This window comes from Eriocheir sinensis, chromosome 2 (assembly GCF_024679095.1).
Source record: "Eriocheir sinensis breed Jianghai 21 chromosome 2, ASM2467909v1, whole genome shotgun sequence".
NCBI classification, from domain to species: Eukaryota; Metazoa; Arthropoda; class Malacostraca; order Decapoda; family Varunidae; genus Eriocheir; species Eriocheir sinensis.
Genome location: NC_066510.1, coordinates 13,746,837 through 13,818,925, shown reverse-complemented (window position 1 = coordinate 13,818,925; position 72,089 = coordinate 13,746,837). Strand labels below are relative to the sequence as shown.

At 41.9% G+C, this 72,089-nt stretch overlaps 2 protein-coding genes across 11 annotated transcripts in view; both read left to right on the top strand.

Moving 5' to 3' along the window:
* The first annotated feature begins 18,867 nt into the window (after positions 1–18,867).
* On the top strand, positions 18,868–59,898 carry LOC126999708 (protein MON2 homolog). Of its 2 annotated transcripts, none has more exons than XM_050862480.1 (33): positions 18,868–19,178; positions 22,003–22,201; positions 22,468–22,599; positions 22,976–23,158; positions 23,699–23,838; positions 29,998–30,109; positions 30,589–30,714; positions 31,994–32,191; positions 32,517–32,693; positions 33,096–33,328; positions 33,589–33,731; positions 34,030–34,184; positions 35,872–36,081; positions 36,579–36,815; positions 36,972–37,203; positions 37,449–37,621; positions 41,705–41,880; positions 42,100–42,262; positions 42,759–42,903; positions 43,143–43,264; positions 46,935–47,066; positions 53,031–53,165; positions 53,665–53,823; positions 54,079–54,221; positions 54,352–54,517; positions 54,830–54,964; positions 55,645–55,773; positions 56,177–56,361; positions 57,521–57,705; positions 57,961–58,071; positions 58,381–58,579; positions 58,845–58,927; positions 59,144–59,898. In XM_050862480.1, the coding sequence occupies exons 2-33, from the start codon at positions 22,091–22,093 to the stop codon at positions 59,353–59,355; spliced, it is 5,142 nt and encodes a 1,713-aa protein (XP_050718437.1). In that variant the 5' UTR covers positions 18,868–19,178; positions 22,003–22,090; the 3' UTR covers positions 59,356–59,898. The 2 variants fall into 2 exon arrangements, with proteins under 2 accessions (XP_050718437.1, XP_050718429.1); XM_050862472.1 differs by having other exon boundaries at positions 29,995–30,109.
* Positions 59,899–65,748: 5,850 nt separating this feature from the next.
* Positions 65,749–72,089, top strand: part of LOC126999677 (regulating synaptic membrane exocytosis protein 1-like) — a 119,829-nt gene continuing 113,488 nt past the window's right edge. For 5 of the 9 annotated variants that reach the window (XM_050862414.1, XM_050862440.1, XM_050862432.1 and 2 more), the window contains exon 1: positions 65,751–67,066. In XM_050862414.1, the coding sequence (XP_050718371.1) occupies positions 66,939–67,066 (128 nt within the window). In that variant the 5' untranslated portion in view covers positions 65,751–66,938. Of the gene's footprint in view, positions 67,067–72,089 lie in introns of all 9 variants that reach the window. The other 4 variants (XM_050862450.1, XM_050862405.1, XM_050862460.1 and 1 more) reach the window with 4 other exon arrangements.

The window sequence follows — 72,089 nt, the reverse complement described above, 5'->3', positions numbered from 1 at the left end:
TTGCTTTCCTTTGATACCATATATATATATATATATATAAATATATATATAAATAAATATATATAGATATATATATAGATATATATATATATATATATATATATATATATATATATATATATATATACAACATCACACCTCACACCACATAGCATGTTAATATGATACAGACATCTTTTTAGAAACTGTCACATTTATTCAATTTAATCGCCATGCATAGGCTGACGTTGATAGAAAGTGTTTCCCTGGTGTCTGTGTGATGTGTTGGAACTGAAAATGACTCAACATATAAACAGTAGTAAAGAAAAAAATATGCATGTTAACATGATACAAACTTTTTTTTAGAAACTGCCACATTTATTCATTTTAATCTCCCTGGGATATTTTTGGGGAAATTTTGGGGAACTGCTGGAACAGATTTTGTATGCTCTTTTAGTCATAACTTTTAAACACTGTTTTCTTCCTTCCCCTTCCCCTAACTCAACCTTCCCTTCCCTTCCCTTCCTCCTTTCTTCCTTCCCTTTCCCTTCCTCCTTTCTTCCTTCCCCTTCCCTTCCCTTCCTCCTTTCTTCCTTCCCCTTCCCTTCCCTTCCCTTCTTCCTTTCTTCCTTTCCCTTCCCCCTAACTCAACCTTCTCTTCCCTTCCCTTCCCTTCCCTTCCTCCTTTCTTCCTTCCCCTTCCCCTAACTCAACCTTCCCTTCCCTTCCCTTCCTCCTTTCTTCCTTCCCCTTGCCCTAACTCGACCTTCCCTTCCCTTCCCTTCCTCCTTTCTTCCTTCCCCTTCCCCTAACTCAACCTTCCCTTCCCTTCCCTTCTCCCTTTAATGTTGACAAATGCAAAGTCATGCACATTGGGTCCCCAAATAGTAACCACACATACATCATGAATGGGAGACCTCTGCAGGCGATGCAGGAGGAAAAGGATCTTGGAGTCACTATCAGCAGTGACCTGAAACACGCGAATCACTGTAAAAAAGCATACAACAAAGCCAACACTATGCTCGGGTTCATAGCGAGGAACTTCGAGTGTAAAACACCAGACGTGATGCTATCCTTGTATAATTCCATGGTAAGACCGCACCTCGAGTATGCAGTACAGTTCTGGTCTCCTAATTACAGAAAGGACATTGCTTTACTGGAAAGGATTCAACGACGCGCCACAAAGATGATTCCAACCTTAACCCTAGAAATAGAAAAAAGACAAAAAAAACTACCACATAAATATACATTTTTGTTTTTAAATAAAATTGAAAAAAAAAAAAAATAAATAAAATGGAAAGTTTAATGTTTATGAAGGGACCAAACTTTTTATCTTGACTTAACATTAAGAAGAACTGAAAAAAACGTATTGTTTGGTAATAAAATTTCAAAAAAAAAAATAAAAACTAAAAATAAAAATGTTCAAAAAAAAAAAAAAAAAAAAAAAAAAAAAAAAAAAATTATCATCGATAGCTTCCAAACTTGTATGGCCTCCCTCCATCCCCACACAGGCTGACTACTATCACCAAAAAAAAAAATCTAAACAATATCATAGAATACAACTGTAACCGTAAAACATGGGTATCAATACTGCCACCCAGCGCTACTAGCCAAAAAAAGAGCAGAGAGAGCGAGGAGACAACGTGACTTCCCCCTACACACTGTCAAGCGGAAGCGGAGGAGGGAGGTGGTGCCCTCAGAGCACCGGAACCATACACAATGGCAATACGTCTGTGCAATGCATACCTACCATTGGGTACCTAAAGTTAAGGCCTCAACCGTACGAGGAACGACTCAAGTGACTCAATCTCTTTACATTGGAGAAAAGACGCCTACGAGGGGATATGATTCAAGTCTTCAAGTATCTAAAAAAGTTCAGTAACGTCGATTACTCCAAATTCTTTGAACTGCAAACCAACTCAAAAACTAGAAATAACGGTTTACCCATTCAGTCGAGTCGATGTAACACAGACATTGGAAGGAGTTTCATTTCAAACCGAGTCATCCGCCACTGGAACAATCTTCCCTCAGAAGTAGTAAATGCGAATACCATCAACTCCTTCAAATATAAAATCGACCGTCATTTCGCTGCGTCGGGAGTAAACTGAATAACGAGGGGCTTTCATCTGCTCCTCAATATCGAGGTGCTTTCATCTGCTCATCAAGCCCCAAGTGGCGGTCGAGCAGATTAAATCACCCAAGCGGGCGACCTCGTAATGAGCCAATAGGCTTTCTGTTGCCTGCATTTCCATGTTTCCATGTTTCCCCATCCCCTAACTCAACTTTCCCTTCCTCCTTTCTTCCTTCTTCCCCTTAGTCAAACTTCCCTTCCCTTCCTCCTTTATTCCTTTCCCATCCCCTAACTCAACCTTCCCCTCCTCCTTCCTTTCTTTCTGGTAGAATTTAACATCAAAGAGCGCTCGCTACTTCTGGTGCCAAATGTTTTTGGGAAAATTTTCAAGTGTTTGCCCCATCTGGGAAAAATTCTGGATACGTCACTGCACCCAATGTTGAGCTCTGAGCAGCCTAGCACAGATTCAGTGCTGAGTGGAGACGCACACGAACAAATTACAGGAATCAGACTCGTCCGGTACGGCACGTGTCGTTGGGTACGTCTTATACGACATCGTCTAGCTCTAGTAATTTATCTCATTAATTCACAGTATAATAATCCACATTTTCATAAAAAAACTATAATACATGAATTTTTTTTAAATCTCACAAGAGCTCATATAAAAACTTGCCTCGGACAAATTTGTGGAAAAATTTCGTAAATTGGCAACACTGCTTTAGTAGTGCAGCCAAGTACATCATACGAGAATTGATTATGTAAAGGAATCGGAGTAGGAGATATTTTTACCGACTCCGACTCCGACTCCACACCCCTGGTCGATTAAGAGTCTAACTCAGGGGTGTCAGGCTCATTCGCTACGGCGGGCCGAATTTGATATGAAGGTACACAATGCGGGGGCCAAGTGTGAGAAACCGAAATGAACACCTCAAATTTACCTCTAAAGTGAATAATATGGCAAAGATGTTAAAACTATTCATCCTTGCAACTTTCAAACAAGTCCCCTTTCTCAATTTCTTGCTGTGTCCTCTTTGTTGCCTCCTTCCTTTCATCTCGATTAAACCATTTCTATCCAACATGTCCATTCCACTTGTATTCCTGTACAACACTATCAGGTCTTCTCTTTCTCTTCTTTCTTCAAGTGTTGGTAGGCCCAGCTCCTCCAATTTAGTCTTGTATGACAGACGATAGTTCTGGTATACCATCTTAGTTACAATCCTTTGAATCCTTTTGAGTTTCCTTATATCCTTTACCCTGTGTGGTGACCAAACAACCGCTGTATACTCTAACCTTGGTCCAATCAATGTTGTTATTATTTTCTTCATCATGTCCCCATCTAAATGTATACTTTCTTCAATGTTTTTGTTGCACTGGCTGCACTGCCAGATGAAGTATGTCTACATCCTGCATGTTTTCTCTTGCAGGTATTGTAGCCCGTCCTCCAGGCCCTTGGTTGGCACATTTGTCCGGGAGTCTGATGTCTGCTACTCATCCGCTAATAATCAAGTGTCTCATCCAACATCTTTATGCCAACCCAGCAATAAGGTGATGAGTGGCCCGCCTATTAGTGGGTCAATCACCACAGCTCCCACCACAAGTAACAGTACTTTGGGTCAATTCCCTGTCAGTGTTTCTCAGAATGAAATAATGCCGGGGTCCTGGCCCAGTATCCCCCCTCCTCCGTACAGCACTCCCAGTGATTCTGTCATGAACCAGATGGCCAGCCGAACATCTGCCATTCCCGTCTCATCGGTTGCTGCCACATTGGGTATTTCTAGCCTTGCATCTCAACTCAGTTCATGTTCTCTGACCAATACATCAAGTGGGGAAAATTCCTTCCCACCCACTGCCCAACCAGGCATGATAACAACTAATGCCAATAGTGAGAATACAGTGATGCCAACATCAATTCACACTAAGGACAATGCCTCAGGCAATCAATCCACTCCCTCAGAGATGACTGATGACAAGTCAGACATCAAGCCGGGCCCAGCATCAGTCATGGGCCCGCCAGGCCAGCCAGGGCAACCTGGCCAGCCGGGTCAGCCTCAGAGAAATGCAACCCAGGCAATGCAGCAGCTTTTACAGACTTTGAAGAACCCCTCAGGCCCACATCAACAATCTGAGGTTTTACAGATACTCAAAACTCACCCTCAGCTCATGGCAGCTTTTATCAGGCATCGACAAATTCATCAACAATGTCAGCAGGAGCAACAACAACAGCAACAGCAGCAGCAGCAACAGCAGTAAAATCTGCAGGGTGCTGATCAGCCAGGGATGATTATGATACCCCAAAACACCAGTGGATTGCAAGTACCTGTTCAAGGCTCCCTGCAGCCAGGTATACAGCCTGGTGGCATGCAGCCTCCCATCCAAGGGAACATGCAGACCAGCATGCAGGGTGGGATAGTCACACAAATGGCTACCAGTCAACCCATGCAGGTACAGCAGCCACCAATGGGGGTACTGCCAGGTCAGGCAAGCATGGCTCAACAGCAGCAGCAATGGTACCAGCATCAAAAACTCGTGCAGATGAGACAACAACAGCAGCAACAGAAGTCACAACCAGGGGGTTTCAAGCAACCTCAGGCACCGATGTACACACCCAGTTTTGTGATCTCCTTTTTTCTGTATTTAATCTTTATATTTTATTTTATTTGCTGAACAATATTATTAAAATCACTCTTTTATCACTTATTAATCACTCTGTAAATGATCTTACCGTCTCGTATCGTATAGCTTGATCCGACTCAAGTTGTTATATGAGACTAGGGTTCGGGAATATACAAGGGAAAATATACGGTACATCTTAAATTTAGTTTAAAATTAAGTAAGTAATTTCCTCACACAACATTTAACGCTCAATGCAATCATAACATTATGGCATGTTCAGCAATCAATACGGCGTATACAAACATCGCGAACATAAAATTCTAACTAAAAAATGCACTTGGAATTTTTACCTATCTATCAAAACTCACACAAGCACCAGAACCAGTCTAGTAGTCTAGTCTAGTAGTAGGCGTGGGATTGCCTTTGTAACGGCTCCCACTTATGGTCCTTATTCTTGATTGGCGTTGTTGAGTCTTTTAGTTTTGGTGCATTTTCTTTTTTCTTCTGATCAAGATTTTTATATATTTTTTTCTGTCTTCAATTTCTTACAGTGATAATGACTGAAACATTAATATATTGGCTATTAAGTAGTCTCTGCTTTGGCTTTCTGTGTTCTGTATAAAAAAAAAATATTTTGTCTTATTTCTTCATATTCTTCACAGTCCAGAAGAAAATGTTCTAAAGTTTCTGTTTCTTCACCACAACACGGACACTCTTCACTTTTCCTCTGAAACCTGTTCCTCCAGTTTAAAGTTAGGGTATTAGTTCTTCCTCTTAATATTAATTTTGTTCCCAATGTGTTGTCTGCCCACGTTTCTTCTTTTAGGTCCTTTTTGTATAATTCATATATCCTTAATGGTGACTTTGTCTGTATCTCGTTTTTCCATTTCACTGAGTCCCATTTCCTTACTTTTTCTATTATATTACTCTTTGTCAGGCTATCAAGCTGTGTTATATTTAGTTCATTCACATATTTCTTTAAGGTTTTAGTCCACTTGTGTTTTAGTGTTTTCTATTTCTCTAAGGAATATATTTTCGGACAAGTTATTTCTGTCTTCTTTCAGTAAATGCTTAGCAAATAGTACCGGTAATTTAATTTTCATGTCTCTGGCATAGCAAGATGAGGCACCAATATCCCCTCTTAGGACACTGTTGGCGGCAAAGGTTGGGACTTGTAATATTGTCCTGTAGACGGCGTTTTCTATTCTTTGTAATTTAGTAATCTCTTCAGTGAATTCCATATTTCAGCTGAAAAGAGTACTGCTGACAGTGCCTTTCCCTTCCAGTAAGTTTTGCCAATGAGTAATCTATTACAGCATCTTGCTATCACACTATGTAATGATAGCTAACTCACTAGCTTTGGTTAGTCTTTCTTTTTTGAAGCCCTTGAAGCAGTGTTTGTTGTTAGTTATTTTGACTCATAGGTATGTTATACTTTGTGTTACTAGAATGTTTTCAATACTAATTTTTTGTTCTTTTTTGTTAATATAAGTATATTGTTTTTTTCTTTATTTATTATTAATCCATATTTTTCTGGTATTTGCTGTATATTTTTCCTGCTGCTTCTTCTATTGAGTGTGATAAGAGTAAGCTGTCGTCTGCATAATATATAATGGGTATTCTGAAGTGTTTATTTTTAAAGCCTGTATCCATCATTTCTAATTTTGTAATTATTTCATAGGTTAAAATTGTAAACAGGAACATCGAGGCATTGCATCCTTGCCTTATACCATTTGATATATTTATTGTTGTCTGCTTAATTCCATTTAGAAATATATAAGTGAGGTCATCTGTATATATATTTGCAACAAGATTAATAATTTTAGGATGGACTTTGCAATTCATCAGTGCTGTGATAACTGTTTTACTGTCTATTGAATCAAGGGCCATTTTAAAATCAAGTGAGGTCACAGGGTGCAGAGCACTGCACTAGCAGTGGAGCGGGGCCTGAAACCTCATCAACGGTAAACAATCAGTTCGTTTTTCATTTTGTAACTTTCATTAATGCAGTATTTTAGTATGTAGAAATTGTCTAATTCTTCGGTCTTCTGTGGAGCCTGATTGCAGGTCGCTAATGTTGTCTGTGTCTCATGTGTTTTTCCAACTTTTGTCTGAGGATTCCCATAAAAAAATTGTATGAAATGTTTGTCAAGGCTATGGGGCTTAGGTCAGCTGTTGCGGGTTTGGGCTTTTTCTGGATTAATATAGTGTTAGATGTTTTCCAATCATCACTTATCTCTCCTTCTGTTATATTATTGAAACAGTTTGTAAGTTGTGTCACATATAGGTCACTGCTTTCTAGAATTTTGTAAAGGTCTGTTTTTAGGCCGTCTGGTCCAGGAGCTTTTTTTGCTTTAGTTTTACATACTAGCTGTCGTTTGACTTATTCTTTTGATATATAGATGTCTGGGTGCTACTTTGGCTTGTTATCTACGTGTCCTGAATCTACTTTGGTATGCGATCTACACTTTATATTGCGATCTACGTGTCATGAATCTACTTTGGTATACAATCACCCTAGGCATGTCTTTATAGCTTTTACGGTACTTTTAAAATCACTCTAAGGTCTTTGACAACACTTTTAAAACAATAGAATCGGTACGTACGGCCATTCTATCGTGACGCGAGATTTAAACTCTTAAAAATAAGGCGGCTTTACACCTGCCAATTCCTGGCCGGCAATACAGCCGCGACGATCTAGCGGCTAGACCGGCTGGGTGCTCTCGGGAGCAAGCACTTTCACACATGGTAGGAGCCCCCGGGAGCATCAAGACGTATTTTAGATTCAAAAATAACTATTTCAAAGAGAAAAATCATTTAACTTTGCCCCCCAAATGATAATTCACTCCAATCATTAAGTAATCTACACCTTAAAACCCTCAAATTAAAAAAGTTGAATTTCAAATTAAAAAAGTTGAAATTCAAATTAAAAAGGTTGAAATTCAAATTAAAAAAGCTGAATTTTTAATTAAAAAAGTTGAATTTCAAATTAAAAAAGCTGAATTTCAAATTTAAAAAGTTGAATTTCATATAAAAAAATTTGAATTTCAAATTAAAAAAGTTGAAATTCAAATTAAAAAAGTTGAATTTCAAATTTAAAAAGTTGAATTTCAAATTTAAAAAGTTGAATTTCAAATTTAAAAAGTTGAAATTCAAATTTAAAAAGTTGAATTTCAAATTAAAAAGTTGAATTTCAAATTTAAAACGTTGAATTTCAAATTAAAAAGTTGAAATTCAAATTTAAAAAGTTGAATTTCAAGTTAGAAAAGTTGAATTTCAAATTAAAAAAGTCGAGCAGCGGCCTCACAGCGGCCGACTCCGCGCTCCCCGACGCCTCCTCTTTTTGCTTCACCTCCTCACAGATCCTCAGCTTGACACCAGCGGGTACTTTCCGAGCCTCGTCGGAGGAGTTAGCCACCAGCACCATGACTGACTCCTCCCCCGCTCCTTCGAGACTCTGTCCGGCTGTCACACCATCAGCCAGCTGCAGGCCCTCCGTGGACTCCACCGTGCCTTCCGCTGGCATCGCGCTGGATCAGCAACACTGGACCCTGGTCTCCGTCCCCGGGGCAAGGTGCAGTCGCTCCGCTGCGACTACCTCTGCACAGCCAACCTCTGAGAGCAAACGCGCCTGTCCGCGCAGCCTCTCCAGCTCCCGTTCACGGTCGGCACAGGCCTCGCCCTGCGTCAGGTAGTCGAGGCCCAGCAGGCACGGCTCGTCTCGATCGGCGACGTCCACCGGCCGGCGCTCCACAGCGCTGCCCACGCCGATTCGAACCTCCACTGGGCCCATCGACTGCACGCAGTGCCACGTGACGCCACACAGCCTCTGTGGCGCGTCCCGGAGTCGTGTGGCAGCCAGCATGTCAGGCCGCCCCAAGGTCCTCTCGGCGCCCACCGCCAAGCAGCCTGGCTCGTCCACTGAGCCCCGCAGCGGTGTTGCCAACAGTAGCGCCTCCTCAGCCTCGCTCCAGCCCTGGGCAGCAGCTGGCATTTCGAACTGGGCCTCCCATGCCAGCTTCCCGTCGTGTTCCGCTGGCTTAAGCCTCCCTGAGCGCCGGGAGACTGAGGGGCCGTAGAGGGGAGAGGGCGGACCACGTGGGCTGCAAGCCGGCCAGCATGGCGGAGAGGGAGGCGGTGAGAGAGGCCACCAGGCGGGGTGAATGGGTCCGACTCCAGCATCGGCTGGACCCAAGGGAGCGGCTCTGACGGTTCCCCAGCCTCCTGCAGCCTCCACCGGCTCCGTCACGACGCCACCAGGCTTCAGGGGCCCTCGCCAGGGGCCCCACGCTGAACTCTGCCAGTCCGCCACCCCGGCACCCGCCGCCAGCACACGTGACGCTTCTTGTTCCTTCGCGCACGACATTGCCACCTCTCGTCGCCGCCTCTCCGAACGGCGGGAAGCTGAGGGGCCGCAGCGGGGAGAGAGCGGACCACGTGACCTGCGAGCCGGCTGGCATGGAGGAGAGGGAGGGGGTGAGGAAGGCCACCAGGCGGGGTGAATGGGTCCGACTTCGGCGCCAGCTGGACCCAAGGGAGCGGCTCCGTTGGCTCCCCAACCTCCTGCGGTAGCTACTGGCCCCGCCACGACGCTACCAGGCTCCAGGGGTCCTCGCCAGGGGCCCCAGATAGGCCCCCAACTGGACCGCCGCCCCGGCGTTTCCCGCCAGAACTGGGCCTCCTTCCTTCGCGTGCGACGGTGCCACCTCTCGCTGTTGCCTCTCCGCCTCCACCTCCTCCCTCAGGCCCTGAGCCTCGCCTTTCAGTCTTCACGCTGTCGCAGGCCTCGTCGGTGTACTGCTACGTTTCCACCTTCAGAGACGAGAGACTACTCTGGAGAACCTCGGCAAGATGGCGGGCCTGCTCACGTGCCTGCTCGTCTAGCCTTCTGGCCAGCTCGTCTGCCCTCTCGTCTGCCTTCCGAGCTTGCTCGCGTGCCTGCTCAGCCTGCTCGCGTGCCCTCTCGTCTAGCCTTCTGGCCAGCTCGTCTGTCTTCCTCGCCTGCTCGCGTGCCTGCTCAGCCTGCTCGCGTGCTTGATCAGCCTGTGCCTCACGAGCCACTGCCATTTCCTGCCTCACACCGGCCACTAACAGTTTACTAACAGGGTGGTGGATGAGTGGAATAGGCTTAGCAGTCATGTGGTGAGTGCCAATACAATTGTCACATTCAAAAATAGACTAGATAAATTCATGGACAGCGATATTAGGTGGGGTTAGATACACGGGAGCTCAGGGTCAAAGGAGCTGCCTCGTACAGGCCTACCGGCCTCTTGCAGACTCCTGCGTTCTTATGTTCTTATGTTCTTATCACAGCGGCAGTGAGCAGGTCCAACTGGCTCGGCTTCACCTCACCCACAGGAGGTTCATCTGTATGGCGTGGGCCGCAAGAGGGTTACTGCCTATGTTCCGGAGCCTGACCTATGTCAACGGTGCAGCAGGTGGTACCATAAGGAATAGCGTTGTACCGCTGTCTCCCCCAGATGTCCTCCGTGTTGCTGCAATTGTGGGGGTAGGCACAATGCCCAGTCGTATGCCTGTCCAAAACGGCCTGGAGGCTGGACCCCTCTCCACTGCTCACAAGGCTGCTCAGGTCACCGTCCCCCATACACCTGTGACGTCTACGTTCTGCCCAGTCCCTCCTCCAACCCGTAATACCTGGGGCCTAAGAACCCCTGCTACACCAGCTCCCGTCCCCAGCCACCTTGCATCTACAGTTATGGGCCACGCCACAGGACCAGTCTTGCCTTCTGCCTCCAATCCTGCTGCTGTGTCAACCCCCAACTCATTGGACAGTGCCAGTGTTGCCATGCTGGCTTCATTGAAAAAGGAGATTGCAGATTTAGCCGCCACTGTTGCAGCCTTCACTGCAGCGTGTGACAAGCGGTTCAGTGCCCTTGAAGCTAAAATTCTTCCTTCTAAGCAGGCTGCCTCCTCACCTACAGTAAAAGATATTGGAGATGTACAGGGGAAAACTGGGGCTAGTCTACAGTCGCCCCACTGTCAACAGTTACCACAGCCCCAAGGACCGTTGGATCTGTCTGCCGTTTCTGCCCAGTTTGTGCGGCAAGACCAGAAAATACAACACCAGGACCAACAACTGCAACAGATCATAGCTGCCATTCCTACCTTGACGAAATCGATTCAAGAAATGCAATCTACCATAGCTAGACTGCTAACAGACTTCCCTGCTCAACATGGCCAGTCAGGTATATAGAACTCTAATATGGAATGTCAATGGCTTGCATACTCGATTCACTGATTTACACTCTTATGTAATCTCCCGAAAACCTATTATTATTGCCCTACAGGAGGTTGGTCCTGAGGTGCCACAACTTAAGGGGTATGTGCCTTATTCGCTAACCCGTGAGGATGGTAGTGGCAAGGGTTTAACAACTTACGTCAGGCAGACTGTTCCTGCAACCTTTCATGAAATGGGGGTCATTGAGGGGATTGAGTTTATTTCTGTATGTGTACATAATACTTGTGATCCCATCTACTTTATTAATGTGTATGTTCACTCTGGTAGCTTTAGGGTTGACAACCTCCCTGACTATGTCCTAGCTGAACACTCTGTACTCTTGGGGGATATCAACGCCCGATGCACGGATTTAGGGAGTCATATTACCTCTAATGTTAATGGCGTACGATGGAAAGCTTTTTTTGATGCTGCTGATAATGCCTTTCTCACAGGTGATGCTGTTCCTACTCATGTCCAGGGTGGCCGTCTTGACTATGTTGTCTTGTTCAACCTGACAAACTGTAATGCTACCACAGTTTTGCTCCCTTATCTACTTAGTGATCACTTTGCCTTAGAAACTGCCCTTCCACTGAGCATGACACCTGTCATATCTATGGAATATCAAATTTGATGCAGTAAATAATCATTTTTGGGGCAAAGTTAAATGAGTTTTCTCTTTGATATATTGATTTTTGAGTCTAACATAAAAAAAATTTCCTAGTGTTTTAATGTTCATGATCTATGTATGAAATCTCTTCACAGAAGATATTTCATACCCCGAAGTTTTTTTCATACAACACGGGCGCCCGGGCCACGCATGCCCAGTAGGGAGGAGACGTTTTTTTTTCTGAGAGGCGGAAAAAAGTAGCGATTATCGCTAGTTTGGTTACAAAAGTAACGAAGATACCGATATATATTTAAATAAGTAGCGGATGGCCGATATCCCGATTTTGTTATTACCGATAGAGTATCGCGATATCTTATCGCGATAACGCCCAGCTATGCTCATTGCACATAATGTCTCATTAGTTAATGATACTTGTGTCCCGGTCACACATGATGAACTCCTCCATGCTGTTAAACATGGCAAATCAACAGCCCCAGGTCAGGATGGTCTAAACTCTAACGTATGATATCCTTAATTCTCTACTTGTGCTGCAAGACAATCCCATCCTGGACTTATTTAATATGTCTTATGCTATTAGTCAACTTCCTCCCTCTTGGAAGTCTTCACTTATCGTTCCCATCCCCAAAGGTGACGGCACTTTTCGACCCATATCTCTCACTAGTTGTCTGTGCAAGATGATGGAACGCATTATTCTCCACTGCCTCCTTTATAAAGTTAGTGATTCCCTGTCCCAAAACTTGCATGGTTTCATGAAAGGACGTTCCACCGCTGATTGCTTTATCAAATGTTTAAGTAATGACAGTGTCACCTGCCGAGCGTTTATTGATTTAAAGGGTGCCTTTGATAGAGCTAATAAAGATGTCATCATGGAGGAGCTCATCATCAAGGGTGTCAAAGGAAAGCTTTTGGGGTGGAACCATAATTATTTGTATGGTCGCCAGGCTTAGGTATGGTTCCAAGGTGCTTTATTTACAGAGGGGAGTTTTGAATTGGGCACCCCTCGGGGAGGAGTTCTTAGCCCTCTGCTTTTCAATGTCCTAATGGATAAAATAGCACGACATACTTTTCCACAGGGCACAGAAGTTATCATCTATGCTGGTCCAGTGCAGCCCGTCCCAGCTGAAGCCCCTGGAACTTGTACAGAATGCGGCAATGCGTATAATTCTAGGCTGCCCCACAACCGCAAAAATTGAAGTCATGCGGGCTGAACTGGAACTCCCAAGCATTGTTTCCAGAATACACGAAATTACCTGCCGCTCTGTGTGCAGAATGCTTAGTCATGGTGCCATTAGTATTCAGCAGACCCTTACGGAGATCCACGCCAACCCTGGTGTCCGTGTTCAACCGTATCTTCGCCGACTTTACAATTTATTGTCTACCTCATGCATTCTTGAGCCTTGCGTAGCTCTTGCATACACCCCTTCCTATCCCACTTGGCACCCTCATCGTTTTAGCATCGACAATGAAAAGTTACCTGACCCTAAGAAGTCCTGGTTTCCTCATGTCTTACAAGATCATTTTATGTCCAAATTAACCACTTATTTTCACACTGAGGCTGTCCATGTCTATTGTGACGGATCTGTTAACGGCAGCAAATCTGGGTGTGGTATATTCATTCGTGACTACACAACCCATGAAGGATATGCTGACACTGTGATTTCCAAGTGTCTGCCTGATAATTTGTCTTTTACCAGGGCTGAATTGTATGCCATCCTTGAGGCTCTCTCTGTCACCGTGGCCTTAGGTAAACCTGTGTACTTTTTCGTCGATAGTCAGTGGGCATTGTATCAACTTTTATCTTCTTCTCCTGTAGACTGTGACTTAGTTAACAAATGCCTCGCAATTCTTCATAGCTTCCAGAGAAGTGGTATTAAGGCTCACTTCACTTGGGCGCCCTCTCATGTGGGCATCCCGTTAAATGATGAGGCGGACCGTCTCGCCCGTACTGCTACTACTGACGACAGTTCTACCTCAAACCCTGAATATACTTATGGTTTTATAAAGAGTAAAATTAGGGACTATGTAGATAACACTACTACGGGCAGCCCCAGTAGTATACACTATGTTACTGTGTATAATTCTTGCACCTTCACTTATGGTAGACACAGTGTCTCTTTTGATTTAGTTGTCATGCGACTGCGGCGTGGGTACAAGTACTACTGGGAGATGAGCGGTGCCGCACCCGTCTCGTGCAAAGTTTGTGACAGGCCGGGGGGCCACACCCTGGATCATTATGTACTTGAATGTCCCTTGGTAGCACCTTACAGACCACCGGGTCACTATGATGTTGCGGAAATGGTCAGCTGGCTCGTAAATAAAGATGTTCTCCCAACCATTCTTAGAGAGCACCCCACTTTTGCCCATCCCTACTGATCCAGTGTGTGGCTGCCTCCTCCTGATGAGTTATTAGTATTAATGTTACTCAGTATTTATTTATTTATTTAACTGTTGACCTCTGATGGCTGTGACGAGAAATGTTTACATAAAGTATTTAAATGTATTTTTCTATCATTTTGTATGACACATTTTATTATAATGTCTTGTCTGGGGGATGGGATGGCATGACCTCTCATCTCCCTTGTTGTAATTCTCTGCAACAATAAACCTCAATCAATCAATCAAGATGAAGATGAAGGAAACAGAAGCAGATTGGAGCTGTAGAAAGGAGGAACATAGGAGGAAATGATGACAGATTAGAGTTATTTAAGGAAAGAACAGAAGAAGCGATAGCGGCGTAAAGGAGAAAAAAGAAGAAGAGGAAGAGGAAGGGAACAAAGGTAGCTAAATAAAGAACAGAGGTAGAAGGGAAGGTGGATTGGACTTGTGTAAGGGAAGAACATAACCAGGAAGGGTGGAGAAAGGAAGAGAGAAGAGGAAGAAGGGGTTGGGGAGAGAGAAAGAAGTGTGCGTGTGTGCGTGTGTGTGTGTGTGTGTGTGTGCGCGCATTAAAAGCCACCAGCGCAGGCAAGTATTTATAGTGGCGCCATTTTGCTCGGCTCATGCTGCCCCCCCCGGAGCTCATTTTTAATCTGGAGAGAGGTAATCTAGAGGTCGGGTTGACAGATGGTCTTCAGGACAGCATGTGGGTAGTCTTCGGTCACTCGGCGGGAACTGGGCGGGAGGGATTCGAACCTGGGTCCCGCTACTACTTCTACTATACTGAGTGGACGGAATAAAGTACTCGAAGGCCGTGCTAATAGTTTAATATGAGCATAAATTGTGATTACATTTGTATGGTGGATGATGGTGAGCGCGCGAGCAGACGCTGAACACACCAACCAGTCCCGTCTCCTCTTTCCTTAACTCCTTTCTGCCTGTCTGCCCTTTAACTCACCACGTTCTCTTTCTCTCCCGCCTTCTATTACACACGCCTTTTTTTTTTTTTACAACAAAGGAGACAACTCAAGGGCACAAAAAAAAGGAAACAATAATATAAAAAAGCCCGCTACTCGCTGCTCCTAAAAAAGAATCAAAAGAGGTGGCCGAAAGAGAGGTCAATTTCTCATCCTCCACATTTCATCGGGTCGTGGGTCACTAGCTGCATCATACACATATACCAACTCATGACCTACATTATAACAAACTCACCGATGTACACTAATAGAGAAAGAGAACGTGGTGAGTTAAAGGGCAGACTGAAGAAATGAAGGTGAAGAAAACGGGAAGATTTAGAGGGTCACTACACCCTCTTTCCCACGTCACTACGGGGCAAACACGCTGATCACTTGGAAGGACTTGACGTGGCGTGTCATATTGAGGTGCCTCCACGCCCCCATCTCCGGGATCAGGCCGCGGGAGGTGCAAGTGGGACAGCAGTGGTAGGACACGAGGGGCAGCTTGCACTTGTTGAACCTGGCGACCATTCCTGTGAAAACGGAGTCCACGCAGGGATAGACCGGGCCTGTGGTGGTGGTGGTGGGGGGGGGGGGGGAGAGAACGTGAGTGTATGAGTACAGGTGAAGGTAAGCCAGTGCTGTGGAAGGGAAAAGAACGTGTTAGGTAAGAGAGAGAGAGAGAGAGAGAGAGAGAGAGAGAGATGTGTGTGTGTGTGTGTGTGTGTGTGTGTGTGTGTGTGTGTAAGGCCACAGTCTAATAGACTGGACGTGTAACAAGAGTTTAGATGAACAGAAGCTAGCTATAGCTTTTGGTGAGCCATACCTGTCTTGGTAAAACTCTAGAATCACACCCAACTCACTCTAAAAAGTTAACACACTATTTTTCTTTATGTTGTATTTGCTAATCATCACTTTGGTAACCGTTTTCATTATTATTACTCGTTTCCGAGATTTTAAAAGGCGGGGAAATATTACTATTTCATCGGTGATAGATTAGGTTACTATTTGCTCATGTGAAGGCTCTTCAGCTAGAAACTCCTCTAGGTTGGGTTATAAGTCCATCTTTATTTAATACCCTAATTTATAAGGTTGTACAGTCTTCATTTTCATTGGTACCAATGTCATTATAATATGTTGACATTTTCCTACAATATTCTCTAAACCTATTTTGACCCTCAAGCAAAATGAAACACGTTTACATGGCCTTAGTATTTTACTGTATTATTTTTTAATCAACAATAAGTGTTTCAATTAAATTAAATTAAATTAAATGTTATTGAACTCATTGATAACTTATCTTCACAATATCTTGGAATCGCACAAAATTTATTGCAGCAACCACATCCTAGTGTGTGTGTGTGTGTGTGTGTGTGTGTGTGTGTGTGTGTGTGCCTCTCTCTCTCTCTCTCTCTCTCTCTCTCTCTCTCTCTCTCTCTCTCTCTCTCTCTCTCTCTCTGAATGAAGTGAATATTTATTTTTTCGATAAATAAATAGCATGTATAGATATTATGGATGTACTCGATCATAGTCTAATAACAATAACAATCAATATTAGCAACCTAAAAAAAGAATCGGACATGAAGAATTATCCAGTAAATCCAATAATAAAATAATGGAGACGGGAGCTATGATGGAAACGAAAAGCAGGACAAAATGGTGAGAACTTGGGAAGACGGTCAGCGAGGCAGTGACTCAGCAGCCAGCACAACATTCAAGGCTTATCGTCTCCACAGGGCCCATACCGGTACCGCATGGCGACTGGCCAGCGCTGCGCGCCGCCGAACCTCACTAAGATCCAACCGGTACCGGCACTAGTGGCAATGGTCAGTGCCGAGTGATCATGAGTCTTCCCGGCACTGGGTACCGGTACCGAGTGTGACTGAATCGACTCTTCTTGGCACTCGGTATCGGTACCAAGTGCCGAGATGATTCTTCATGTCCGAATTTTTTTTTAGGATACTAATATATATTGTTATTGTTATTAGACTATGAATACATCCATAATAACTACGTTAACATATGCTATTCTTTTTATCGAAATAAATATTCACTTCATTCAGGGGAGAGAGAAAGATTTACATAGATTTACATAGAAAATCAGACCACACAGACCCCATGGTCCAGACTAGGTGGTCTGTCCTAAACTTAAGTGATTCTACATTAATCAGAAGGCTCCAAAACGATGCATTTCAACTCTAGTTGATATTAAGTTGAAGGAAGTGACGGTCGAGCTTGTTTTTGAAGGAGTCAATCGTGTTACACTGGACCACTGACGGTGGGAGCTTATTCCATTCTCGCACTACAACGTTAGTGAAGAAAAATTTGGTGCAGTCTGAATTTACTTGTCTACATTTGAGTTTTACGCCATTGTTCCTCGTACGCAAAGTGTCATCGATCATAAACAATATTGATCTGTCTACATTCGTGAAACCATTAAGTATTTTAAAACATTCGATCAGTTTTCCTCGAAGGCGACGTTTCTCAAGAGAGAACATGTTAAGGGTGGAAAGCCTTTCTTCGTAAGATTTGTTGCGCAAGGAAGGGATCATTTTTGTTGCCCGACGCTGAACACCTTCTAATTTAGCAATGTCCTTTGCATGGTGGGGAGACCAAAACTGTACCGCATATTCCAAGTGGGGTCTGACTAAACTATTGTAGAGTGGAAGTATTACATCTTTATTCTTGAATAAAAAGTTTCTTTTAATGAAGCCCAACATTCTGTTCGCTTTATTTGCTGCATCGATGCATTGCTGTGAGAATTTGAGGTTTGACGCGATTTTGACCCCCAAGTCCTTAACGCATTGAACGCTTTTGAGTTTAACGCCGCGCATTTCGTAATCGAACTTCTTATTTCTTGTTCCAACTTGAAGGACCTGGCACTTGTCTACGTTAAAGGGCATCTCCCATCTATTAGACCAAGCTGAAATTTTGTGCAAATCCTCTTGAAGGCTTTGCCTGTCTTCGTCAGTGAGAACCGAGTTACCAATCTTTGTGTCGTCTGCAAATTTACTAATGCGATTATTGAGTCCGACATCCACATCGTTGATATAAATAATGGAGAGCACTGGGTCAAGAACCGAGAGAGAGAGAGAGAGAGAGAGAGAAACTACCGGTACTCAAATTAACGGTAGCTGCCCATCCTTAGCGTCGGCCGCGGCCTGCGGGCCGCGGGGCGTCGTGCGCCTGGCAGGCGGCATGAAACGAGTCTCGCGAATCGGTCAAAATATCTCGGTGAGCCTTCATCAGTCACAATATCTTGCCACACCGGGACGGGACCTTAACGGAACCGCAGAACCGATTTGTAATGAGTCTACTCGGCACTCGGCACCGGTACCCAGTGCCGAGTGGAATCGATTCCATTCGGCACTCGATCGGTACCGAGGCGTGGGATTGCCTTTGTAACGGCTCCCACTTATGACTAATTCTTGATTCTTAATTGTTGACTGGCGTTGTCTTTTAGTTTTGTTCAACCACCCAGACGGCGGGTAGAGAGATGAACAATCCTTCAAGTGGAGGCCCTACAACGGCACGCGAAGCGGAGACTCTTACCACCGGGCAACGGGAGCCCCCCATTGTTGAATCCTGAAACCATTGGGAAAACTGGGAAAGTGTGTGACAAGAAAGACGGTAACGTTAATAATAAGTTGAATAGTGGAGAAAAAACAGGAAAAAAAGAGAAGGACCGAAGAAGTAGGAAAGTATAAAGCATCTGCGTAATGTTGTAGAATCGAAGCCATTGGGAAAACTGAGAAAATGTGTTGCAAAAAAGACGCCAACGCTAACATAACAGTAGTAATAAAAGTAGAATAGTGGAAAAAAACAGGAAAAAATATGCCATTATACCTATAGGAAACGCTGAAGGACCCTAGAAGAAGAAAAACCTGAGAATCCTGGTCATTGGGAAAATGAGAAAGTGTGTGCAAAGAAAGACGGTAACGCTAATAGTTGTAGTTGAATAGTGTAGAAAAACAGGAAAAAAAGGCCAAACGCTGAAGGACCGAAGGAGATAATGAAGCATCTGGGTAACGTTATAGGATCCTGAAGCCAGTCGCCGCCACAAGGGATCGGGACGCACAGAGTCGAGTGTTCGCGTCGCCCTTGTCTCCGCGTGAGGGCATCGGAACCCTCGGCGGGGATGTAAACAATCCCCTCGCGGCGCCTATACCTGACACCTCCGAGCCCTGCCACCTCAGCTGTGTTTGTTTTGCCATCCCTCTCGCTCCCTCCAGGCTGCATGGCGTTGGTGGGCGGCGCCCCCCGCGGCCCCAGCGTGGTGGCCTAGAGACGCCCCGCGGCGCCGCGCCTCGCCAGCAGGCAAGTCACTTTTCGGCCGCCTCCCTCCGTCGGGGAAATTTAATGCCGTGGCACTCACCAGGCACCGCAAATATAACTAAATCCCGTACAGAAGTATCCTGGTTGAATTATATATGAGTTTCTTTAGCAGCACCGCAAGCTTTTATAAGCGTACTCAGCTCTTTGACTCCCCCCACAAGTGACAGCCGTGCCAATTGGTTTTGGCCTACTTTAATTGATCTTGAAAATTTCGAGGCATCTCTGCCTGCAAGGAAATTGTGTAGAGTCGAGCTGGTTAAGATTCGTTTTAGTACCGTGCCAGTATCTCATCACCTATCTTATGAAACATCAGTACCCGCTCTTCATATATCTTTTCTACAAACCTTCAACATTCATGGAAACGCTTTCAAAATCCAATTCAACGACTTTTTTTTTACTCTTGAAAATAAGGGATAATGTTTACGAAAGCGTGTCGCCTCCTCTGGTGCTGGCCGCGGCAACGGTGGTGCTGCCGCCACCGCAAAATAGCTCTCAGAGGGTTTTGTTAGGTTAGGTAAGGTTAGGTTAGGATATATTCATCCTTCATGATAAAATTCGCGGTATTTGCATAAAAATAACAGGTTTGGGTAAAGATTCATATTAGGTCCGTGCCAGTATCTCATAATCTACTTTATGAAACATCAGCATCTCTTCATATATCTTTTCTACAAACCTTCAACAGTCATGGAAATGCTTTGAAAATCCAATTCAAGGACTTTTTTTTTACTCTTGAAAATAGGGGATAATGTTTACGGAAGCGCGTCGCCTCCTCTGGCAGCGGCGACGCCAGTCAGCCGTAAAATAGCTCGCAGAGGGTTTAGGGTCGGGGAGCATATTTAAATTACTCCAACCGAACTTTACGACCTACTAATGGGGGGGCTGCGCCCCCCTCGACCCCCCCTTCTAACCAGGGGGGGGGCATAGCCCCCCTGGACCCCCCCTACATGTATATGTGACTTATTTCAGCAAAGAGGTATTTCTCGCACCACCGGCTGCACTGTCGCCAGAGGAGGCGACGCGCTTTCGTAAACATTATCCCCTATTTTCAAGAGTAAAAAAAAAGTCCTTGAATTGGATTTTCAAAGCGTTTCCATGACTGTTGAAGGTTTGTAGAAAAGATATATGAAGAGATACTGATGTTTCATAAGGTAGGTAATGAGATACTGGCACGGACCTAAAACGAATCTTAACCCAGGTTTGCTCTGGCGATGGCCGTGGCGGCAGTGCAGCCGATGTTGCAAGAAATACCTTCTTGCAGAAATATATGTCACATATGCATGTGGGGGGGGGTCCAGGGGGGGGCGCAGCCCCCTTTGGCTAGAAGGGGGGGCCGAGGGGGGTGCAGCCCCCCCCTGTTAGCAGGTCATAAAGTTGGGTTGGAGTAGTTTAAATATGCTCCCGCACCCTAAACCCTCTGCGAGCTCTTTTGCGACTGTGGCGGCGGCACCATCGCCGCGGCCGCCGCCACAGGAGGCGACACGCTTTTGTAAACATTATCCCCTATTTTCAAGAGTAAAAAAAAGATTCTTGTATTGGATTTTGAAAGTGTTTCCATGACTGTTGAAGGTTTGTAGAAAAAATATATGAAGAGATAGTGATGTCTCATAAAGTAGATAATGAGATACTGGCACGATACTAAAATGAATCTTGACCGTCGAGTTAACCACACACTAACAACTCTAGGTTCACCAGAGATGAGGACCAGTTAGGGCTCTTAACATGTAGGATGAGCTTTCTCGAGTAGAGATAAGGAGAGGTGTGTCAAGAGTCTGACTGATGATACGGCCAATGACGGTTGTTTGTTGGTGAGGTTTCAGGCCCCGTTCCGCTGCCAGCGCAGCGCTCCGCAGGGCCGTCGACAGTATGATAATAGTCCTAACCTTAAAAATATAATCCTCGATGCACTTGTTTGTTACACTGTAGTGAATGAGTGAGTATTATGCGCTTTCTTGAAGATTACTGATGTCATTTCAATAAACTTGGCATCGTCATAGTCGCTTAGCAATGTTTCGATTCGTGCTAAAATATGAAGATCTTTTCTTGTATAGAATCACAAATATCTATTGTTTCATTGATCATTTGTCAGATCTTTTCTTTGTAGCATTGCAAATATCCAACGTTTTATTTCCAACTCACTGAACATTCAACTAACACAATTTATCTTCAAGTCTCAAACACTAATAGCCATGATCGGTTATGTTATGAATTCTCTCAGTTTCAGTCTGATTTGTGAATCTCGAATCTTTTTTTTTTTTTTTTTTTTTTTTTTACGTCGCGGCCTATAGCGCCGGTAAGCTTCTTCCCGGAGGGGCCTGATGGTCGGCCCAAGGCTTCTTCCCGGTGGGTCCTGATGGTCGGCCCAGCCCGTTCTGGCGCAGGCGAGTGTTTATAGTGGCGCCATCTTGCATTGGCTCATGCTGCCCTCCCGGAGCTCATCTTTAATCCTAGAATCTAGAGTCTGGGTTGATAGGTGGTCTTCTGGACAGCATGTGGGTAGTTTTAAGCCACTCGGCGGCGGCTGAAAAATCCCAGCTTGGTGGCACCGGGCGGGGATTGAACTCGTGTCCTCCTGAACACGGTGCTGTTACTCTGTCGATTCAGCCACCGCCTCCCCGTAAATGAATGTTATTCAAATAACACCTTTGTTTCTGTACAGTGACCAGATAACAGCTGGATGCACAGACCTTGATTGTATCATTGACTCTATCATTACTCTCAGAGATTCCTCATTCATATAATTAATAATATTTGTGTGTATGAATTTTGATAATTATGGTCTTAAATAATATCTCCTATATATTTCCAGAGGCTAAAAGGTCACCCCCTTTTACAAGCTGTGACTTAAAGTCCATCAAACTGAGGTAGAAAATAGTTATAAGCTTGAACCTTCAACCATGACTGCCTCAACGATTGATGGAAAAGCTGCCAAGATGTTGGATGCCTTGCAGAGTGACCTTAAAGCTTTATGCATGGAAACCAAGAAGAGATATCCACATATCAAAGATGTGAGTGAGCTGTGCTGTGCATTTGTTAAGCTTATTTGTTTGAGCCATATTCTTTTAAATTCAGAACTGAATGCAGTCATCAGGTGTAATAAAATGCTACTTTCATGAGCACACAAGAGCAAGGGCACACCAGAGGGAGGCAGATAGAGAGGTTACTCTTAACAATATGGGATAGAAAAAGCAGTCTGAGATGGATAAAATTAATCGGGTTAACATTTCCTTTTCTGTAAATGTGCTGTAGCTTAATATGCGTTTTCCTTCAATAGTCATGTGAAGAAGCCATCATAAAGGTGCGAGGGGCATCTATGAACCCTCAGTCGTCCCTCTCCCAGATCACCTCCCAAGTTCTCTACCCTCTAGTGCAAGCAGCAGAGACGAAGGACCACAAGGTTGTCAAGGTCAGTACAGGACTTTTGGTTAGTTAGTTATTAGACAACATTTGCTTGTATCAGCAAGATGTTCCCGTGAAATTCAGTCAGGCATTATTTGTCTTAATGAGATAGGATGAGGTTTCAAAGTCTCTTCAGTTTTGCAAGAAAATGTATGAGGTAAACATACTTTGTTCACAAGTCTCATGTAAAAAATTCACTTTTTAATGCTCCATTTTGAACATTGTGTTCTTTCTCTTACCATCAATTTATTAAATTTACAGTGGCATAAGATGGATTGAAGGGTCAGTGTAATGGAGATGAGCACTGAGGCCATGTGCAGCTACACTGTGTGCCCTTTACTTTACCTTTACTCATACGATGGTAAATATTGCTTTCCTTGCAGCTGTCTCTGACCTTGATGCAGCGCTTGATAGTGGCAGACGTGGTTGATGCCAGCAGTGGAGAGCATGTTGTGGAGACGCTGTGGATGTTGATGGAGGCAGGGATTGAGGAGCTGAAGGTCCTGCAGACTGTAACGCTGCTCCTCACCACCAGCTGTGTCATCCAGGGCCCAACTTTGGCTAAGGTGAGAGTCAAGAAGTGTGGTAAGATTCTTTCAATAATTTATAGAAAAGTGTTCACTGGAGCTAATTTATAAAGGGGTTCATGGAGCTAACTTATAAAGGGGTTCATGGAGCTAATTTATAAAGGGGTTCACTTGATCTAATTTATAGGAAGGGGATCACTGGTGTTAATGGGAAATTTATTGATAATGTTACAGTATTTCTATAAGAAAAATACCTATCTCTTGAATTTAGATAATTCAAAGATAGTCAGAAAAAAATAATAAAGGTAACCAGTGAAATGTTCTTTTATGATTTATGATCCATGCACTTTAAGGTTTGTTTCCATCTAAATTTTTGTTGTAGGAGTTGTAAACATTTTTTTCTCAATAGGATGTACAGTAAAACCTCTTTTAAGTCATTACTACCAACTTAACTGAACTGCAGACCAATAGGAATGGCCTCCCCCTAAAAACACAATCAGTCACAATGTGTGCATACAGGATTAAGGTGTCATCCAAGCCTAGGAGAGCTTTTTGGTAGCTGTAATATTTTTTTTTCAGGCGCTTGTTCTTTGTTTCCGTCTACACTTTACAAAGGATGCAACTGTTGTCAACACTGCCAGTGCCACGGTGCGCCAGCTGGTCAGTGTTGTGTTTGAAAGGGTTGTCGCAGAAGATGCCAAGTATTTCAAGGAGGAAAGGTGAGAAAGACAGCACTAGTATATATCTATCTATCTATCTATCTATATCTATCTATCTATCTCTATCTATCTATCTATCTATCTATCTATCTGTCTATCTATCTATCTATCTATCTATCTATCTATCTATCTATCTATATATATATATATATATATATATATATATATATATATATATATATATATATATATATATATATATATATATATATATATATATATATATATATATATCAGAGCGTTACTGGATATCGGGTAGTCGGTGCACGCTCCTCCGCACCTCGAAACACATATAGTCCGTACCTGTACTTCGCGCCTAAAATTTTTCACTCGTTCGTACCAAGACCTCCGCACCTCCGCACCGCACTCCAAAACTATTAAAGCGCCTGAAAAATCTAGTCCGTACCTTAAAAAAGAAATACAAGGCAATACTGCAGCAGCATTATTATTATCATTATTATTATTATTACCATTATTTTGTTATCATTATTGTCATTTTAACGCATAGAATCTCCACCACCTGAAGTAAAGTAACTACTTTTACACTCATCATAATTATCATACCTCAGTACACATGCAACACCGGGTCAGAATCTGAATGAGTGACGTCACTCAAGTGGCGGAAAACATGCCCTGCAGCACAGACCCGTAGAAGCATCGGAAGTATTACTGCAGAGCGCGGACTGTTTGTCGTGTTCAATTTTTTATCCTTTAAAACCACAGGTGCGGAGGTAAGGACGTAAAATACAGCCCTTCCGCACCTGTTACTTCCGCACTTTTGAAAAACTTTCCGCACTTCGGACCTCCGCACCTCGTTTAAAGGTCCACAGGTCCGGAGGAGCGGAGGTGCGGACAGAGGTACGGAAGTGCCCAGCTCTGATATATATATATATATATATATATATATATATATATATATATATATATATATATATATATATATATATATATATATATATATATATATATACAGTCAAACCTTGGTTTACGAATGCCTTAGTTAACGAGTGTTTTGATTTACGATAAAAAAAATCACAAAACATGCCTTGGTTTACGAGCAGTGACTTGGTGTACGAGCATCCTGTTTGTACAATTTTCTTTATTTTTTTATTATTATTTTTTTTTTTAATTTGTGGCCACCTCAAGGGTGGGGACACAGGCTATATGGAGGCCATCGGGGTCAAATATGTACGTCCCTCCATGGAGGGACCACAGACCCTTGCTGGGTGACGGGTCATGAAGAGGAGGGGAGGATGCAGAAAATTCTATTGGCTCACATCAGCCTAGCTGACCAAGTCGGTCTTTTGACGAGGACTGGCGTGTTTTTTTGTACAAGTTGAAGACGTGAGCATGGGTTCCCTTTGTTCACTGCAAGACGAGAGTGCTCAGAGAACAATGGGATTAGAGTCTCAGTCCGGGTTGCCACCTTGAGCTAAAAAAATAAGGCACACAACATCTCATTCTCCAATTCAGAACGAATCCATATTTTAAGGAATGAGTGGCAACCCAAAAATTTCCCTAGTCTGCCATTACTGACAGCCGCTGCTGGTGAAGGCAGGAAGTGGGGGAGACATTACGACGTGTATTTGACATGTATTTCAGGACGACTTGACAAACATAATTTTATGGACTGGTGTGTGGTTCACAGAAAAATGCACTCACTACAGTTTTAAAATACAGAATTTTATCTGCTGAACCATTTAGACAGCCAAATACGGAACAAATGGCTTTCCGTATTTTAAGGAAAGGATGGCAAGTTGGCAACCCTAGTCTCAATCTGTGTTGTAAACTCGTACAGATAATATCCGTGCACTCGTGTCCGATTGCATTTGTGCTTTGGTGTGCGATCTTTGTGTTTTTAGCACTACAGTGTGCATTCTTTGTGGTTTAACAATGTCCCCCAGAAAGATGGTTAAAAGCAATGGTGCTGCAAAGAAGAAAACAGGAACAGTGGATACAATGCTCGCAACAGGAATGGGGTGCGAGCCTCAGCGGCTTGTATGCCCTCCTGGACGTGACTGACTTCCGTTCATCCTCCATCTTGGATGATACGTTGGGTTAGCTTCACGTTGGCGGTCGTACTAAGCTCTGTTGCCTCGAGAATAGGGAAACTGTGGCTGCTAAACCCCTGTGCAAAGCTTACACTTTGAGCGTAGTTAATGGTTGTGGGAGTCTCCTTAACAACCATAACACATTGATTTGTGTTTTATATTATTTATCATTGCTATTTGTTAGTAAACTTACTTTAATTCTGTAAAAAAACATGTAAAATGATTTTTATATAAATATTTTTTTGAGATGTGGGACGCATTAATGGGATTTACATTAATTTCAATGGGGAAATTTGTTTTGGTTTACGAGTCTTTGGGTGTGCCAGCAAAACTTGGGAACGAATTAAACTCGTAAACCTAGGTATGACTGTATATCTATCTATATATCTATATCTATATCTATAAATATCTATATATATCTATATCTATATCTATATATCTATATATCTATATCTATATCTATATATCTATATATCTATATCTATATCTATATCTATCTATCTATCTATCTATCTATCTATCTATCTATCTATATATATATATATATATATATATATATATATATATATATATATATATATATATACAGTAAAACCCCGATTATCCGAAAGCGGATTATCCGAAAAACCGGATTATCCGAAATTGATCTGGATAATGCAATTAAAAAAATTTTTTTTCTATACAAAAACGTTATAAAACATCAAAAATAAATAAAAGTAACTACATATGTACTATATTAACACATTTAAAATTGATAAGAACAGTTAAAATGAATATGCTTTCTAATACGTATTGCCGAAATAGCTTGTAACGAATAGATCAATGTATTAGACAAAAAACATTAAACAAACTCTCAACAACACCACGTCCGCACCTTCGCCCCAGCAAGGACGTAGGTGCGGCGAACGAACAAACTACTGCACGACTATTCTCACACCGTACTCTCAAGACAACGACACAAACACGACTCCCCTCTCCGCTCCATGCCACATTCCCCTTCCAACATACGAGTTGCGCGATAATATGAGTCATCATACTGTGTCTCCACCTGCACAATGCATCAAGGTCACACTTGCAAGCTTGCACAACCATTCACAATCGCACTCTGCAACATTCACAATTCAGATCTGCAACGCTCACAAGTATCAACATACACTGGTCCAGACAAGGAGACACACAGACAAACATACAATAAAACATTTACATCACATGTTTTAAGCGTACTACTTTGTTTAGCGTAGCGTGTGTTTGTTTGGTTTCAAAATCAAAATGGCGGCGATCAAAATGGCGGCCATAAATCCGGATTATCCGAAAAATCGGCTTATCCGAACGAGGCTTCCTTCCATTTAGGATAATCGGGTTTTACTGTATATATATATATATATATATATATATATATATATATATATATATATATATATATATATATATATATATATATATATATATATATATATATATATATATATATATATATATATATATATATATATATATATATATATATATATATATATATATATATATATATATATATATATATATATATATATATATATATATATATATATATATATATATATATATATATATATATATATATATATATATATATATATATATATATATATATATATAATCAGGGAAACTGCCTGAATGGCAGAAGCGAATGTCCCCAAAAATACAAGGACGCAACGATCGGAGCATATATCAGAAGATCACTCTCCCATTGCAGCAATTGGGACTTAATTCACCACGAAATAGAAAGATGTACACAGGTACTCATCAACAACGGCTTCCACGAAAAAGATATCCACCGACAAACAAAGAAAATCATCAACGATTGGTACAACAAGAGCAGCAAAACTGAAACACAGGAAAACATTACCCTATACTACCAAGCCCATTTCACCAACGCCTATAAAGAAGAGGAGAGAGCCATCAAACAAATTATAAGAAGAAATGTGAAACCTACTAACCCCAAGAAGAAGATTAACCTAACAATATTCTACAAAAGCAAGAAGACAAGCCACCTGCTCCTACGAAACCGACCTAGCCACGAAAAAGGAAAAACGCAAGAGTCTAATGTCGTTTATAGGTTCACATGCAAAAGAGGGAACTGCGAGTCCCTCCCTACAACCTATATTGGCATGGCGACCATGAAGCTCACCCGCCGCCTCAGTTACCACCTTACAAGCGGAGCCCCAAGAAGACACTTCCAAGAAGTTCACGGCAACGCCCTCACAAGAAGTTACTTAGAAGAAGGTACAGAAATAATTGATAGATGCACAGACAACAGATGGCTGCAAATTTTAGAAGCCCTGTACATCAAAGAGCTGAATCCCAACTTAAACATCCAGCCGACAGACCTGCAGGCCCTCCCGAGCTACCGCAGGGGCGGAGCTAACTCCAACAACCAATCACAGCCCGCTGCGCATCACGCACCCAGAATCCTGAGCCCAGCCAGCGCTTAAAAGAGCGGCGTGCGGCCAGTCCACTTCATTCTACCTCTCACCGCTAAGGAAGAAACATCAAGAGCTACTGAAGAAGGGTCCAGGACCCGAAATCGCGATATAGCCAACAGCCAAACGATGACCAGCTTCGGTGAAGTCATCAATACTCTTACAAAAGAGAATAAGATTCATATAAGACTAAAAGAGAATATTCTTAAGAAAATAATCAATGCCGAATTAGCCATCACATTCAATGAGACATATATATATATATATATATATATATATATATATATATATATATATATATATATATATATATATATATATATATATATATATATATATATATATATATATATATATATATATATATATATATATATATATATATATATATATATATATATATATATATATATATATATATATATATATATATATATATATATATATATATACATACATACATACACAGTGCTCATTGCAGAAAATGAAAGTGACTTACAAAATTTGGTCAGTGCTTTTGATAGTGTATGTAAAAGGAGAAAGCTGAAAGTAAATGTCAACAAAAGTAAAGTGATGATTTGTGAGCAGAGTAGAAGTGAGGTTGTAGATTTTGTATGCCCATATAGAGTGGGAATTAAATATAAAAAAGAATGCAGAATAATTTTGAATGGTGATGAAATGGAGGTCAGTGAGTTTAAGTACCTTGGATCAGTTGTATGTAAGCATGGTGGTACGGAGGGAGAGATAAGAGAAAGGGCATTGCAAGGAAGAAGGGTGGTAGGGTCTTTGGGACGAATCATGAATGGCAGAAGTGTGAGTATGGAGGTAAAGAGGGATTTGAGAAATACAATAATAGTACCAACCCTCACATATACAAGTGAAACGTGGGCCTGGAATGAAAGTCAGAGGTCTAGAGTGCAGGCAGTGGAAATGAGTTATTTGAGGAGTGCTTGTGGTGTGAGTAGAATGGATGGAATGAGTAATGAAAGTATGTACGAGCATTTTGGAATGTGTCACTGGGGTGAAGGGAAGAAGTGTGGAGTGGTGGAAGAAGTGAAGCAACAGACTTTAAAGTGGTTTGGCCACATGGAGCGAATGGAGGAGAGTAAGATGACCAGGTGGGTGTATGTGAGTGGGATAGAGGGAGGGAATGCTAGAGGACGACTTCCAATGTCTGGATAGAGAAAGTTGAAAACTCTTCTGCCGTGGCCATCCCCTGGTGGGAGCTCCTTGGAGCAGGCATCGATGAAATGATGATGATGATGATATATATATATATATATATATATATATATATATATATATATATATATATATATATATATATATATATATATATATATATATATATATATATATATATATATATATATATATATATATATATATATATATATATATATATATATATATATATATATATATATATATATATGTATATATATATATTCATTGCTGTGTAGTATTTATATCTTCATTATAATAATTCTTGTAGGGAATACATTATTACATGCTACTTAATGAAATCTGAGACTGGTTCATTCTGATTTGTTAGCTAAGCATTAAATTTTACTTTTCTAGTCAGTAAATAGATTAGTAGATGTTACACTCAAAAGTTGATTTCTTTTTAATGGTATCCCCAGCAGTACAGAGGAAGAGGTTGATGAACATATCAACCTGGAGGAGCTCAAGGTTCTTAGCGCCAACTCTCCCAAGACCTTGCATCCAGCCGCTGCCGATGCTTACCTGATGTTCCAGGTGGGAAGGTCTTCCACATGCTATTCCAGAGTCTTTTTAGCCCAACTCTACTGGTCAGAAAGCCCCAATAGTGTGAATTCTTGAAAATAGGAAAATATCATAACAAATCCAAATTTCTCAAGGCAGGAAATTTTAATCCCACCGATAAAGAATTGTAAAGTTACAGGATATGTTTATTTTTTGCTGTATTTTTCATAAGTTTTGTCAGACTTTGTTCAGTTCTTCTAGTCAATGTATTTAACTTCAACATTTTTCATTGTACTAAGTTTTTGATTTGCTTATTTAATTTCTGCTCAGGGAATATTTCTAACTTGAAGTATTGGAAAATAAAAATAATGTAGACACACACATCCACAAGTTCGGTCCTGAGTTGTTTGGCATCGTCTTTTATGAATTACATGTGCTTGAAAGATAAGGAAATAAAGTTACTTGTGGAAATTAAGATAAGTTAAGCATGTGTATGAACAATCATCTTGCAGGACTTGGTGCAGCTGGTGAATGCAGACCAACCCTTGTGGCTTCTTGGCCTCACGGAAATGACGAGAACCTTTGGCCTGGAGCTTTTGGAATCCGTCCTCACCACATTCCCGACTGTGTTTTACAATGTGAGTATTCCTGGGCTCTGTATCAAGACTATTGTGTTCACCTTATAGGAATAACATGCGTTCAGTGTACTGACTAAACGATAATTACTTCATGAAATATGAATAATGGAACAGCTTGGTGGTATGAGGACTAGTGAGAGAATTATGGTTAAGGTAAATAGATGGAGGTGCTTCAGCACATAAGAAATTCTGTGGAGTATAGAAGCTTGGTCAAGAGGAGAAAATGGAAATCAGTAATATAGATCTATATTACTTATTTATATTATCTTTATTACTTAAGTATTGAGTCATGACTGCTGCAGTGATAGTACAGAGTTTATATAAGAAAGATTTGTACCTTTTAAGACGAAGAGCTCAATTGTGTTGGTGCTGAGTTTGTAAAGCACAAAACATGAGTGGTGAACTTGTGAACCTCATGCAATGCTTTTTCATGTGTTCTTTGGGCTTTAGACAAATATATCTTTCTAGTTTCCTACAAATATTTCTTTTCTGTTGATTTTTTTGTGAAAAATGAGGCAAAGAAAATGTAAAAATCATCACTTTTGAACTCCATCAAGCTATGTTTTACTTTTTTGTTAAAAGACAGGTGTGAATGAAGTGCTGAAAACTTTTAGTTTTGAGCTCCTTGGGTCAGTTCTCACCATGTATCCTTCTGTGTTCTACAATGTGAGTGGTCTGCCTTTGTGTACGTGTGTGGGTGTTATATTCTTACAAAGCTGCCTTCGTTACCGAGTGGAACAAAGTGTGGAGGATGGAATGGAATTTTGGGAGTGTCATTGTTGAGCTTGAATGGCTTTAGTTCCAAGGCCTGAAGAGTGTCAAAGTGATATTGTGGCATACTTCGCTGAAATATATTTTTCTTTGATACGGAAACCCTGGGGGTGTTGCATGAGGTGCATGTTGTGCAGTGCTGAGCTCAGGACGTGGGCTTGTTCAAAGTGTCCTACATACCTCATATGTGCTTTTTAATCCTGAGATTCGAGAATCAGGTGAACTTGACTCCTCCCTTTTTCTACTGCATGTTGTAAGAGGTGAGTCAAAGGGATATTTCTCCCATGCTGCAGTAAGTTGATGATGGGAACTATGCACTTTGGCAGCAGAATGGTCACAGCTTTTTTTTTCTTTGTGTTTTTTTCTCTATCCTGCTTTTACAGGAGACTGGGTCAGTATTGAGGATGATGATGATGATAATGCTTGTGAAATGGATAGTTACCATACCTTTTTAATTAAGGTTTGTCTGGTCTTCATAGATTTGTTAAGATATTATTCTTGATTTCAGCATCCTGAGTTCAACTTCCTACTGAAGGACCGAGTGTGTGCTTTGGTGATCAAGCTGTTCTCTCCCAACATCAAGTACCGCACCTCAGTGCCCGCCAGCATGCAGCAGGCAACACCCCTCGACAAACCCTATTTCCCTATAGCAATGAGGCTGCTGCGTGTGGTGTCAGTACTGATTCAGAAATATTACCCACTTTTGGTAAGTGTTCCTTTGTCATCTGTGGGCTTTTGAGGAGGAGGAGGAGGAGGAGGAGGAAGAGGAGGAAGATGGGGAGGAGGAGGAGAGTCAAAATGGACAAATTATTATAACTTTTTGCTAATTTAAAACTTTGTACCTTATGTTAGTTGCTGATATTTAACACATTTCAGGAACTTGCGTCTTTGTTTCCCATGACTGTTGCCACCCATTCTCTTTGCTAGTCGTTGTGGCACTACTGATGGTGGTGGTGAAGGAAATAATACTTTCCCTGATGTTCATTGAAGTGGTAATGTATCAAGTCTGGAATAATACATCTCTGTTTCAGGTCACACAGTGCGAGATATTTCTGTCCCTTATGGTAAAGTTCCTGGATGGGGACAGACCGATGTGGCAGCGTGGCCTGGCCTTGGAAGTCCTCCACAAGCTGGCAACCCAACCCAACCTCCTACAGTCATTTTGTACAAACTATGACATGAAACCACATGCCACAAAGATTTTTCAGGTAACTTTACTTCACTATCTAGGATTCTTTTGTTTGTTTATTCTTAATCTTGAGATCTGCTCCTTTGGTGAACATAAACAAAAGAGGGTAAGAGGTAATGAAAAACGTGGGTTAATAAATGTAACTTGTAACTCTTTGTTTTAGTACTGAATTTTTGTAGGACATAATTAACAGTTTAGGGGTATTTTTACAGCTAGTTTATTGATGTTCTTTTGTTTGCATTACACAGTTAGCAGTCTCGGGTATTATCACTGTTGCTTTACTGGAGTTTTTTGTTTGCATTATATAGTTAACAGTCGTGAGTACTTGCAGTGTTGCTTTACTCGACTTATCTGTTTGCCTTACATTTTTAACAGTCGTGGGTATTTGCACTGTTGCTTTACTGGAGTTTTCTGTTTGCAGGACATCGTTAACAGTCTTGGGGCATTCGTGCAGTCGCTCTTCACGTCTCCACAATCCAGTGCTACTTCCCAGCTGAGTGGCAACAGTCCAGGCGGGGGGCAGGGCCAGTCTCCTGCTCTCTTGGCTGGCATGCCCGTGGGTCCTGGGGTGTCACCTCAACCAGCGTTTTTCTACAGGGGCGTCTATCTTCCTCTCTGTGTCAGCATTCCCACAGGCCAGGCAAAGTCTTCATAGTGAGTTGTGATTTTTATGCATTTCCCACTAATGTTTTATGCTTAACCTATGTGATTTGTCTTAATATGTATGATTGATATATTTTTAAGGTTAAGTGCTTATGGTTTCCTTTGTGTCTCAGTATCATAAGTAATATATGTAATGAATAAGAAATTCCTTTATGAATGTAACCCTTGCCTCCACAAAGTCTTGAAGTGCTCTGATAAATAGTAACCTGAAGCTGACAAACAAAGCTTGATGTATACTCCCTGCCTCACAGCCTGGAGATGCTGGACAAGCTGGAGCCTCCCACCATCCCTGACGGCTATGGTGTGAGTGTGGCCTACTACTGCCTCCTTGACATCATCCGCTCCATCCACCTGGTTATGATGGGCCCCAATGCCACAGCGGAAGGCCAAGCAGGTACAGAAATGAGAGAAGAGAGAGAAGAGAGAGAGAGAGAGAGAGAAGAGAGAGAGAAGAGAGAGAAGAGAGAGAGAGAGAGAGAGAGAGAGAGAGAGAGAGAGAGAGAGAGAGAGAGAGAGAGAGAGATTTTCATTTACATTCCCCAAGTAGCCTTTCTTGATGAATTTTTGGATTTTTCATTTACATTCCCCAAGTAGCTTTTCTTGATGAGTTTTTGGGTCAGGGTAGTTAAGTTTAGCTGTGTGAAAAGAAAATTAATAATAACTATTTGTTAAAAAAGTAATTCCTCTTACAGGAGCCAATGAACAGTATGATCCTAGTGAAGAGGACCGTAAGATCCACGAACAGCTGGTCAACTCTGCGTGGTGTGGCTTGCTGGCAGCCCTCACCATCCTGCTGGAGGCGTGCACAGATGAGGCTGCCACAGAGAATATACTCAAAGCCATACAGGTAAACTGATGGCATTATAAATCTCATTGACTCATTTGAACTATCAGTAATTTATATATATGTAATTGTGTGTGTGTATATATATATATATATATATATATATATATATATATATATATATATATATATATATATATATATATATATATATATATATATATATATATATATACTTTTTTTTTTACAACAAAGGAAGCAGCTCAAGGGCACACAAAAAAAGAAAACAATAATAAAAAAAAAGCCCGCTACTCGCTGCTCCTAAAAAAGAAATAAAAGAGGTGGCCGAAAGGAAGATCAAATACGGGAGGAGAGGTGTCCTGATACACTCCTCTTGAAAGAGTTCAAGTCGTAGGCAGGAGGAAATACAGATGAAGGAAGATTGTTCCAGAGTTTACCAGTGTGAGGGATGAAAGGGTGAAGATGCTGGTTAACTCTTGCATAAGGGGTTTGGACAGTGTAGGGATGAGCATGAGTAGAAATATATTTAATATAATATATCCACGAGTGCACAGGCGTAAAGGGCAGATGTGGGCATACGGACGGGAGCTTAAGTAGCTCTATTTGTGAGATAATAAGGATATATATTCTCAGGGCGAGCGGGGCGGGGTGGCGGCGGTGCGGCTGAAATGTAACCCGTAACATATTTTTCTTTTTTACGGCTATAACATATCGTCCCTGCACTCGTTTCACATATATATATATATATATATATATATATATATATATATATATATATATATATATATATATATATATATATATATACAGTAAAACCCCGATTATCCGAAAGAGTATTATCCGAAAAATCGGTTTATCCTAAATTGATATGGATATTTCAATTTAAATTTTTTTTTTCTATAAAAAAACGTTATAAAACATCAAAAATAAATAAAAGTAACTACATATGTACTATATTAACACATTTAAAATTGATAAGAACAGTTAAAATGAATATGCTTTCTAATCGTATTGCGAAATAGCTTGTAACGAATAGATCAATGTATTAGACAAAAACATTAAACAAACTCTCAACAACACCACGTCCGCACCTTCGCCCCAGCAAGGACGTAGGTGCGCGAACGAACAAACTACTGCACGACTACTCTCACACCGCATCTCAAGACAACGACACAAACACGACTCCTCTCCACTCCATGCCACATTCCCTTCCAACATACGAAAGGCGCGATAATATGAGTCATCATACTGTGTCTCCACCTGCACGATGCACGATGTTTAGCGTGGCGTGTGTTTGGTTTCATTGTTTACATCGTCAGTCGGCAGTCGCGTCACACTTCACACTGGGCAGTCGCATCGCTCTACCTGTGCTTGACCTCACTTCTTTCTACATCACCATGCCGAAAGAAACCGGAAAAGGAAGAAAGTCGATCAAACTGGCGGCGATCAAAATGGGCCATAAACCGGATTATCCGAAAATCGGCTTATCCGAAGAGGCTTCCTTCCATTTCGGATAATCGGGTTTTACTGTATATATATATATATATATATATATATATATATATATATATATATATATATATATATATATATATATATATATATATATATATATATATATATATATATATATAATATAAAATTTACCTTTTGATGAACTATGTTATGCTATTTTCTGAAAGTGAAAATAATACCTTGACACTCATGTTATTCATTATTTCCATGATAGACTTTTGCTAGCCTGGCTGGCAAGCTGGAGCTCACAACCCCGCGTGATGCCTTCATCACTGCCCTCTGCAAGTCCTGCCTCCCACCTCACTACACACTGACGGTGCTCAACAATGCCAGTGTTGCTGCGGCAGCCTCGTCGTCATCTGTGTCTCGGGGCCATCAGCGTTCTCCCAGCACTGAGTCCCAACACCAGTATTATGACTCTGAGGTACTGGCTGATGTGGCACACTCACCTATGTGCTGGTGTCTGTGTTGCCTGAGTAGTGTAGAAAATGCTGGGCAATTTACACTTTTTGGGAAGATGTTGTACACTGTGATGTGACTTATTGTACACTGTGATGTGACTTATTGAAGTTCTTAAATAGGTTAAGAGGATTATCAAAGAGAATTAGATAAAATATTTATACAGATTAGGATGTTAGAACACATAGCAATTATATATTGAATGAATAATGTTTTAGGAAGGAGAGTCTCCCTAGATTCTTGTGATATATCAGTTTATGACAAGCAAATTTTTTTATCAGAATAAAAATAGCTATTGTACTTTAGAGGAAAATTCAAAACGTGCTTAGTGTTGCCTGTTACAACCTGTTGTCAGTCCAGCTAAGTGAGTTTCCCCTTGTCCAGCCAGTTGGATATGTTACCTTGGATGTGACAGAAAAGATTAAGCATAGGCTTTCAAACTGAAGTGACATGTTTGTTTAGGTTCGTCACCAAGTTGTGGCCGTGGGGACAGCCTTGGCTACACCCTCCCTTCCTGTGGGAGCCCAGCAGGGCCCTGTAATGCTGACTAACAAGAATCTACAGTGCATGAGAGCAACTCTGTCCATGGCTCACTGCCACGGAGGTGTCCTTGGGGCTGCCTGGCACCTCCTGCTCACCACCCTGCAGCACCTGGTGTGGATCCTGGGCCTCAAGCCATCCACTGGAGGAAGCTTGAAAGTAAACACCTTAAAATCTGTTTTCTTGTTCAGGTTAAAAGATTCCTCTGAGAGAATGTGCTTGCTGAAATTATCAAGAGAGGGATTTCTTAAAACATCCTCTGAGAATTATAGTTTAAGTAAATTGATTTATTTTGTAATTATTTCTTCAATTCAGGCTGGCCGCAGCACTGCTGAGACAAACGCTGTGATCACAACAGCTGTCATTGCTGATCTGCCAGTCCTGTCGTCAATGCTCAGTCGCCTATTTGAGTCGTCGCAGCACCTCAATGACGTGGCTCTCCATCACCTCATTGATGCACTCTGCCAGCTGTCCCGGGAGTCCATGGAGCTGGCCTACACCAACAGGGAGCCTTCTCTCTTTGCTGTGGCCAAACTGCTTGAGACAGGTGAGTTTGTATGTAGTACACTTATGTCTGTCTTTTCTCTCACTTGCTTATTTATGTATTTATTTATCCCCTGTCTAATATATAAGTCTGGAGGAAAATAAAATATTTTGACCCTCTTTTGGCTGCTTTCATCAACTATTTCCAGGAGCAGCACCAGCAGGCTTTTTTGTCTAATCTTTATTTTACCCCTGAGCTGCCTCCTCCTCTACTGACACAAACAAGGCAACATTTCCCTTCAATTTCAGGTGTGGTAAATCTTGGCCGTGTGGAGGTCCTGTGGAGACCCGTGACCAACCATCTGCTGGATGTGTGCCAACACCCACACGTGCGCATGAGGGAGTGGGGTGTGGAGGCCGTCACTTACCTGGTCAAGGCCGCACTCACACATAAGCACAACCCACCTCTCAAAGACAACCAGGTACATAGAGATTGGTCTATATATTAGGCCTGTAGTGTAAAATATGTGACCTGCCATTTTTATAGTTTTGAGCAAATAGGTGCCCCAAACATCACCCAATGTGGGGTACAAACTTGGCAGTGGGACTGTTTTTGTGCCTTGAGCGGCGGTAGTGGGGTAATGAGTAGCCTATCTGGATTTTTTGTTTTTATTTATAAATGATCCACGAGACATCCTAGAGTTAAATTAAAATATGTGTTTATCTTTGTATTCATTCATACACACACTGGTAATATTTCCATCGTGTCTGATTCACTTAATTGAGTGAAATTCTATTGTGATAATCATCATCATCATCATCATCATTTCGTTTAACGTCCATTTTCACTCTTCCTGAGCGGTTGGACGCTTTGTGGCTCTCTTCCATTCTACTCTGTCTTCTGCCTGATGTTCATCCAGTCCCATCAATGCCAAGTCTTCCTGTATACACCTTCTTCACGTTTTCCTAGGTCTACCAACTGGTCCCCTTCCTTCTACCTCTATCTCTCCACAACTCCCAGCACTGTATCCCCACCTGCTCTCTTTACATGTCCAAACCATCAGAGTCTTTCCCTTCTGAGCACTGTTTCCAAGTCCTCTACTCTACATCTGTTAGCTACATCTGCACTGGACACCCTATCTTGCCACCTGATCCCTGCCATATACCTCAGCATTCTGCAATCACTTGCTCTCAATTCTTCTGTAACGTCTTTTTTTCAAGGCAACGCTACATTCCTTCTGACGGCCACTGGTTAGATGGTAATGTGGTAGCGGGGTGGTCGTCTGGCTGTTTCTGAGCGATTGCCAATGATGTTGAGACAAGCCTCAGGACAAGTGAACACTCGTTCTGGGTTGTGACAAGGATCTTTACACTAGCGGGGGATGTGATGGTTACCTTTAGTGCGGTAATTATGGAAGGTGGGTGGATTCCCGTGTGAACCACTCTGAGACAATGTTTAGTTAAGGGGGGAGTGGTGATAATTTACTAACGTGTGTGTGTGTGGGTGTGGGTGTGTGTTCAGTAATGCCCAAATGGCAGGTTGACAGGCTTTAAATTATAGCACTTACAATAACTTAATAACTTTTCTTGCGTATGAATATATTTACAGACCCTGGGAGGTTAGCGGAGTGACATTTAAATGACTACATACATAAATGCATATTATTTAGCCTAACTAACTACAGGGGGGTCGCCTGATATGTGAACTTGGGATATGCGAACCACCTCATATGCGACCTCCTTCCTCCCTCCCTCCCCCCCTTGGGGGGTGGAGCATGTGGGAGCGGTGACTTGACTCGGTAGTAAGAGAAAACTTTTTTTTTCATTCATTTCATGTTCCCGACTTCGCTAACATCCATTTCCTACCAAATAATGAACTTGCTGTTACTCACTTCCCGAAGGAAGGGAAATAAACAATGGCGCAATCTGGCAACTCTACTCTGTGAGACAGCTCCACGTGTTCTCTTCATCAGTACGTCTAAAGCAGCCATTGCTCTCACAAGCTGTGTCTGTGCTGTGTGCAAGCTAGCCTGTGGGCTATTGTTGTTGCTGTTGTTGTTATTATGGCGCCTCCAAAGAACTCGAAAAAGCAGTTTATTACATTGGAAACTAAGTTAAAAAAATGTGGCTGACCGCCCATATACCATTATTTACATGCTTTTTAAGGTTCCTAATATGCGAATTTGCGATATGCGAGGCTTTGAACCGCCCATATTCTCGCATATTAGACGACCCCCCTGTATCTATTAGGGAGATTGGGGGAACATTTGAATGCTTATCTGTGTTGAAGACCCTTGAAGTGATGGCTGGTGCTGGAGGGAGGAAGAGTGGGGTGCCGGGGACGACGAGTGTAGACTGCGGGGCGGTGAGTGTAGCAGTGTTGTTGACGAGGCCGGGGTTGTGTTGGTTAAGAGGCTGGGGCGTGATTGAAGAGGCCGTGGAGGTGGTGGTTATGAGGCTGGGCGTGATTAAAGAGGCCGTGGATGTGGTGGTTATGAGACTGGGCGTGTGGTTGAAGAGGCCGTGGAGGTGGTTATGAGGCTGGGCGTGTGGTGGTGCTGCTCCTGTCCTTCTTGTTTCGCCTTGCCAAATCATGCTTTGTTTTGCCTCGCCTTGCTGTGTTTTGCTCCGCCTTGCCTTGCTGTGCTCTGCTGTGCCTTGCCTCACCTTTGCCATGCTTGTGGTGGTTGGTGGTGTTCACAGGGCTGTGATGGACGGTCACGCCACCCCCTCAGCAAAAATGTGCGTCCTGTTATCACGGCTCTCTTCGGCTCACTCTCTGGCCTGCTTGCTTCGCCCTGCTTTGCCGTCTCGTCTTCTCCCAGCTAAGCTCCTCCCCCTTCCTCACGTGACTTCCTTCCATTGTGCACTCACTCCTTATATGGTTCTCCACTTCCCTGTTGTACTCCCTGACCTCTGCATTACAACTAGATAATCTATCGCTAGCTAACTAATAATCACTCTAGGGTTTGAGACTGGAGATGAGGATATCAGAAACGTCTTTCATCCATTCACACCCTCATTCACGCCAATAATCTCTACTTATCACACACACTCGTTCACCCGTCCACACATTCGCTCACTTGCTCGTTTGTTGTAATATATAGTCATTCACTCACTTGCATTCCATACTCACTTACTCATTACACATTTGGACCGTTACAATATGAGGAAATGATGGTGATGAAGATGATAAAAGAAAACAATGGTGATGATGGTGATGATTTGAGGAAATGATGATGATCAAGATGATAAAAGAAAACAATGGTGATGATGGTGATGATATGAGAAGAATACACATTTGGACCGTTACACTTCCATCAACTTTCTAGTCAGAGCCCATGTTTCTGCTCCATACAACATCATAAAACAGTCACAAATTCGTGTCACTAGTAAAATTGAAAGTAGTAATGTAAGTTTTGCCTTCATGAAATATACACAAATAGATAAATATGAAAGCTCACAAAGTCACAATATGTGACATCACCTGCTTTGCGCAGTAAAAATATGCTTATTTAAGGTATTTGATACCCGCAAAATGGCGCTCGCTGCAGCCTCGGGACACAGTTGTCGTATAAAATATGAACTTATTTTTACATTATTGTTCTGTTGTTTATTCAATGTTTTGTTCAAGTAAAAGAATACTCATAATTTTAGTTATATAGTTTTTGGTTATGAGGATTTTTTATGAAATACAATTATAACATTATTGCCTATAAGTTAGGAAACGTACTGAATCCTGGATCGGCTAGGGTGATGTTGGGTGCACCTATTGTGTTTTAAAGTGACCACCAGACTTTACACACCCCACTAAAAAATTATGTAACCTTAGGCATATGAGTCTCTGCCTTAACCCGAGAACGTCAGCAGACCCTTTTTAGGGCTTTCACGAGTCGTAGCTGTGGTATGGTGGACCCTAAAAAGGGCTCGCCATAAAACACCTAATTCGAGCTAATTGTAGGCGGTGGTGGCATAGTGCAACCCACCATGAATGCCCTAGGTCATTGTGGTGGATGAATGATTTTGAGGTGGGCTTTTTTGTCATAGGTGGTGCTGTAAGGTCATGGCATACTCAATTAGCTATCCATACAGTAATCACTTCTCAAATTTTCTATAATAGACAACAAGCGACTCTCGGCTAGATGCCACGCTTCACGAGACTGTTTGTATTGTAACAAACACCACCCAAAAAGAATGGAGTTTGAGTAAAAGTAAATATTTTTAACGGCTTTATGGTTATGAGAGGAGTACTCTGATGCATGTTCCATGCTCTTTTCTTAGTCTCAAAATGCAGTGTAATTTTGTCGTTTCTCGGCCACTTCTCGGCTTTCTCATAGCAGAAGCCCACGGGTTAAGGTTGCTTTTCCTTGACTGGCTTCACCACATGATGCAGCAAGAATTCAGCCGGTGCCAAATGCCACCAAAAACAGAATACCACCATCATTGGTTTGCTTGCCTCATTTACACTAAATGCTTCACATGAGTGGTGGGACATACTCTTAAAATCTTTATCTACAAGTTATAAGAAGCAAAAATAATGGTAATGGTTGGTATTCTCTCAACAGAAGCTGCAAACTCTCCTGCTCTCGCCACTCTCTGAAGTCTCGCTGGTCGGCCACCCGGATGTACGACAAAAGCAGCTCGAGTCCCTGCTGCACATCCTCCATTCTTGCGGAGAGCTGCTGCATCATGGCTGGCCTCTCATCCTCAACATTATCGGAGCCATCAGTGACAATCATAGGTATTTTATGGTTGTTATTATTAGAGGTAGTAGTAATAGTAGTAGTAGTAGTAGTGGTAGTGGTAGTAGTAGTAGTGTTCCATCTAATCGTAAAAGGGTGACATGCTGTGATGGAGGAGATCTGCAAGGTGAAATGAATGAATCAGAGAAGCACATCCTTTCCCTTCATCTTTTAGGCTTTTATTTACTTATTAATTTTTTTTTGGTGTTATTTTTCAGCGAACACCTCGTGCGTCTGGCCTTCCAGTGTCTGCAGCTGGTGGTGACGGACTTCCTGCCCCTCATGCCCTGGGGTTGTCTGCCTCTCACGGTGGACACTGCCGCCAAATTTGGTTCCCAGACTCAAGAGCTTAATATCTCGTTGACGGCCATTGGCTTGATGGTAAGAAGAGTTTATTGCGATGGATTCCTTGTGTATCCCATTGTTGTTACCCTCAGGGGGCCTTTTACCTTCCATTCATGAGTGTTGATTGATGATGTTACAGGATATGATTACTGAGGATATGATTGCTGTGTATCACCTACTGTTGAGGCAAGTTCCACAGCCCATCACAGCGTCTTCATAAGTGCCCAAGCCAAATTGTATTCTTCATAATGCTCAGGATTTGATGCAGCACCAAATACTAAAGAGAATTACAGTATAGATTCCTCAAATTTCTCACCTACACAAAAAAATCATGTTAATGTTTTGTGTTTGTATTATTAGCCCATGAAATCATTATGTCAAATTGAAACAAGCCCTTAGTCTTAGATACCCTCATTTTACATTTGTTTTTGATTAATATTATGGCAAAGCATTGACTCCTCTTCTTTCTGACCATTAATATTTTGGCATGACAAAATCTGCTTTTTATAATTTGGCATCTGTTTCTTTGCAGTGGAACATCTCCGACTACTTTTACCAGAATCAAGAGAAGTTGCGAGTCTCCCTCACCTCTGATAACCAGGTGTTCCCAGACTTCCCAGGGGTCCCCAACATGCCTCCCTTTGATAAGCTGTGGATGTGCCTCTATGCCCGGCTCGGTGAGTACAGAATAATGCTAAGTAAGTTTGTTATACAGTTTACTCACTTAGAAGTTCCTGGAGGTCTGAATAAAGGAGATAGTACTTTTAAATGTCTTCTCATAAATGATGTTCTTTTCCTTGGCTTCACCTCCATATTTTGGCCTTCATGACAACCTGCTGAGGGGTGGCTGAGCCAGAAGTATCCCATTTTCTCTTCCTATGCACATTAATGAAATTGTTTACTCTCTTCCATCCAGGTGATTTATGCGTTGACTCACGTCCTGCGGTACGAAAGTCGGCAGGTCAGACCCTTTTCTCAACGATTGCAGCTCATGGCGCTCTGCTACACAACCAGACGTGGCAGGCCGTCCTGTGGCAGGTGAATATATTATATATATATATATATATATATATATTTTTTTTTTTTTACAAGAAAGGAGGCAGCTCAAGGGCACAAAAAAAAGAAAATGATAAAAAAAAGCCCGCTACTCGCTGCTCCTAAAAAAGAAACAAAAGAGGTGTCCAAAAGCAAGGTCAAATTCGGGAGGAGAGGTGTCCTGACACCCTCCTCTTGAAAGAGTTCAAGTCGTAAGCAGGAGGAAATACAGATGAAGGAAGATTGTTCCAGAGTTTACCAGCGTGAGGGATGAAAGAGTGAAGATGCTGGTTAACTTGCATAAGGGGTTTGGACAGTATAGGGATGAGCATGAGTAGAAAGTCGTGTGCAGCGGGGCCGCGGGAGGGGGGGAGGCATGCAGTTAGCAAGTTCAGAAGAGCAGTCAGCGTGGAAATATCGATAGAAGATAGAAAGAGAGGCAACATTGCGGCGGAATTTTAAGAGGTAGAAGACTATCAGTATGAGGAGGAGAGCTGATGAGACGAAGAGCCTTAGCCTCCACTCTGTCCAGAAGAGCTGTGTGAGTGGAGCCCCCCCACACATGAGATGCATACTCCATACGAGGGCGGACAAGGCCCCTGTATATGGACAGCAACTGTGCGGGGGAGAAGAACTGGCGGAGACGGTACAGAACGCCCAGCCTTGAGGAAGCTGATTTAGTAAGAGATGAGATATGAAGTTTCCAGTTGAGATTTTGAGTTAAGGATAGACCGAGGATGTTTAGTGTTGAGGAAGGTGATAGCTGGGTGTTGTCAAAGAATAGGGGATAGTTGTTTGGAAGATTGTGTCGAGTGGGTAGGTGGAGAAACTGTGTTTTTGAGTCGTTGAAGGACACCAGGTTCTTCTTGCCCCAATCGGAAATAATAGTAAGGTCTGAGGCTAAGCGTTCTTCAGCCTCCAGCCTTGAGTCGTTAAGTTCCTGTAGGGTGGGTCTTCTAATAAAAGAAGTTGAGTAATGCAGAGTGGAATCATTGGCATAGGAATGGGTAGGACAGTTCGTTTTGGAAAGAAGATCATCAATGAACAACAGAAAGAGAGTGGGAGATAGGACAGAACCCGGTGGGACACCACTGTTAATAGATTTAGGGGAAGAACAGTGATCATCTACCACAGCAGAAATAGAATGGTCAGAAAGGAAACTGGAGATAAAGGTACAGAGAGAAGGATAGAAACCGTAGGAGGGTAGTTTGGAAAGCAATGATTTGTGCCAGACCCTATCAAAAGCTTTTGATATGTCCAGCGCAATACCAAAGGTTTCACCGAAACGGCTAAGAGAGAATGACCAAGAGTCAGTTAAGAAGGCTAGGAGATCACCAGTAGAACGCCCCTTGCGGAACCCATACTGGCGATCAGATAAAAGGTCAGAAGTGGAAAGGTGCTTTTGAATCTTCCGGTTAAGGATTGATTCAAAAGCTTTAGATAGACAAGAAAGTAAAGTTATAGGACGGTAGTTTGAGAGATTGGAATGGTCACTCTTCTTAGGCACAGGCTGTATGAAGGCATACTTCCAGCAGGAAGGAAAGGTAGATGTTGACAGGCAGTGGCGAAAGAGTTTGACCAGGCAGGGTGACAGCATGGAGGCACAGTTTTTAAGGACAATAGGAGGCACTCCATCAGGTCCATAAGCCTTCTGAGGATTGAGGCCAGAGAGGGCATAGAAAACATCATTTTGAAGAATCTTTATAACAGGCATAAAGGAGTCAGAGGGTGGATGAGTAGGAGGAATATGCCCAGAATCGTCCAGAGTGGAGTTTTTAGAAAAAGTTTGAGAGAAGAGTTCAGCCTTAGAGATACATGAGACGGCAGGGAGATGAAGAAGAGAAGTTGGAGGAGATATTTTTGGCTAGATGCCAGAAGTCACAGGAAGTGTTAGAGAAAGCAAGGTTTTGGCATTTTCTATTAATGAAAGAGTTTTTGGTTAGTCGGAGAATAGATTTGGCACGATTCTGGGCAGAAATGTAAAGTTCATAATTAGCATTAGTTTGAAGGCTCTGGTACCTTTTGTGAGTTGCCTCTCTATCATTGACAGCACGAGAACAAGCGTGATTAAACCAAGGTTTTTTAGCGTGAGGAGTAGAGAAAGAACAAGGAATGTATGCCTCCATTCCAGAGACAGTCACCTCTGTGATACGCTGAGCACACACAGAGGGGTCTCTATCCTGGAAGCAATAATCATTCCACGGGAAATCGGAAAAGTACATCCTCAGGTCGTCCCACCGAGCTGAAGCAAAATACCAGAAGCATCGCCTCTTCGGTGGGTCCAGAGGGTGTACAGGAGCGATAGGACAGGATGCAGAAATAAGATTATGATCGGAGGAGACCAACGGAGAGAACAGTTTGACAGAATAAGCAGAAGGGTTTGAGGTAAGGAAGAGGTCTAGAATGTTGGGCCGGTCTCCAAGACGGTCGGGAATACGTGTAGGGTACTGGACCAACTGCTCTAGGTCGTTGAGGATAGCAAAGTTGTAGGCTTGTTCACCAGGATGGTCAGTGAAAGAGGATGAAAGCCAAAGCTGATGGTGAACATTGAAATCTCCTAGGATGGAGATTTCAGCGAAGGGAGAGTGGGTCAAGATGTGCTCCACTTTAGAATTCAAATAGTCAAAGAATTTTACATAGTTAGTAGAGTTAGGTGAGAGATAAACAGCACAGATGTATTTAGTAATAGAATGACAATGAAGTCTTAGCCAGATGGTAGAAAATTCAGAAGAGTCAAGGTTGTGGGCACGAGAGCAAGTGATGTCGTTGCGTACGTAGGCGCAACATCCAGCTTTGGATTGAAATTTAGGATAGAGATAGTAGGAGGGAACAGAGTAGAAATTGCTGTTAGTAGCCTCAGAACCTGTGTTTCGGTAAGGAAGAGAAGGTGAGGTTTAGAGGAGAGATGATGTTCCACAGAATGAAAATTAGAACGAAGACCGCGAATGTTGCAGAAATTGAGAAGAAAGAGGTTCGAGGAGTTATCAAGACACCTCTCGGGTCAGCAGCCAGAAGGGGAGTCCTCCCTGGGGGAATTTGTGGTACCCCCCCCCTCAGGTGGGGACTCCGAGGCTTGATGTAGGTGCGCCATTTTGAAATTTGAATTTTGGGAAAAGGTGTATATGTTGTGTGAATGTAGTGTGGTATGGATAGAGAGAGGATCTGTCTTTAGAGAGCATGCTGAACTACTCTCCGGTGTTGGTGAGACAATAGGGAAACGGTTAGTGAGGACATGGGAAGGGTCTTTGGAGGGCTTCAGTTCCCTTCTCGCCTCCCATATATACCTCACCGGGAGTGGCTTGCACCCGTTCGGTAGGTGTCTTCCTACCTACTCCAGCTAAGAACATAAGGAGTCTGCAAGAGGTTGGTAGGTCTATGCAAGGCAGCTCCTGTACACCTAACATCACTATCCAAGAATTTATCTAATCTTTTTTTAATGTGTCTATCATATTGTATCGTATCGTACTGGTGATTCCATTGGTTTCAGAAAATAGTGTGCCCTTTAAGTGTTCCTTCTTGTCAATAATACTGTACGTATATCATTGTTGACAGTGTGAATCAGGGAGAAGGGTCCAGAAATTCATCTCCTCACATGACTCAAACTAAAAACCAAATAGTGATAAAATATCTGCAGAACAGACCCAGTAATGTCATTTCTTATTCTTCCGTTCAGGTGCTGTTCCCTCTTTTGGATAAAGTGCGACAGTTGTCAGACTCTGCCAGCACTGACAAGGTGGACCAAGGTGGAAACATCCTCATCCACCACTCACGCAACACCCACCAGAAACAATGGGCGGAAACTCAGGTAACTTGGGAGTTAGCTGTTGGTTTGTTTATTCTTGTTTTTTCCATATTTGGCATTCAAAATATTCTTTCTATGTTATTTTATCAAAGGAGTGATTTATAACGTTGTTCAAAGATGTCTAGATTAAATCAATGGGGTAGCCACAGCAGAAGCTTATTCACTATTCCCTTTTTCATCACTCTCTTTCTTCATCTATCTATTTCACTGGTGGTCCCCCCCTTACAGTCTGCGTCAATTGACTTTTCGTACCGCTTGTTTTCATAAGTAAATACGCGTTCCTTGTATACATACCTTGTTTTAACCGGTAAATAAATTAATAAAGACATTTGATTTTGCACAAAATACTCACCAATTGTGTAACTAATACTTGGTAGGGTTGCCATTCCTCTTGAGAACTTCTTTTAGGCGCTTGGGAAGAGATTCTGCGAGGCTCTTCAGATGGTCAGGATCAAGCGACTCCCAGGCCCTCATAGCTCTACCTCCAGCTTGGGCAAAGATGACGTGTCTTTTTCCCTCAACCTGGCTTTGATTATGGCCCAAAGGTTTTCGATCGGTGAAAGATCTGGAGAGTTCGCTGGCCAGTCCGTGATAAAATTAATACCACAAGTTTTGCCGTGTGTGGTGGCGCGCCGTCCTGCTGGAGAATGTCTGTGCCGCTCTTCTCAAAAGATGACTCCAAATGCTCATTCAGAATGATGTAATAGGATTCTTTAGTCACAGTCTCATTTTGCGGTAAGATCACTAAGTCCCCTAAGCCACCATAGCCAAAGCTGCCCCACACCATTAAATGCTGAGGGTGTCGTACAGCAGCAGCGATGCGGTTCACAGCCAAGGGGTCTGAGTCCAGCTCGCGACACTCTCTCTGTCCTGATGTGTCACTCACACGGAATGTGGCTTCATAAGACCACAGCACCCTCTTCCAGCTCTCCAAGTTCCAGTCTTTATGTTCCTTAGCGAACAATACCCTCCTCTTCCTCTGTGAGTCATTTATCAGGGGCTTTTCACTTTTCTGTAGCCAAGGTCATCGTGCACCCGCTGAACAGTTCTAACGGACGCGCCACCGAGGAGGCTGGGATGTTGTTCCTTCAGTTTTCTTGCAGTGAGGGTCGGGTTACAGTCAATCTCCCTCTTTAGCAGGTTCAAAGTCCGAGGGACAGTGCTGCGAGCCCTGCCTCCCCCGTGTCCGTGTGCCGGTACCTTCACGCCTCCGCCATCCTTGAATCTTCTCACTATGTTCTGCACGGTTCTCGGCAGAATACCAGTGTTCTGACTAATTTCACTTGTTTTCAAACCTAATTTATGGTCCTCTATCACACGCACGATATCGTCATGAGATGTGTACTTTCTAGACATAACGATAAGGATGCAATTAACACATACTATCTCATGAGTCGCGAAAAAATAACAAAGCCAGCGGTGGAAAAAAACGGTGATTGCACACAAAACGGTTACACAAGTCACTGAGGGTGATGAGTCATAGCACCCCATATGAAGGAATCATTGACATGAGTTGCCAGCTAATTAATTTTTCTCGGCCCCATTTTCGTAGCCGTGTAAGAAGGGCATATCCGATTCGCGCCAATTGGAGTTTCGTACCTGCGCCCGCGAAAAGTCAATTGACGCAATCTGTATACCCTCTCCCTCACCCAGGGATGGAGTATTCGTATTTGAATACATTCGAATACCGTATTTAGGTGTATTCAAATTTATATATGAATACTTATTGATAGAACTCAAAGTATTCTCATTCGTGTTGGAATACAAGGGAAAAGTATTCATATTCTGTGAATAATTTGACAAATACTTCAAAATTTATTATCAGAAATAACAGCAGTTGTTCTTTGCATCTCTGGGCGGACATGTAATCGTTGTGTATAGTAAAGGTTCATGACCTCATTTTACTGTCGCATAACTTTAGAACAGCTATACCCAGTTATGTCAAAAAGGTATTTTTCAATGAAAAGTATTCACGTTCAAGGAGCATTTGTATTTGTATTTGAATTAATACGATTTCAGTGTATTCAAATTCGTATTCATATTCGTTGGAATTTGAAGTAGTATTCATACTCGTATTCGAATACACAACTCTCATATTCACTCCATCCCAGAACCTAACCTAACCTAACAAAACCTGCAACAGTTATCATACTTGACTCAGAAAAATTCTCTATTCTTCCTTACTAAATGAAATTTTCTATATAACGTAATGAGTTTTTCCTTTGTTAATTTAGGCCATACTTTGCTGCCTATCATGTGTTTGAAAACTCTCTGAACTTGACCTAATCTAACAAAACCCCGAACAGATACTATACATCGTTACTCAGAAAAATCATATATTGTTCCTCAGTAATAAGACCTATTATTTAACAAAGGGAGGCCTTTCTTTGTTAATTTATGCTATAAGTTTCTGGCTATCTTGTGTTTGAAGATACCCTAAACTTAACCTAACAATGCCTCGAACAGTTACACATATACGTCTTCACTTGGAAAAATCATAAATGCTTCCTTACTAATGAGACTTTCTATATAACACACTGTAGTCTTTATTTGTTGATTTTTATCTTAAATTGTTGGCAGTCATATGTTTGAAGATACCCTAAACTTAACCTAACCTAACAAAACCCCAAACAGTTACTATAGGTCTTGATTCAGAAAATTCATATAGGCTTCCTTACTAATGAGACTTTCTATACAACAAAGTGAGGTCATTCTTTCTTGATTTATACCATAAGTTGCTGGCTATCATGTGTTTGAAGATATCCTAAACATAACCTAACCTAACAAAATCACAACAGTTACCTTATGTCTTTACTCTGAATAATCATATATGCTTCCTTATGAATGAGAGTTATTATTATCTGACTGAGTGAGGTCATTCTTTGTTATTTTATGCCATAAGCTGTCACCTATCATATGTCTGAAGATGCCCTAAGCTTAACCTAACCTAGTGAAACTGGGAACAATTACTATACGTCATTTCTCAGAAAAAATCATATATGTTTCCTTACTCGTGAGACTTTGAGTATAACAAAGTGAGGTCCTTTTTTGTTGATTTATGCTGCAAGTTGTTGGCTGTCATGTGTTTGAAGATGTCCTAAACTTAAGCTAACCTAACAAAACCACAAAAGGTTAACATATGTCTTGACTTAGAATAACTCATTTATGCTTCCTTAGTAATGAGCCCTTCTATATAACAAAGTTAAGGCTTTTTTTTGTTAATATATGATATATGTTTTGGATATCATGTGTTTGAAAATTCCCAAAACAACCCAACTTAATGTAACAAAACCCTGAACAGTGACCATACATCTTGACTCAGAAAAATCATCTATTCTTCCTACTAAATGAGACTTTTTATATAATGTAATCAGTTCTTCCTTTGTTAATTTATGTCATAATTTGCCACCCATCATGTGTTTGAAAATTCTCTAAACTTAACCTAACCTAACAAAATCCTGAACAGTTACTGTATGTCTTTACTAAAAAAAACATATATCCTTCCTCAATCATGGGACTTATTATCCAGCAAAGGGAGGCCTTTCTTTGTTAAGTTATGCTGTAAGTTTGTGGCTAATTTGTTTTTGAAGATACCCCAAACTTAACCTAACCTTACAATACCCTGAACAGTTACCATATATACGTCTTGACTCAGAAAAATCATAAATTCTTCCTTACTAATGAGACTCTCTAGATAATACACTGATGTCTTTCTTTGTTGATTTTTACCTTGAGTTGCTGGCAGTCATGTGTTTGAAGATGCCCTAAACTTAAACTAACATAACTTAACCTAACAAAACCCCAAACAATTAACATACATCTTGACTCAGAAAAATCATATTTGCTTCTTTACTAATGAGACTTTCTATATAACAATATGACCTCATTCTTATTGATTTATATCGTAAATTGCTGGCTGTCATGTGATTGAAGAGACCCTTAACCTTACCTGACTATAACCCAAATAGTCACTATATATATTCACTCAGTAAATTCATAAATGTTGACCTTCTAATCAAATTTATTATCTGACGCAATGAGCTTTTCCTTTGTTGATTTGTGCAGGAAGTTCCCACCTATCATGTGTTTGAAGATACCCTAAAATTAACCTAACGTAACCTAACCTAACCTAACCTAACAAAACCACAAACAGTTACTATAGGTCTTGACTCAGAAAATTCATATATACTTCTTTACTAATGAGATTTCAATACAACAAAGTGAGATCATTCTTTTTTGATTTATACCATAAGTTGCTTGCTATCATATGTCTGAAAATACCCTAAACTTAACCTAACTTAACAAAACCACAAACGGTTACCATATATCTTTACTCCTACTCCGAAAAATCATATATGCTTCCTTATGAATGAGAGTTATTATCTGACTGAGTGAGGTCTTTCTTTGTTATTTTATGCCATGAGCTGTTGCCTATCATGTGCCTGAAGATGCCGTAAACTTATCTTAACCTAACAAACCTCGGAACACTTACCATAGGTCTCAGAAAAATCATGTATGCTTCCTTACTTGTGAGACTTTCAATATAACAAAGTTGATTTATGCTCCAGGTTGTTGGCTGTCATGTGTTTGAAGATGCCCTAAACTTAACCAAACCTAACAAAACCACAAAATGTTACCATACATCTTGACTTAAAAAACTCGTCTATTCTTCCTTACTAATGAGACTGTTTATATAACAAAGTGAAAGCTTTTTTTACTAATTCATGCTGTAAGTTTCTGGATATCATGTGTTTTCAAAATTCCTTAAACTTAACCTAACCTAACCAGGGATGGAGTATTCATATTCGGTATTCGTATTCATTTACATTCGAATACCGTATTTGGGTGTATTTGTATTTGTATTCAAATAATTATTGATAGCAATCAAAGTATTCTCATTTGTATTCAAATACAAAGAAAAAGTATTCGTATTCTGTGAATAATTTGACAAATACTTCAAAATTTATTATCAGAAATAACAGCCATTTCCTTACAACTTTAATAGTGTCTTGGGCGGATGTGTAATCATCGTATTTAGTACAGGTTCCTGAGCTCATTTTATTGTTGCATAACTTTAGAACAGTGCTGTACAGTAATACCCCCTCCATCGCTTGGGTTACATTCTATACCCACCCGTGATAAGTGAAAATCCACGAAATAGAAATACTCTATTTAAATACACCCTAGGCATGTTTTTTGAACTTTTACGGTACTTTTAAAAGCATTTTAAGGTCTTCAAGCACACTTTTAAAACAATAGAAACACACAACAGCCAATCAGCGGCCGAGCTCTGATTGGCTGAATCGGTACTTACAGCCATTCTATCATGATGCGCGAGATTTGAATTCGTAAACAATGCTGCGGAATGCCATGAAATGACGAAAATATACGCTATGTCAAAATTAATAGGTCTTACAGAAAAAAACACGAAATAATGGGACCGCGAAAACTGAACCGCTATATCACGGGGGTTTACTGTACTCAGTTACATCAAGAAGGTATTTTTCAATGAAAAGTATTCATGAATGTATTCTTGAACACTTTCAAGTATTATTCGTATAGGTATTCAAATTAAAACAATTTCAGTGTATTCAAATTCGTATTCATTGAAATTTTAAGTATTCGTATTCATATTCAAATGCACAAGTCTTGTATTCACTCCATCCCTGCCTGCACCTGCTTCAAACTGTTTGCAAATCCCTCCTCAGTCATGCTTATCACATATGTAGAGATTAGCAATTCTAGCTATGAAACTACAACTGCTGCCCTGCACTCAAAACCCAGCTTGGGCAGTCAACGTGTAGCTCATCCAGCTGATTATCCTCCATTTTTGGCGGGTCACTAAATGGGTATCTTGGGAAGATAAACTGTGGTAACCCGAATTTCACACTTGCTCTGTGTCTGGGTAGTGAGACAGATGACTTAAACTAAATGAATATAATAGTGTTAATATTTGGGATTTCCCAGGTGCTGACTTTATCAGGAGTTGCACGAGTGTTCAGCACCAAGCAAAAGATCCTGCAGGGCCTGGGTGACTTCCCCCGGGCGTGGGCACTCCTGCTTGACTTCATCCACACTGCTGCCCTCTCTAAAAGCAATGAGGTAAGGTGATATGCTTTAACCATGTAGCATTTAAAAAACACAGCTTGCATATTAGGATCATTTAGTTGCCAGTCCTTACAACTGTATCAGACTGATGTATTTTACAATTATCTGTGAAGTTGATTTTCTTCTAGAGACTTTACTTCTTCTCATTTAATGTCTTTATTTTCCTGAATGGGGTTGGATGAGCTGTGAGTCTCTCCCACTCCTGATCGTTGTATACTCTCTCCTCCCGATGTTCATCCTTCTCTTGTCTATCTCTACACACTGTCTCCAGGTCTTCTTCAGTCTTCCAGCTGGTCTCCTCCCTTATACTTCCAAAGAAACCCACATTTTCAGTTACATTAATAGGGTAGAAAATACATTTCAGGAGGTTGCAGCATCTTCAGTCTGGAAGCCTTGCTGGTGTTCATTCTCCATATCTTTAAGTGATGATGTTTTCCTGAGTAGGAAGATGAGACTGTTGATTGTGATAGTGATGATGCTGATCTTTCCTCAGGTGTCTTTAGCTGCTCTTAAATCACTGCAAGAGATGCTTCAGGCGGGTCGTTCATCCACGTCATCCACCTCAGGTTTGCCCGAAGACTCCAGTTCTCCGTCGCATCTAAACTCTCCAATACCCGAAGACTCCATCGCAAACTGGAACACTGCTTGGAAGGTACGTCTTGGCGGATGAGATAGTAGATGATAGTGTAGAAAGTAATAATTTGAGACACCTCTCCACTCAAAATTGACTTCTCTTTTGGCCTCTTGTTCTATTTTCTTTTGTCGGAGCATTGCCAGTGGGCTTCATTCTTACCTCTGTTTTTCTTTTGTCCTTAAGCTGCCTCCCTTCCTGAAAAAAACAAAATGAAACTGGAGCTTATGTCTAATGCAACGAGCTCGTCTCATCAATATTTTCCTTTCCTCCCAGGTGTGGCACACTATAGGGAGTGAGGTGACCAAGCCGCCTCCCGATGAGGTGACTCGGGGTTCAGACGCCTATATACCCTCCCAGCCATTCCTCACTGCGCTAGTCCACATCTTTCCGCACCTTTTTCTCCACATTAAGCATCGGTACGCGAGGAGGAGATTAAATTGTCGTATTGTAAATATGGTTAAAATGTACTGCTACTTTCTAGGCTTAAAAATGTAAATGTGATTGGATTGAGTATAGCTTGAGTTTCTTTACTTTTGATTTTTGTAGTTTCGTGGTGAGTGACTTTACAAGATTGGCCTCGGTGCTCCTGGGCTGCGTGTCAGTGCCGGTGCATGGAGACTCCTCACCCTTCATCCTGCCGTCCTTCACAGAGGTGGTCGTCACGCCTCTCCAGGAAGGTGTACTGCAAGCCCTGGTGGTGGTGGAAAAGGAGGTGAGTAAAAGAGTTAATGTAGCCATGAATCTACAATGTGTTTTACAATTAAAGCATTTATATCAGGAGACACTGGCTTGTGTGTGCCAGTTAACCAGCCACTACAGACTCTTGTAAAAATGTATGTTTTTTGAGCATCTAATAGGTCTTGCTTCAACCTGTTATCCACAGCTGTATAGTCTAGAACTCTAGATGAATTGGATTGTTGACCACATGGAGGCCCTAACGAAAGAAACTGTAGAGCAAATTATCATGTCCTAACAAGAGTGGTGTATAATAATGTGGATTGATTGCTCTTTTCATGTCATCTAGATAACTGAGGGGAACGGAGCAGCCCGGTCCATGGTGCCACAGCTGTTCTCGCTCCTGCTGCAGTTTTCATCATATAGTTGTCAGGCTCCAAGCTATGGCAATGTTCTCACCAGACCTCACTCATCAAAGGGCTCAGTAAGTTTTTTCCCTGTGCATTTATGCTTCTCAGTTAATATTTTTGTTTTGTTATCTAGTATGGTACTGGTAGCCCTGAATGTCATTTCCTTCTTCTCTTTCAACCTCATTCCTGTACTATATTGACAAGGAACCTCTGAAAACCAGCGGTTTCTTGGTGTTGCAAATCTCTTTCCCATCCTCACCCCAGCTCCCTCACTAAGGAGGGGAAGAGGCAGCTTCATTTAGTTATAGTTTGTGATTACTGTATCTGAAAACTGAGCCATCTCCACATATCTCTCTCCTGGCATTCATAAGAACCTATTTAGTACATTATTATTTGGTCTATGCATGCAGTATGTTAAGCCAGCTCAAACTTTGAAATTGTTATGTTATTACTTACAGTAGATTGTTAGCAAACTCTCTGACTAATATATCTATCAGCAGCAGATGTAGTGTATCCATCATTGGCATGTGCTAACACATACACTGTCTGTGTACATCAGTTATGAAATGTCATTAATGAATTGTACTTTCAGTTATTTCATGCACCCCACTCCCTGTATAAGGTATTATTTAGTGATAGTTAATTGCACTATTTTGGACTTGCTATATTGTAAAATATAAATCTGTTTTTTGCCTCTGTTATATCCAAATAATTGAGAGGTGAGATGACTAAGTATCTCCACAATGCCTAACAGACTGACTGGGTGACGATGAACTTTGTGCCGTTTGCCGAGAGGTCAATGTCCATGGTGGTGTCTCTGTACCAGAAAACTTCAGACTGGCAGGAGGTCATCGAGGCACATGTCCTTAAGAACATCATTCAGGTGAGCAACACATGAGTACCAAAGGTCCTACAAACACACTGCTTTATTTGTGATTCTTTAGTTAACCTTGTCCAGGACAGCTACAGGAGGAGGTTTAATCTGCTGCCCTGAAAATAGGCAACAAACTTTACACCCTATGGTCTATGTAATTAAGATGCTGGAAAGGTATGAGTTCTATTACACACCTCTGCATCATGTAATCAGCATAATGACTCTCACTGTGCAGCAAATAAATTTTAGTTACGTGTTCAGCTACATTCAAATTTATTAGAATATCTTTTATTTTAGATTTTGAGATTGGAAATGTAAACATACTGGCTATTTTATTTTATATTTATTATTGCTTCTTTATTTATTTTTCTTTTATTATTATTTTTTATTTGAACCCTCCCTCGTCACACAGGCCACCATCACTCCTCTGCGGCTCAAGTACCAGTGCCCGGCCCAGACCACATGGAAGCTGGTCATCACCACCTTGCTGACCGTGCTGCAGGAAGGCCTCCAGCTGGCACGGGAACACTCCACACACTTCAAGGATATGTGGCCGGTCCTGGGGATGGCTCTGGATAGCTTCCTCTTCTCCAACAGGTGTGTGTGTGTGTGTGTGTGTGTGTGTGTGTGTGTGTGTGGTTAGACAGATTCATAGGCTGGAACATTACCTCAGCATCAGCATCAGTATCGGTGACAGTCTCACATAGGTTCGGTGGTGAGTAGGAAAATGACTACTGTAAATATCAAGTACACTCGATCCTCGATTTAACAGAACCCGATTTAATGGATTTCGGATTTAACGGACCACAAAATCTCAATAACGGACATAGATTTGTGCGGTGTGACACCGGCTTTGGTAACGTCAAAACCCAAAACAGAAGGCCATCGGACCGTGTCGTGACGCCGCGCTGCACAAATTACACACACACACTGCCTCATGGCCTCTAGCTCCGCCCACTTTTTGGCCGCCGGACAGGACGCATCATATAGTGTGTGTCCGCCTTTATGGGGAAAATTGAAAACCGTCGACATCTTGCACTTGGCCACCCACCCGGGCGGCCAAGCGCACGCATGCAGACAGCCCTGGCCCCGAACAGCTGACTGGCGGGTGATGGCGATGATGAGCAATGGCAGCGAGGCCTCTGCATCGGCAGCACCCAAACGGCATCCCCATCGGGGCCTGCGCATGTATGGCTGTGTTTATTATGGGTTTGGGCTTCTCACTTTGCCAATTCCCATCCTCCACATGTTGCACGGGACCCCTTTCCTTTATTCCATCTCTTCTTTTTGAAAAAGAAGAGATGGAAGAAAAGAAAGAAGTCCCGCACAACATGTGGAAATCAAGAATTAGCAAATTGAGGAGCCTGGGCCCACAATAAACACAGCCACACACACACGGGCCCCAACGAAAGCATCGCCCGGGCGACGCCGATGCGGGGGTCACACCGCTGACACCCATCATTACCATCACCATCATCAGCCGCCCGTCAGCTACTCAATCCCAGCGTGCGGCCGGGGCCGCTTGCACACATGTGCCTGGCCGCCCGGATCATAAAAAAAAATTGTTCCGAGCTAGAAGGGAGGCTGGGTAGATTTGTCTGGTGTGACACCGGCTTTAGAAATGTCAAACCTGTATTTTCAAGCAACTGACTTTTTCAAGCAATGGACCACCCTTCCCCCCTTTTAATCCGTTAAATCGAGGGCCGAGTGTAGTGTTTGTTCTTGTACTTGGATTTAACTTGACTACCTCCCTCAGCCCCCCACCAGCCAACCAAAGTAGTGAAGATGCAGAGCGAGATGAAGGCATCGACTGTCAAGTGGTTGAGTTGATTAGGGAGGAAATTCTTCCCTATGCTTCCTCTACACCCAGCGACTTCATTGTGTCCATCATGGTGCTTCTCAATAAAGGCTCTATAGAGTCCGCCTCTGGTGTAGACTCTGGTAAGTGTCTGTCTCCTTGTAATTTTGCTTTAGCACATGCCTCAGTTTATTCAAGATATATTTTTCTTCCATGCTACAGTTTTTTGTTCACTTATATGCCTTCAGCTCATGAGATGACATGGCTCAGTCTATTTTTAAAATGTGTAACTGTTGCTTCAGCTGTTGGTGATTTTCTTATTAACTATTATTATTGTCTCTCATCTCTTTTATGATAGAAGAAACGGTCGTCATTATCAGTACATTTTTTTTCCACAGATTGCGAAGGCTTCAAACTGAGAGAAGAATTTGCAAAAACATGCTTCGAGACTCTCCTTCAGTTTTCTCTTCTCACCCCATCAGATCTTGATTCAACTCTTGATAACTCTGGTAAGAGATTCTTCACACTTTAGGGGTTGTTAAAAAGTTTTAAGTTCATATGGAAAAGCATGAATGGGATTGAGCAGATGGGAAGGCTGTGGATTTTCAAGGGTTACATTTTCTAACGATTATGAGAGATAAAGGTTAACCGTTGGAGGCAGTAGATGTAGAGTGATTGGATGGATGGAAGAATAAGTGAAATGTGAATGTAAGTGTATTTTAATGATTTTATGATTGTATCTTGGATGCCACCTTTATTAAATGTGGAAGAGTTTGGTGGATAAAGAGTAAGGTTGTATAAGAATAATATCTTTGCAGAGAAAGGGTCATCCAAAAAGACCTTAGAGACAAGTAATGGTTTCACAGCACCGGACTCCACCTGCAGTGCCTTGGCCCCTTCTGACTCCACGCAGGTCACCACCAAGCTGGCTGTCACGTCTCTCCTCCACAGATTCAGGGAAGTTCTGGTGAAGTATGTGGATGATGAAAAGCTGAGTGGAAAATGTCCATTACCAAGGTGAGTGGACACTGTGCTTGGTTCTCTTTTCATGAAGCATTCAGTTAAAACCACATGGAGAATTATTGTTTCCCTCAGTCAAATGAAATTGTGCTGAACATTTTAAAAGTTATTTCAAAGCTTTATCTTCATGATCATGCTGACCTTTATACTATAGCACTTTAACAAACTGATTCATTCCATGTTGCATAGTCCCCATTCAATGGTTTATTGTTTTGGTGAAGTACAGAACATACTTTTACCACAAGTCGTCAATCTCTTTCAGGCATCGCATCGCTGAAATTAGCTTTGTCTTGAAGGCCATTGCCACGTTGCTGTCATCACTAAAGAAGGTACCGGCAGGGAAGGGTAAGTCCTCTTCTTTTTGCCTAACATCTTTATTTTCCCTGATTTCCTTATGTCCCTTTTGTCTTATGGGAAGGGCAAGTGTAGTAAAGTAGGGTTGCTCATATAAGTGAAGTGCTTTAATGTTCTCTAGCTGGATCTGTGAGATGTAGTTTTGTTTCTGAAATTACATCTTACTTAATTATCTATAGAACTTAAAGCAATTTTCTTTCATTTTAGTGGACAGCATGACATGGACACAGCTGATTGGCCTGTACCCTCATCTGGTAGAGGTCGGGGGTGCCAGCAGTACAGGCTCTCCCCAGCTGTGGCGTTCTCTCAGGGAAGTCCTCCTGCAGTATGCTCAGCTGCTCCACCCTCCATCACCTGCAGCAGATGAGGCCCCTGATGCCAACGACAACACTCACCTCAGCCTTGTCAATGGGACGTGAGTAGGTCAGAAATTAGTGCAGTTGATTGTCTTTCAGAGGACTTGTGTTGAAATGCTGTGTAGAAAAGGCAAAATGCATATATTCCTTAGAACTCCTTTTTTTCATCTTCATTGTTAATACCAGTGTCATGTTATTATTGTCCTACTCTTTGCTCCAGCTGTGAACTAATAATTGTATTGAGAGCAATGTTTTCTGAAGGTTTGTACTTTCAACATTATTGCCAGCAGTATATATTTTATTATTCATGTGTGAAGGGAATAGAAACCAAATTGACTTTCTTACCTTTGTGGTTATTAAGCCCTTTATTATGTATCTGCATGTGGCGGTTTTGTTTTCTGCGTCAGTTGTCGTGTGAGGCGTGTGTCGTCTCGCCATCTTTGGTAGTGTGCAGAGATTGCTCTTCAGTGGAGTACAAATTTTACTTATCTATAAATTTCTTTTTTTTGTTCTTGTTAAAAATTATAACTTTTATTGATCATACCCAGCTTGTTTTGATATAGTGCTTTGTTTGATATTTTGTTTGTTGAAACTGCTTTTGTTGATTTCTTTTATATTGATCATACCATTTATATTGATATATATAAATATATATATATATATATATATATATATATATATATATATATATATATATATATATATATATATATATATATATATATATATATATATATATATATATATATATATATATATATATATATGTGTGTGTGTGTGTGTGTGTGTGTGTGTGTGTGTACATATATAGTTTTCTGGCAAACTATGGCTGTGGTTGGAGTAGTGAATAATTTTTTAGATTAATATTCATAAACTTGTAAATATGCAGTCACCCTGCATTCCACAGCTCTGTCCTCAACACTTTTTAATGATGATCTTGCTTTTAAGCAAAAGGTATGATATGTTATGAGGAATTATATGTATTTCTTATTCATAGCAGAGAGAAAATCAGATTTAAAAGATACTGTAAAGATGTAGAAGTTGTGTTTTAATTGTCATAAGAACTTTGCTGTGCTCATGGTGTTGTGTCGTTGGATGAGAGTTTGTGAGCAAATTTACACAAAATGAACTAAAATTTTCAGCACTGGATAAGATGTAATCTTGTTATGCATCTTGGAGATCATTGCACCATTTGGGACCAAATATTCCTAATTCATGCAGTGTGGGTGAATGCTGGCAGTGAAAAGATTGTGGAAGAAGACTCTCAAGCAAGGTAGAGATGCTGCAAATGTTATATAATCCATTATCTGCTTACCTCTCTCTGTCTGGCAGCAGTTATAAGAAGGAAGCAGTTTGACTGCAAATATGTTGCCATTCCTTCTCAGTAAAGAGTATTCTGACCCCATTAGCTCCTACCTCTACAGTGTAATAATGTGACTGACCTAGTTGGTCCACCAAGTGTGCTTGTGGCTAAGAGGCACTTGCAGCAGTGAGGTCCAGGTTAGCAATGATTGTCTGTTTATCTCTTTCTTGAATCAGTAAGTTTAGTAAAATGTAGCAATTATTATACACAGTTTGACAACTAACTCCATGCTCTACTTATACTGGACGGGTGTCATTGTTGGCAATGAAATATTAATGCTATATTTCAAGAATTTTTGATTGTCTGTTACTAAAAGAAAGAAAAAGTTTTGGAAATGCATTTCTGAGATTATATCAAACTGTATGGAGATTTTGTTTACTTTAATTTTCAATTTAAGTTAAATCCTCCTATGACATTACCACTTCCCATTGGCAGGGCAGGAAGCTCTCGGCCATGGCTCAGGGAATGGGGTAAAGGGTGAGGAGGAAACAATGGTGAGGTGATTCCTTCTTGGGATCGTTTTAGGCACAAGGTAGTAACAGCTGTGCAAAGCCAAACTTGTAAACAGTACAGGCAAGCTTACCATGTTTATGCATATTTTTATTGTCATGTACATTCTTGCACTGTGTAGGACTGCAAAGCCTAACAGTACAGTATTCTGCCTCTCAAAAGTAACAGTTGTGGGAGGAACATCTTGCAGTATCAGAATGTAAGACACTTAACAAATAGTGGCTTAACATATCTCACTCAGATTTCTTTCCAAAACATTTTTTTATTTCTACTTTTTGCTGCATCCTAATCTTAATAGCCACTAACTGGCTTACTATAGAGGCATCTCAGTAGCATTGACATCCTAATTTCTTTTTCCATTAAGCTTTTTGCACAGCGGTTTTCATTCAGCATTTCTATTGTAGTACACACTGACTCGCTCTATTTTCCAGAGGACTTAAGGTCTCCTGTGTTTCATTTTTCTCTGCAATATGAACAGTTTTCCTTGTAGATACAGGACATCTTTGTTAGATACTTATGGTTCAAGAAATGGCTCATCACTGGCACAAAACTAAGTGGTTTAAAGTGAAAATGCATTGTATTCAGACAAATGATAAGATGCACCTCAACAGCTGTGAAGTTTGGTTGCTCTTTATTACTTGGGGAAAACTGACCTTGTTGAAGCAAAATATTTTATCAGAATATTTGTAGTGTTCAAAGTTAATTCTGAATACAGACATGTAATTGTAAATGTTTTCTAGCAGTTATATTGTACACTTGTAACAAGTTTTAGGGTATTCTGATCACTTAATTTTGTGTATATATCTAATTTTTATAGCAAAAATGTTTATGTAATGTTACAGTGATAATACAGATTATTGTTGTGCCTGCAACATGTTTTGGTGTGTGTGTGTGTGTGTGTGTGTGTGTGTATGGGTTTAGAAGTGTGATTTAAGTAAGATAATAGTGTGGTACACACAAAGTTATAGCATGAGTTGCAATACTATAATTATTATGAAGCATGAACAGCAAATTACACACATTTCTTCATATAGCATCATTAGTTTGTTGTGAGTTCTACCTGTTTGTTTAATTTGTGTAATCACCAAAACAGGTAAATTATGTTGCCTTCATTGGGTGTTCCCAGAGTTACTGTGAGCCCCAGATGAACACAGGCAAGGGAGATGTATGTGTGTGTGTGTGTGTGTGTGTGTGTGTGACCATTTCCAGGCGTGCAAAGGCTTCATTCGTTAGTCCAGAATGAGGGTGTGTTCATCAGTTTGTATACAACACTCTTAACTATAGTTGCTGTGCACTAGACTGAACCAACAGTCCTTCCCCCTTCTCTGTAGCTGTGGGAGCTGACTGGTTGGATGAAAGGAGGTTGGAGTCTATCATCATCCGTGTAAACAAACTGCACTTTCCAGATTTTTGACCACATTAAATTTTCATCTGATGCACATTTTGGGAAGGTTTCCATTATCTCTGCCTATACCATGAGGCAAATGAGTAAATGAGGCTGCTTCTGTCGATTTCCCGAAAAGTAGGAAAAATGGCTTTGGCAGTTTGTTTAAGAAGGTGATGCTATATTACTTTGGAGTGTTTGTGGGGGGGGGAGGGAGTGGGGGGGGCTTCTGAAGCAATTTAGTGTATGATGACTATAGTACTCATATCAGGAGTGAAAAAAAATCTACTCTAGAAAATATATTAGAAGTACCCTAAGAGTCCATTCATCCAATTTCCATTGACCATGAAAAGCACTTATGGATCAACAGATTTTCTTGCTGCACAGAGACGAACTGTTGTCAAAATGAATACCTATTTCAATCTCTGACTACACATTTTTACACTTCAGTTTGATTTTTGAGAAAAGATTTTTTTGTCTTGATATGATTATTGTTGACTATTGAAACCATGGACGGGACACTTGTCAAGCACATCCTCAGTGGGAACCCACAGTTGATGCTGCAGGCATTTAGACAGATGGAATAAAATGTTACTTAGGCCAATAGCAGGACACTGATACAGCTTTGTGATGAGTTTCAAGACATAGCTCAACCCAACCCAATGATGCTAGGCAGTGTTTGGGGCACATTTCAAGCTGGCCAGATGCATTTTTACATAGCCTGTTTACAGTTGTTTGGCTCGTAGAGGTAATGATGTTACAATCCCTCCCAGCAGCTGACAGAAACAATTTTCACACACTGGTGTTAGCTTTGACGGAACCTCTGCAAAAGCCCTATCAAATGTGGGTGTGTAAACCTTAGTCTCTATTGATACTAGAGTACTTCAACATGCTCTAAGGACACCAAACAACATGGACATTACACACACAAGAAAGTTAAGGGAATGGAGAAGCTGTTGTACATAAATAAATTGATTGAAGAAGCTGTTGGGAGTAAAAGAATGAAGAGGTTGTTAGAAAGAAAGCTTAGGCCAAAAAGTGAACATTGTTTCTGTCAGACTTGCTGTAAAGGGCTAAAGCTATTTTTATGAAACTCATATGTAAAAAAAGGCAAAGAAAGAAGAAGAAGTAGAAGAGAGTATTAGTGATGATAGTATTCAGGGTTTTAGGGAGAAAGACTGATGTACTATAATATATAAACTAAATATGTTTAAAAAAATGGTGGTGTCACAATATTGTACACGGCAGACAGGCAGTATTTAGGGTGGACCTTATATAAAAAATGTTGTGTGATTTGAAGGAGTAAATGCCTTGGTATACATTATTGCTGTGCTTCATTGTCCTTACTAGCCATACACCAGACTTTTTATTTTAATACTTTTTTTTACAGTAAAGGAAGTACCTCAAGGGCAAAAAATAACGGAAAAAAGCCTGCTAATCACTGCCCCTGGAAAAGAGTGTAGCTATAGATGAGTGGTCAAAAGGGAGGTCAGTTTCAGGAGGAAAGGTTGTGAGGCTCACAAGTCATTTTTTTTTCCTTCTGTATTGGATGCCCTTCTGTATTTGATGCCCTTCAGCTGCTTCCATTGCTGAAAAAAAAGAAAAAAAAGATAGTCCTTTTACTATCTATATTTATCTATTTCTTCATTTGTCTGCGTATATTTATGTCCTTTATCCATTTATTATTCTTTATTTTTTCATGTCTTATTTATCCATATCTATTGTTACTTGTGTTTGTCCTCCATCTATATATTGTTTATTTATTTATATTTATTTATTTTTCACCTCTATCAAAATTTATCTTTATTTATCCGTGTCTTCGTTCTGTATAATTATATTTATCCATCTACTTATCGGCATATGTTTATTCATGTCCTCCGTTTATATTTATTTATTTATATCAGTGATTCCCAAACTGGGGAGTGTGCCCCCCTGGGGGGGGGCATGAGCTGGATACAGGGTGTGTGTGATTCCTTCTGCCAAAAATTCCAGTTTTGCACACACACACACACACACACACACACACACACACACACACACACACACACACACACACATGGAGGAGTAACACTGTTGGAATCATCTTCACATGAGTTTCAATATATATATATATATATATATATATATATATATATATATATATATATATATATATATATATATATATATATATATATATATATATATATATATATATATATATATATATATATATATATATATATATATATATATATATATATATATATATATATATATATATATATAAGAACATAACGTAGGAGTCTGCAAGAGGCCGGTAGGCCTGTACAGGGCAGCGCCTTTGAACCTAAGCTCCCATGTATCTAACCCCACCTAATATCACTGTCCGTGAATTTATCTAATCTATTTTTGAAGGTGACAATTGTATTGGCACTCACCACATGACTGCTTACCCTATTCCACTCATCCACCACTCTGTTAGTAAACCAATTTTTGCGTATGTCCCTGTTGAATCTGAATTTATCCAGTTTGAACCCATTACTACGTGTCCTACCCGGTTCTCTTACCAACAAAACATATATATATATATATATATATATATATATATATATATATATATATATATATATATATATATATATATATATATATATATATATATATAAACAATGGATGGGGGGCGTGAGGATTTTTTAGAAATCAATTGGGGGCATGATGTAAAAAAGTTTGGGAACCACTGATTTATATTTTGTTTATTTATTTATTGACTTGTCCAGGACGCCGGTTATTTTTTATTTTATTTATTTATTTATTTTTGTGTGTGAGCGATCATTTATTTCCTATCATAAGGCCCCAGAAGGGACGGCCGTATTGGAACCATCAAGCAACCACGTGTGATAAGATTGTCTCGCTGAGCAGTTTTCCGCGCGAGGTCTGTTATAGGCAGGCTACATACACGCTATATCCACCACGTGCCGCCGATTATCAGGCTGAATTATAGATGATGATGCACGTTTTGAACTAGCCATGACTGAAGGGATGCTAAGGATCGAGGAGGAAGACCTAACATAAAGAGACTGAAGGGAGCTGGAGGGAGGGGAAGGCCAGACCTAGCGAGCCTCTAGACTGAAGGAAGATTAAGAAAGGCCCAATAGAAAGGACATCTAGACTGAAGTGTGCTGAAGGAGAATGGGAAGGTCTAACATTAAAAACTCTAGACTGAAGAAAGAAGGTTTAACATAGTCTCGATCTAGACTGAAGGAAGTTTAAGAAGGAAGACCGAACGGAAAGGTCCTTTAGACTGAAAGGAGCTGAAGGAAGATGAAGGCTGAACAAGGAGAGCTTCTAGACTGAATGGAGGTGGAGGAGGAGGAAAGTCTAACATAACGAGCCTCTAGACTGAAGCACGTTTCGTCCGAGTCCCCGGACCGCCCTGGCCGCTGCGGGGTGGCTGCTGACTGACTCTGATTTTCATTCACAGCCACGCTACGAGCTTCCACTCAAAAATCAATACACCACACACCAATGACGTCATCCGCAGGCGCGGCTCCCATTGGCTGATCGGGCGAGTGATAGCATCCCATTATTTATGAGAAGGAGAGCGCACTACTTGACGCCGGCGCAGCCCTCCGTGCGGGGCGTGAGTGTCGCGTCCGTGTATCCCTCCGCGGCCCGGCAGCCCCCAGCAGTGACCAGCCAGTAATGCGGCGGCCCTACGGAACACCTGCCCCTGCCCGTCATGCCTGCTGCTGGAGCCTCAGGCCGCCCTGCACCTCGCGACAAGCTCCTGCCGCAGGACCACTAGTGTAGCATCGTCCTCACGCACGCAGCCTTCGTCCAGGACTCGAGCTGGAGGTGTAGTTAGTGAAGGTGGCCGAGTGTGTGTGTGTCTATTGATCTGGAGCGGCGGTGGTTGTAGTGTGTGTCTGTCTTCGGCCGCTCCCTCCAGCCCTTCGAGTCTGGCCCGGTGCAGGTGGTGGTGGTGATCTGGTGGTGGTGGTGAGTGAAGCGGACGGCCGCGGGCGGTGGTGTTGGGCGGCCCCGGGCGGTGGTGGGCGGCCCCGGGCGACGGCGGTGGGCGGGCCAGGCAGGGGGCGCGGCATGGGGCGTGCCCAGGTGGCGGCCAGCGGGCCAGCGGCCTGCCCCGCGGGACGGCACCCTCCCGCCGAAGGCAGGTAGGCACTGCCTCCTGCTGCCCCCGTGCCGGCGACCTGCCCTGCTCCCGCACCTGCTCGTCCTCGCCCTCGCCACTGCTGCCTCCCCTTTGAGCGTGCCCGCCGCCACCACGTGCCCTACCTGAGGTGTCGGGGCAGCAGGCGGCGCCGCTCCCCCCGCCCGGGCATGGCCGCCCCCCGCGGGGCGTGGCTCCCCTGCGCACAACCCCAGGGACACTAGAGCAAGCCCACCATGGCGGCCGACGGAGGGCCAGACATAATGCCGGATCTCTCGCACCTCACCGAGGAGGAGCGGAGCATCATCGAGGGGGTGATGCGACGCCAGAAGATTGAGGAGGAGCAGGAGAGCGAGCTGGTCAGGTGAGTCCCGTGTATGTATGTGTGTGTGTCTGGCCGCCAGCGTGGTGGTGTGTGGAGGGGGGCGGGGTGCACACAGGCGCCCCGTGCCCATACATCCCACGTGGGCGTGCCGTGAAGGGTTGGCCTTCCCCTAGAGTTGACCAGACACCTGCCAGCCGTTAGTACTCGCCTGGCCTCACCACGCTGGCCCCTGACCCGTGTGCCTGTGTGTCTGTATGTCCGTGTGTCTTCTTTAGGGCCCTCTTGCATCGTGCATCTGATTATTTTTTTTTTCTCTGCCGCGCAACACATTATACTAAAAAAGGAACGCCGTTGTTGTATTTATTGCTATTATTATTGTTGTTGTTGTTGTTATTATTATTATTATTATTATTATTATTATTATTATTATTATTATTATTATTATTATTGTTATCGTCATCATCATCATCATTATTGATACTATTACTAGGCCTCTACTATTACTACTACTACTACTACTACTACTACTACTACTTCTATTACTACTACAGTTTACAGTGCTGTGTGTGTCTGTGTGTGTATAATGAGAAGACAGTATGGGAGTATATGCATATATTTATTTATGTATTTATTTATTTACATATTTACTCATTTCATTTGGCCGGCCTAACACTGCCACAGCCACATAATTACCGTGACAACACTCAGCACCACCACCCTTCCACAGCCTCTTCCCCATCTATCCTTCCACCTCTGAGCCGCCCACTCGCTGCTCCCTCTGCCTCCCTCCCCCTGCCCTCCCCCCTGCCACGAGCGCCTTTTCTGGTCAAACACCCGCACCCTGCCGCCGCGGAGACCACCTGTAGCACGCCTCCCCAGCCCTCTGTGACCTGAATTAACCTGTCAGCCCCTATGATAGGCATGAGAAGCTGTCGGTCGTGATTTATGCTACAGCCTGTTATGCTACAGCCTATTCAAACAAGGTGTTCTTGCGGCGTTTGTCAGGCCTCCTCTCATTGGTTGGATTCCTGTCTGGCTCTCAGGAGGTTGTCTGTCAATCACACACATGCTCTCGTGCTACATGTTTATATTATTTGCCTCAGCTTACCTCTTAAACAAAATAGATAGTCATGGGTAGCCTCATTAGACTCAGCAGGGATTGTATCTCACATATGTTTGTAGAGAAATCCGTAAAACTAGGTGTATGAGCACAGGTTATGGGTTGTGCCCTGGCTGTCATTGAGTGTAAAGTAAACGTGGCTTGCCCTATCCGTTGAGTTTACCGCGTTACTACTTCGGTAACTCTCCGCCCGTAACAAACTGTATGTCTTGTAAGCATTAAAAAGCTACAGCAATATGGTGAAGATCTTGCTAAGTAACCTTCTGCTGATCAGTCTGCTGGTGCTAAATGTGACTAAGAGATTTACTGAGACTTTTTTTAACTAAATGTCAACCAGAACAGTCCATCTGGTATAAGAGGTGATCTAAGTCAAACAATATAGAAACATATAACACGAGAGCATGTGTGACTGACAGACGACCTCCATTAGAGCCAGAGAGGAATGCAGCCAATAGGAGAGGCTTGACGAGCACTGCCAAGGCGTCAGAGGAACACTTCGCTTGAATGCACTATAATCAAACAACCTTCATGGACGAGAGTGACGCGGATCAAGTCATATATGGAACAAAGATTAGTTTGAAGCCACACTTTATTTCATTTTATGGGAGCAGCAAATTACAGGCGTTTTATTTAGAGTTTTTGTTCATCCTTCTCCCCGGTCTCTTGTACTACTACTACTACTACTACTACTACTACTACTACTACTACTACTACTACTACTACTACTACTACTACTACTACTCCCCTTCTCTTCCTCTTCTTCCTCTTTCTCCTCCTCCTCCTCCTCCTCCTCCTCCTTTTGTTCTTGTTCTTGTTCTTGTTCTTGTTTTTCTTTTCATGTTCTTTTCTTGTTCTTCTTGTTCTTGTTCTTGTTCTTGTTCTTGTTCTTCTTGTTCTTCTTCTTGTTCTCCTACTTCTTCTTCTTCCTCCTCCTCCTCTTCCTGCTACTACTACTACTATTACTGCTACTACTACTATTACTACTGCTACACGATGACGCACTGTTAGCCAAAGGATATTATAAACTTTGATGAATGGCTAAGCGTTATTCTGCAATGCTAGGCAAACAAATGAAGGATCCGAGGCAAAAGCACACGTGGCAGTCATGTCGTTGTGTTGACGCCTACCAGTAGCCTCCAACCCTCTACCATCAAGACATAACATTCAGCAAGTATCCGGGACCTGCTTCCTTACATCCATCCTTTTAAAAGCCTCCTCGACTTCCAGTATTCCTCCCTTTCCCCCTTTTATGTTCCTATTAGAGCCCTGTAGCCTCTTCTAAGTGACCTGTTGGCTGATGGTACATTACCCCAGAACCCAGAACCGTGTCACCGCCTTCAAAACTTGCGTCATCTCTTCGTAACTGTCCCTATAAGTGTGTCAGTTCCTTCTCTATACTCCTTATTGCTCCTTTGTCCCTTATATCATCCCCATCAGAACTTGCTACCTTTTCTTATAGTCTTTTCACTGCCCTGCTGCTCTTCTATCTCCCTTCAAACTCTTAAGAGCCGGGCATGCATTGTCAGTTCCTTCTCTATACTCCTTGTTGCTCTTTTGTGCTTTATATCATCCCTGTCGGAGCTTGTTATCTTTTCTTATAGTCTTCTTACTGCCCTGCTGCTCCTTCATATCCCTTCAAACTATAAAAGCCGCGTCTGAATCCTCTCAAAGTCTGCAAGTGCCTCCCATACAATGTCAAACTCTGCCACCCCTTTCCGCATCCCCTTAAAACCTGTCAGTCACTTCCACACCACCTCTAACTCGGTCAGACCATTCCCCATCCCTTCAAACCCTAGGTAGCCACATATACACCTCCATGAACACCCTGCCAGTGCCTTCCATACCCTCTCTAATTCTGCCAATTCCTTCCACACCCCCTTCCAACCCTCTTCGTCCCTTTTACATTCTCTCTAGTAACACATTTTGACATTTTCCTGCCTCGGAGTCCCTTTGTCGTCCAATGTAAGGGAAGTCAACACCTTTATCCAGTTTTAGTACGATGGTATAACGGCAACATAGAAATCTTGAGCACCCTTCACACCTTCCTACAGGAGATTCATTAGCGTGAAAACAGGGATTGAGAATAGGAGATGCGAAGTAGCAGAATGGCAGCGTCGTTTGTCACACTAGCTGAAGCGGACTATAGGCTTTGTAGGTGTAAGAGCAGACCGAGAGAATCGTGTTGAGAGGTGACATTAGAACCTTTGCCTGGGAAGGATGGAATACACGAACATCAGATACACAGAGAGATACAGAGATAGAGGTGGAGAACATTAGGAAAGGTTTTGTCTTGTAGTGGACGAGTTAGTAATGCAGATGATGATGATGATGATGATGATGATGATGATGATGATGATGAGGAGGAGGAGGAGGTGTAGGAGGGTAGTGTCTTCGTAATGTCATCATGTGGTTGGTCACTTCTCATGGATTTCGTTTTTTATTTCAGTTATCTTTCTCTACTCTTATTTTTTTCCTTTGCATAACACTGTCTCTCATCTGTTTGTCTGTATAAAGCCTGTCACTGCATACCGTTCTCTCTCTCTCTCTCTCTCTCTCTCTCTCTCTCTCTCGCTCATCCCTGTCACTCCACCTCTTCTCCACAAAGCCTGTCACTCTTCTCCCTGTCCCTTCACGTCCCTTTACTCACCTCTTCTGTCCTCTCCTGTCCCTCACATCCCCGCCAACCAGACCTCCTTTCCCCAACCTCCTACCACTCTTACTTTCATCATTCTTTCTCTTGTTACCTGCTGGCGACACGGAAACAAACACAAATAGACGCTCACTTGATTTGTAACTTTCCGTGTATAACCTACTTTTTTGTTGCTCCGTATAGGTTCCAGTAGTTTACTTGAGGAGAGTGTGTTCTTTTATAGCTGTCGTTTAGTCCAATGTGTATCCATGTAGGGAGATGCTAGATACACGATTGATAACTATGGGTAGGTGAGAGTAACGAGGATGCTGTGTGTGTGTGTGTGTGTGTGTGTGTGTGTGTGTGTGTGTGTGTGTGTGTGTGTGTGTGTGTGTGTGTGTGTCTAAATTAGCACCAGAAACTCGCATTATTATTATTATTATTATTATTATTATTATTATTATTATTATTATTATTATTATTATTATTATTATTATTATTATTATTATTACTACTACTATTACTACTGCTACTACTATTACTACTACTATTACTATTTCTCTTCTTCTTCTTCTCCTTCTTCTTCTTCTTTTTCTTCTTGTTCTTGTTCTTGTTCTTCTTCTTCATCTTCTTCATCTTCTTCTCCTCCTCCTCCTCCTCCTCCTCCTCCTCCTCCTCCTCCTCCTTTTTCTTATCATTCATTCTTCATTCATCTTTTATGACAGACCCATTCACTCCACCCTTCCCCTTCAGTCCCGCTCCCCTCAGCAGACTCCACACACCAACGGAAGCCTTAAAACTATCGCCAAAATAAATGCACTGTTTACCCCTGGAAGCCCAACTGTCTTAGCATTAGAGAAATCAATCGAGGAACACCGGACAGTACCTCGTGTGTGCGTGTGTGTGTGTGTGTGTGTGTGTGTGTGTGTGTGTGTGTATAATGGTTTTCAAGATTCTTCGTTAGGGTTTATTTTCACTGGCTTGCATAGTATCGTAAAGTCAAGCTAATAATATCCCTTTTTCAGTACGTTAATTTACCACTACTTGATTTTTATTCCGTTTTTGTTTCCATTCTAATCTGTTTCATTTTTATTTTGTTACTATTCAATATTTCAACATGTCTGGCTAAGCGTCTAGTTTATTTGTTTGTGTAGTATTTACGTCTCGAAGTCAGTCTTATACTTTCTTTTCAGTGGGTTAATTTATTACTAGAGGCTATTTTTCTTCTATTATATCTTTTCTCTTCTGTTCTGTTTGCTGTTCTATTTGTATTTCATAGCGCAACGTGTCCAGTTTAGTGTCTTGTTCATTGC

Excerpts from the sequence above, each read along its gene's own strand:
- LOC126999708 (XM_050862472.1), top strand. The coding sequence starts at position 22,091 with ATGACTGCCTCAACGATTGATGGAAAAGCTGCCAAGATGTTGGATGCC. Across the intron at positions 56,362-57,520 it reads AGCTTCCTCTTCTCCAACAG|CCCCCCACCAGCCAACCAAA; the intron begins GTGTGTGTGTGT and ends TACCTCCCTCAG. Across the intron at positions 58,580-58,844 it reads GGAAAATGTCCATTACCAAG|GCATCGCATCGCTGAAATTA; the intron begins GTGAGTGGACAC and ends AATCTCTTTCAG.